Raw genomic sequence first — 72089 nt, forward strand, 5'->3', positions numbered from 1 at the left:
CTAATTAATAGATCACCTTTATCAGGGGACACAGTGACTGAACCAAACTAAAGGGAACATTTCTTAAGGAGGCCAGGAGGCAAGATAAAATCTTTCTCACATCCCACTTTACCAAAATAGCTGCTAACTTTACTCTTTCTACATGGAAGACCTGTCAGTCTTCTTTGCAGTCTCTAGAGTATGATTTGTCTCATATGCATTCTTTTTTTTGTAGATCATATTTTAAAATTAATTAGCACTTATTGTGGGCTTATTATTGGTTTGGCACTGAGTAAGAAGTTTCACAATTTCTTTATACCTCACCAAGCCTCAAAGACAACTTGTGAAGTAAATATTTTAATCCTTACTTTATAGATAAGAAAACTGACACTCAAAGAGGTTAAGTGACTGTTGAAGTTCTCCCAGTAAGCAGCAAAGCTAAGACTGTAATCTCCATCCAGTTATTTCCACTACACACAGTTTGGGAGCAAAAGTAATTAATATCAAGATTCATAGGCTGTGTGCATTAAGCTGCCCACTTATGCCCAGCGGGTCTATTATAAGATCATTATATTTATAAAGCACAGGATTATATACACAGTTTGCAGTCAGATACATATAAAGATAAAACTACTTAGTTCATAGTGCTTTGATCTATCAAGGGAAAGATCTTTCCTGAATTTACAGAGCAGATTGTGAGGCATGCTCCCTGGAGGTAAATAAAGAAAGAGAAGTGATATTAGTAAACTTTTTAAAACTAGCTGTGTAAAGAGAATATCTGGTGATGATGCACAAAGCTTTATTACATTAAAAGTATAGTCTGACTTATGTAAAAATATTACAACAGGATTACTTCCTGGTTGTTCATGAATGCATTCAGCTTCCTTATTGAGCATATACTATTTTTTACTGTATGAAGAAATTTTGGTGCTATTTTAACCAGCTGAAGTTCCACCTGCCTTTTTATATCCATTATTTCAGGAGTTGATGTTTGCTGAAGATAAAATCAGAGGGAAAAATTGTATTTATTTTTAGGGTTTTAGTTGTTTAATCTGTATAGAAGTGTATAGCTCAAGAAAGGTCCTGTAGCATATATAAGTAAAATGTTGTAGGAAAATGTTAGCTTTATTGAGAAGGCCATGTTATATTTTTCTTAAGTTGAAATAGGAAGGTAGGAAGACTTACAAGTGTTTTCCTCTTCATTATTCTTCCCAAAAATTTACAAAAGAAATATGTTATAAAATAATTCAAATAAATCAGAGGTGTATCTCAGAAAGAAGATGCCACCTTATCTTCCTATCCCTTCCTCTTCTGTCAGCTTTACTCCCTTTCCCAGAGGCCACCATAATTAACAGTGTGGAGTATAACATTTTAGGAATAATTTTTCCTAGGAACTCATAAACCACACACACACACACACACACACACACACACACACACACACACACACACACCTGGACAACATATTTAATCTGACCTCATTATTCATTAATAAGGCATCAGCACAGTGTTGATACATTCCTATCTTTTACTATCAAATCTAATTAACCATCTGTCTCATGGAGAAAACTGGTGAGTTCTGATGACAAAATCTCCTGAGAGATTGTCAGACAGTTCAGGCTGGGATTATTTGGTCCATTTGCTTTTGTGACTCAACAGATGAGTTAATAGGTCACAGTATCTTATTCAATTTTGGCATTTGTTTTGTCCTTATATCTTGGTTTGAGTGATTTTCAGACCTTCTTGTTGCTGATGCCTTTGTTGTAGATTTGGGGAATTAGAAAATATAATTGTATATGTCATATCTTATTGTGTTTATTTTTCTAGAGAGATAGATCCAAAAGATAAATCTGTCTTTTGGGTATTTTCCAACAGTATGGACCCTTTCTAGAGAGTGGCTGTGATGAAACAGTTACCACCTCAGCCTCTGTTGTCAGAGTCTTTAGCCCCTCTACCTTCTGGCTGCAGGATCCAATTCTTTCCCTTGCTTATGCCCAAAACCTTTGATTCATCCCTGACCTCTCTCTTCTCTCACTCCACACCCTATATATCTGGCTATCCCTTTGTCTTTACTTTTCATATATAAACCTACCATTTGACCACTTATCACTACCACCATTCTCACCATTCTATTCTGAAGCACCATCATCTCTTGGCTGAATTTCTACGCCAGCTGTCTAACTAGTCTCCCTGCTTCTCCCTTAACTCCCAGACTGTCTATTCGTAACCTGGTTCTGGAGGGATCCTTTTTTTTTAAGTTTATTTAATTTATGTTGAGAGAGAGAGAATGTGAGCAGGGGAGGGGCAGAGAGAGAAGGAGACATAGAATCCCAACCAGGGTCCACACTATCAGCGCAGAGCCTGACACGGGTCTCAATCTCGTGAACCATGAGATCATGACCTGAGAGTCTGACACTTAACTGAATGAGCCACTCAGGCACCCCTAGACAGAAGACACTATTATTAAAGTAAACAAAAGCAGTTACTAAAGAAAGGACCACTAGGCATGTTAGAAGAATAAGGAATGATCCACATTCATTGAAGTACAGAGTTCATGTGGGGAAATGGTGCTGGAAAAGCCAACAGCAGGCTGGAGCTGGGTTATGGAGGACCTTAAAGATTTATTTAAATGGGAAGCCACAGATTGTTTTTAAATAGGTGAGTGACTTCAAAATGGAGCTTTAAAATGTTAACCTGGAAAAATTTCTTTTTATGTATCTTGAGATCATGACCTGAGCCAAAATCAAGAGTAAGATGCTTAACCACCTGAGCCACCCAGGTACTGGAGTGCTTCTTAAACCTGCTACTCCCTGCATCATTAAAAGCATCAGCAGAACCTGAGAGTTCATTAAGACCCTACCCTAGACCAATCTGCATTTAAAATTTTTTTTGAGTGTTTATTTCTTTTTGAGAGACACAGAGTGTGAGCTGGGGAAGGGACAGAGAGAGAGGGAGAGAGACACAGAATCTGAGGCAGGATCCAGGGTCTGAGCTGTGACCACAGAGCCTGACATGGGGCTCGAACTTACGAACCGCGAGACCGTGACCTGAGCCGAAGTTGGACACTCAACCCACTGAGCCACCCAGGCACCCCCGACCAATCTGCATTTTAACAGGATCTCCATGTACTATAAGACTATCTGTGGTAAAAGGTCATTAGTCTGTTCTCTGTATTTATGGGTCTGTTTCTACTTTTTGTTTGTTCAGTTTGTTTTGTTTTTTAGGTTCTATATATAAGGGAAATTGTATGGTATTTTTCTTTCTCTGTATGACTTATTTCACTCAGCATAATACTCTCTGGGTATATCCATATTGTTGCAAATGGCAAGATCTCATTGTTTATAGTTGAGTAATATTCCATTGTGTTTGTGTGTGTGTGTGTGTGTGTGTGTGTGTGTGTATGTATACCACATCTTCTTTATCTATTCATCTATGGATGGACACATGGGTTGCTTCTATATTTTGGCTTTTGTAAATAATGCTTCAGTGAACATAGGGGCACTATGTCTTTTTGAATTAGTGTTTTCATTTTCTTTGAATGAAATACCCAGAAGTGGAATTAATGGATCATACTTAATTCTATTTTTAATTTTTTTGAGCAAACTCCATCCTGTTTTCCACAACAGCTGGACCAATTTACATTCCCACCAACAATGTGCAAGAATTCCTTTCTTTCCACATCCTCACCAACATTTGTTGTTTCTTGTCTTTATGATTCTAGCCATTCTTATAGGTGTAAGGTGATATCTCATTTTGGTTTCAATTTGTACTTCCCCAATGATTAGTGATAGTGAGCATCTTTTCAGGTGTCTGTTGGTCATCTGTATGTCTTCTTTGGAAAAAATGTCTATTCAGGTGATCTGCCCATTTTTAATTGGCTTTGGTTTTCATGGTGTTGAGTTGTAAAAGTTCTTTATATATTTTGGGTATTAAGCCCTTACTGGATATACCATTTGCTAATATCTTCTCCCATTTAGTAGGTTGTCTTTTTGATTTGTTGATAATTTCTTTTGCTGTGAAAAAGCTTTTTATTTTGATGTAGTCCCAATAGTTTATTTTTGTTTTTGTTTCCCAATTGCCTTTAGGAGACATGTAGAAAAATGTTGCCATGGCCGATGTCAGAGAAATTACTGCCTACATTTTCTGAAAAAACACCTAACCAACCAACCAACCAACCAACCATCCATCCAGCAAAACAAAAACAACAAACCTTTGCATCCATCATGGACCAAAACTTTTGTAAAATGCAAAAAAAGTAAAAAATTATTTTACCAAACATATAATTAAAAACATGAAAAACAGATATAAAAATGTAAGCCCTACCTCTGTATTATTTGATTTAGCAGACCTAAAGTTCCCCTCTCAAACCGTTATAGATGTTTCTAGCTAGATACTTCCTCCCAGTGTCTGCACTAAGGTTTTTGCAGACGAGTTTATGGACTGGCATCTACCCAAGGGCCACTCTCTCTGCTCTCAGCTCTAGCTGCGCTCCCCAGACGTCACAGGTGTACTCTCTACTTGGGCCTGTGTTCTCACTGTTCCCTCTGCCTGCAGCACTCTTTCCTAATTACCCACCTGGCCAAACCCATCACTTTCTCAGTTCTTTGCTCAGTTGCCACCTTCTCATGGCCTTTGTACCTGCTCTTCCTACTGTTTCAAATGTTCTTGTATTTCTCTTTCCTCTTGTCCCTGGGTCTTTCTTTAAATGTTGATGTCTCAGTTTCTTTATCTATTAGGTGAGGATAATAATAAAACCAAAAATATAGGGTTGTTGTGAGGATTAAATAAAATTCTATTTGTAAGGAACTTAGAGCAGTGCCTAATAACATATTGGTATTATAAAATATGTAATATTATTAATAATTAATATAACTTAAATACAGAGATGAAGGCCTGCTAGCTGTGGTTACTTCTGGGAAGGGGACTGGGATTAATGGTGTGAAAGAAAAGATTTCATGTGATTCACTGAATACATTTCTACCTAATTTCAAATTTTGACGATGGGTATTGTGACCTTAACAATTAATGAAGCAAAATAAAGAAGGTGAAAGAAAAGCTTTTTTCTGTTTGTCTACCTTTTCTATCCTATTCCCCAAAAGGGACATGTATCTGAAATTAAATTGTCATAATTATAACCATCACGACAGCAATAACAGTTTATGCAGTATTTACAATATGCTTGGTCTTGTGCCAAGTGCTTTACATGCATTATCTCATTTACTTTTTTATTCTAGATTTCATTAATTTTTATTATTTTTATGATAAATACTGTGTCAGTTAATTAATTTATTGCCTCTCTACTTCCAATTGATTCTTCGATACCTGTCCTGTGATATTGGATGGAGCTTCTTCAACCAATTCTGCTTTAAAGGGAGCATGATGTTAAGTATTCTTAGCAGAGGTCACTAGAGGGACATTATAGGAGGGAAGGTATCTCCGTGTTTCCAGCTGTGGAATGGTGGGTTGGTGGTGTGGGTGTGAGGGCTTCTGGTGGCCTTTTGCCCAGCCATATGCTCAGAATATATACAGTCCCTTGATAGGTCTCACAGCACCAGTGTTGCTGGTAATCTTCTTCATGTGGTCTTTTCAATATGATCATTCTGCTCCTCAGTCTTCTTGCCTACCCTGGTGCCCTGATCCTCTCTTTCCACTTACCACCCTCCAATGTGTTTCTTGCAGTCTCCCCAGCAGGGATACTTTATGCATTTAAGCCACCTCCCCACTGGTGGTCCATTCGTGCCTCATGCCACATGCTGGCCACCATCTGTGGCTCACATACCTGCCTGGGCTCCAGAAGGTTGTTTTCGGCTTGTTCATGACTGTAGACCAGCTTAACCTGGCAAATCAGTCAACTTCTTTGCCATCCAGTGGGCTCAACTATACTCTCTCCAATTATGTCATCAAAACCCAGGCTTGGAGACAGTGTCCCCTTCCAAGGTTGTCCGTCTTTGGGTAATGTCCCTCAGACCTAGTGTATCATATAGTTTTCTTATATCCTATAGCTACTCTTTGATCATACTATAACAGTTCTTCATATTAAACTGCCTTGTTTAGATTACTGAGGGTTTTCTATCTCTTGATTAGATATAAACTATGGTAAGTATTTCATTTTAATTTTTAATTTTTTAATCTTTTTACTATAACCTACATGAAGCATACATATCTGAAGTGTATAACGTAATGAATTTAAACACACACACACACACACACACACACACGTGACTGTGCCCAGGTCAATATATAGAATATTCTATTTACCCAAGAAAGGTTCCTCTTAGCCCTTTCTAATCCATAAAATGCTCTTCTCACAAAGGTAAGAAATATTATGATTTCTATTACCATAGCTTAATTTTTCTTATTCTTGAGTTTCATATAAATTCAATAATAGAATATGTATATTTTTATGTCTAACTTCTTTCTCTCAACATGTCTTCAAGATTCATTCACATTTGTATGTATCAGTAGTTGTTTTTTTTCCGTTAGTTGTCTTGGGTATTCTAGTATATGAATAAGTCATATTTATTTATCCATTCTTCTTTTGATTGATATTGGGTTGTTTCCCATCTGGGGTTACTATGAATAAAGCTACTTTAAACAGTACAGTAAAAGTTCTTGGTTAACATATACAATCCCTTCTCTTGGGAATATAGGTAGGAATGACACTTCACAGTCATAAATAGGCTTATGTTTAGGTCTAGTAGTTACTGCCAGAGAGTTTTCCAAACTGAGTGAACCAATTTACACTCTAATCACTATGTTTGATAATTCCAACATCCCTGTCATGTTTGGTTCTGATGCTTGCTCTGTCCCTTCAAATTGTCTTTTTGCCTGTTGGTATGCCTTGTCATTTTTTCTTGATAGCCAGACATGATCTACTGGTACAAGGAATAGCTGTAAACAGGCCTGTAATAATGTGGGGGTGAGATGTTAGGTGAGGTGAAGCACTCGGTAGCTTTATGAGTAGGTTCCAGTCTTTGGTGAGCCTTTGCCTCTGGGCTGGTAACTTCACAAGTGTTCCTCAGTTGTTGTTTTCTTTTCCCCTTTTAGGTGGAAGAGGGTGGCTAGAGTGGGTCAGAGTTGGCTATTTTCTTTCCTCCAAGTTCAGTTAGGCTTTAATAATACCCCAGCAGATTGGGCTCTGCTTGGCCAGTTGCCCCTGAGGGCATACCTTGTTTAGAGCAGCAGCATGCCCTGGTGTATTTCAGAATGATTCCTTTTCCTGTCCTCTGCCAGAAGCACAAGGGCATTCCACCTCCCCGCCTCCCCTCAACCCAATATTTACTCCTGGAAATGAAACTCACAAAAGTGTGATGGCCTTTGATGACTGGATTCTCTTGAAGTTTTTAATTCTCAGATTTGTCCACTCTGAGCCTCCAGCAATTTACAATCACAGTTCAGATTACTAGAGTGGTTTCTTTTGAGTCTCTGCTTTAGTAAGACACTGTCCCCCACATTTGCCTGTCTCTCCTGTCATGGGAACAGTGCTTTGCCAGATGTCTTCACCTCACTTACAGTCCTTTAAGAATTGCTAATTTTTCAGTCTGTTCAGCTTTTTACTTGTTAGGACAGTGTGTCAGTTTCCAAAGTCCTTACTTATGGAACCAGAATCTCCATTAATATTTGACAGTTCCAGTTGCTTCATGTTCTTGCTAACACTTGGCGCTGTCAGTTCATTTTTTTGTTAACAAAAGGTATTTTTAGAGTGGTTTTGATTTATATAAAAATTGCGAATTTGTTACAATTAATAAACCAATATTGATACATTATTATTAACTGAAGTCTATATTTATTCACACTCCATTAGTTTTTACCCAGTGCCCTTTTTCTGTTCCAGGATTTCATTCTGGATTTCACATTACATTTAACTGTCAAACTCCTCTTGGCAGTAACAGTTTCTTAGATCTATCTTGTTTTCAAGAATCTTGTCAGTTTTGAAGAATACTGCTTATTTTGCTAAATACCCTTCTATTGGGGTTCAACTGCTCGTTTTCTCATGATTAAAGTGAGATTATAGATTTGGGGGTGGAAGACAACAGAGGTAAAAATGTCATTTTTTTACATTATATCTAGGGCAGCATGACTGGTTGTTGTCAGCATGACTGATCACTATTGATGTTAACCTCCATCTCCTGAGACCGTATTTGTCACATTCTTCTACTGTGAAGTGACGCTTCACCCCTTTTCCATATTGTACTCTTTGAAAGGAAGTCATTATTTGTGACCATACTTAAGGGGTAAGTTGTGCTTCACCTCTTTGAGAATGAAGTATCTACATAAATTATTTGGAAATTCTTACACATGGGAGATTTGTCTCTTCGCCCCATTTATTTGTTTATTCAGTCATTTGTTTATATCAGTATTGACTCATAGATATCTTATACTTTGAAGTATAATCTATTACTACTTTATTTTGTTGCTCAAATTTTTCTAGCTCTTGGCCATTGGGAGCTCATTCAATCAGTATGTGTCGTCCCTTTGACATTACCATAATTATGGGGTTTTTGTTTTTGGCTTTTGGTGTTATTTTTGTTGTGAGCAGTTCCTTATTTTCAGACACTGCAAGATGCTTCAGTCTCATTTTGTGTATTTCCTACTCAAACCCTAAAATCAGCCATTGCTCTAAGGAGACCTGGTTTCTTTTAATGGAGAATAGTATTAGAAAGCAAGATCTGGGTGCTAGGTGTGCTTGTTGCTACTGGGTGCTGTCAGTCTTTTTAATTTAGGCATTATTTGGGGTTTGTTGTTATTGGGATTTCAGATTTCTTTTCTTTGATGAGTAGTAGAGTTAAGTGCCTTTTTATATGCTTTTTAACTATTGTATATCTTTATTTATGAAGTGTCTATTCAAATCTTTTGCCCATTTTAATGCATTTCATATTGCTTTCCATTGCTTTTTATTGTAGGTATCCTTTCTACAGTCTAAACGTGATCAATATGAATCTTTTTAAATATATACAAATCAGTATGCTTCAGATATCTTCTCTAAGTCTGGCTTGCCTGTTCACTTTTTAATCAATTTATGTAAAATTTACATATAGTGAAATTGACTTAATGTATATATAATTATAGATACGTTAGGACTTAAATGCATAATTATATTATTTGTTTTCTGTTTATTTCTTCTGTCTTTTGTTCTCTGTTTCTTTCTTATTGCCTTTCTGGGAGTTCCATGAACATTTATTGGATTCTTGCTTCATTTGTCGTGTTTTTAAGTTTTTCTTCCTTTTTGAAGTTCCAAGTCTTCTTTTATCATTCGGTTTGTGTTTATAGAAACTCCATTAGCCATTCTTCAAGGATAGATTTACTAGCCTCAAATTCTCTTAGTTTTCCTTTACATAAGAATGTCTTTAGTTCTCTTTCGTCCTGGAAGAATGTATTTGCCAGATATGAAATTCATGATTAACAGTTCTTGAAAAAATATTGTGCCACTTTGTTCTGGCCTGTTGGTTTCAGATGAGAAATCATTCAAATTGGCATTCCTTTATAAGTAATGTGTCATTTTTTAAAGATCTTTTTCTTTGTCTTTAATTTTCAGAAGTTTAATTGTGATATGTCTTAGAATTAATTTCTTTGGGTTTATCCTACATGAGATGTTTCTCAGCCTCTTGAATATGTGATTTTATATCTTTTCTCAATTGGGGCCGTTTTCAGTCATTATTTTACCTGAATACTTTTTCTGAGTTCCATTCTTTCTTTTTTCCCTTTCTGGGGCTCTGATGATATGAATGGTAGCTTCTTTGTCATTATCACTGAGACTTTGTTAATTTTTCTCAGTTTATTTTCTCACTGTTGTTCACGTTGGGTAAATTCTGTGGATCTGTCCTCAAGGTCACTGCTTCTATCCTTTGTCATCTGCCCTCTGCTATTGAGCCCATTTAACAAGTTAAAATGTTTTTTTTCAGTTATTATATTTTATAATTCTATAATTTTCATTTGGTTCTTTTTTATAACTTGTTGTTGAGATCTTCTAGTTCTTCATTTGTTTCAGAAGAACCTGTAAATGCTTTCTGAGGTATTTTTATGATGGGGCTTTAAAATTCTTGTCACATGATTCCAATGTCTGATTCGTCTCATCTTGGCATCTGTTGGTTGTCTTTTCTCATTCTGGTTGTGATTTTTATGCTTCTTGATACGACGAGTGACACTTGGGTATCCTAGGCGCTTTGGATATTATGTAACGAACCTCTAGGTTCTATTTAATACTTTTTAGCATACTTCCCTGTGTTGAGGTGTAGCATGAAGGCTGGGTGGATATGTATATTCCACTTCCCACTGTGCAAATGTGGGCCACTGATTCATACTGCTTTGTGGCTAATCGGTGGCACTGCAGTTCAGTCCCTCTCTTGGTTCCCCTGATACCTTGCTAGTGCAAGTGGGGCATTGGCTGAGGCTGACTTTTGCTCTGAGTGAGCCCAGCTGATGCCAGGGGAGGGAAGGAGGGAAGCCAAATGCCAGCTAGTGCCACCTTCTTCTCATCCCCTCCTTTTATCTCTTGATGCCAGCTCTCTGTTGGGCCCCATTGACACTGCAGTGGGGGTGTGAAGCAGAGTGGTGATGAGCCCCACTTCTCATTGGCTTATTAAATCTCTGCTGCCAGGTGGGAGTGGAGGCTTAGCATATTTCTGGACCCACTACCACCAGCTGGGCAGGGCAATCGAAACACCCCCTGCTTTCACTGGGCAGGAAATGGAAGATCAATATTCCACTCAGCCATGCTGATACTGCCGTGGCAGGGAAATCAGAATCTTGTCTGCTCTAGGCAGGAGGTGGAGAGACAGGTAGAAGAATCCCTCTCTGCTTGGCCCTGATGGCACCATTGGGTGGGGAGACTGAAGCACCACTGTTTGATGTCCCTGTGCAGGGGGTGTGGGAGCTAAAGTGGTGGGGGGGATGGAGGGTTAAGGACCAGCTCTCTTCTTGGCCCAAATGACTCAGTGGGAGTGTTTGTATGGGGGTGGATTTTCCATTGGTGCTTGGTTTGAATAGGTAGATGTTGCCAAAAATGTTTTCTTTTAGGCCACCCTTTTCCTGGTATTTTGGCTGGGAGGAATAAGCTTTCCTTGGAGACTTTTTGGGGGGTCTACACCTGTTAGAAGTTCTGAGTTGGAGGCTTCCGCAGGGCCCTGTCTGAGATCTACAGGAGGCAATAAAGAAACACAGAATTCACCTCAAGTCTCAGGGTCCCTAGACAGTAAGACCTCTTCTTTCTACCTTTCAGAGACCATCTGTGATTGTTTTGTGTTATATGAATGGTGAGAGGGAAGTTCTGGGAGGAAAGGGCTAATTTATCTTGGTCAGAACTGGAAGTCACCAACAATATGCTTTTTCCTTTCCTTTTTTTTTAAATTTTTTTTTATTTTTATTTTACCAACAGTATCTTTTGAAGAGCCTAAGTTTTTTCATTTTATGAGATCCAAGTTATCATTTTTTTTTTCATGGATCAGATGCCCCCATTAAATAAAATGTTGGCTGTTGTTTTTTCATAAATGCCCTGTTATCAGGTTAAGGAAGTTCCTTTCTACTCCTAATTTGTTGGGAGTTTTTGTTTGTTTGTTTTGTTTTGTTTTAATCAGCCGTGTATGTTGAATTTTGTCACATGTTTTTCTATATCTGTTGTGATGATTATGTTTTTTCTTAGTTTGTTAATCTGCTGAAGTACTTTGATTAAATTTTGAATGTTCAACTAACTTTGTATTTCTGGCACAAACCCCCCTTAGTTATGATGTGTTACACTTTTTAATTTGTGGGATTTAATTTGCTAACATTTTGTTTACAAAATTTTTCATGCATCTTCATTAGGGATTTGGCTTGTGGTTTGTTTTTTATTATTATTTCTTTGTTACATTTTGGTATCAGGGTTTTCCTTAGATATTACTTGGTTATACTTTTTAGACCTCCTTAGTGCCCATAAACCTCATTTCTATTTCTTGTTACAGCAGGTCTTCTTTTGATATATTCCCACCTTGCCAACAATAATTAAAGCCTCTGATGGTTAGTAATTAACTTCAAGGTCAAGAATAAATTAGTATACATTTGAATTACAATCTTTTGATTTATAGTGGCCCCAAAATGAAGGTAATTAAATGTTACAGCATTAAACTATGATCAAATCTTTAAGGATGAATATTCAAGTAGTTCATTTAAATAAAAAGCCTAAAATAAAAAACTAAAATTTTTGCAGGAATTCTTCTAACTACCGTTTCCTGTATCAGTGTTTTTTAGTTGTTTTTCCTAGTGAAATACTTTAGTGGCCATAAAAAAATACAAATACAGAACATACAAACTTGTTTTTATTTTTTCCCCATTGGTTGAACTTTACTAAACTATTGTGAACCAATTATGCAAATTGGTGATAATTAATTTGCATCTTTAGGCAAGTGAAAGCTTTTTACAAAGGATGGTTATTAAATGTTTTGTATCTCTAAGGAGAATGGAAGAAAAAATATACTTATTACTGGAAGAAATATGGGGTTTGCAGAACAAAAGATTGCGAATAGGGATTCTTTGACCCTAGCTCTGGTACCACGAGGAGAGTCTGCTGGTTCTCTTCCTTGTACTAGTTCTACATGGTGAAATTCCCTCCATCTTTAAGGACAATAATGCCTTAAATTTGATATTTAAATTGGGTGATCATTAGACACTCAATTCTTATGAAAAAAATTAAACTGGGTATAAGATTATCTGATAAATAGAACATGAATCTTCAATATGTTTTAAATTGTTTTCCTTTGCTTATCAAAAGCTTAATGCAAAATTTCAGATTTTCAGGTAGTTTTAATAGCATTAACGCTTTCAGGACTATTCTTTTCTGATATAACCTTATTTGAAATGTTTCCATCTCTCAATAACTGTGTTTTCCATTTCCATTCTGTGCTTGAAATGTGTCAGAAATAATGGGATCTAAAATGCTCTTGTGCAAGTTTATGTGACTATACAGTATAACTTGAATGAAAGCATTATCCAAAGTAAGCTGCTACTGAAACTTGGCACTTTATCAACCTTCTCAAGTATTTCACAGTGCAGCAGGGGAGAGGGACTTTTCTTCAGGACTTTCTTTATCCCTTCTATCTATTAACTCTGAATGAGGGAACTCTTGGTATTCCCTCAGTCTAGATTTTCAAGATAATTGACCCCTGAAAGCTTTTGGTTTTTCAAGAGTTATTCAAAATTTTGAACTTACCAATTAAACTCTGTTTCTAAATTATTTTTGGATTTTTACAGTATGTATTTTCTGCCTTTTTATGATATTATATGAGATGAGGTATTATATATGCTATCTTTATCAGGTACATGCTTTATTTAATATTGACAATAACTGGATGGTAAGTAATGTTTTATGTACCTTTTTATTTATGGTAAGCAGAGGATGAGGCTCCAGGTTGAAGAGACTAAGTGACATATTCAAGATCACACGGCTAATCGATAGTAGAGCACATACGAAGTCCTAGGCATACTTGAACCTACAATGTGTGATTTTGTCTTGAACTACAGTCAAGTACCATTTTAGAAGAATATCCAGGAAAGGTGGAGATTCATAAAAATATTTAAGATACCGTGAAGGCTTATTCTAAAACTCTTTGCAACATTATCTAAAATCATAAATGTTCAAATATGGCAGATACACAAGTGACTATAAAACGAATGAGCATTGTTTTGCTATTTCCATGAGTTAGCTGATCTGCTTATCAAAACTTGAGAGAGGTAAGTAATATCCCATCTTTCTTCTTCCACCCAATTAAAATTCCATAAATTGCATAAATCCCAAAATTTCATAAAAGCCAATATTTTGATTTGTAAAATTTGTAAAATAAAAGACAGTAATGGAATTACAATATCCTGAAATCTTTGGGAAAGATTAAGAGCTTCCCCAAATATCATCTACTACTTAAAAATCATTTTCTTGGCCAAAAGTATGGCTGTATGGCTATTATTGATGGATAGAATTTTGTATTTCTTTTACTAAAGAAGATTTTATTTTATATTCTTTACCAAAAGAAGTCCTCTATTGTTTGACCAGTTGAAAGACTGATTTTGTTATCCATTGTCTTGTAGGAAAATGGGATTGTAGACAGGATGGGGAGAATAGTTAAGAAAATTACAATTTATTTTTTATCTCTATGCATGCCTTCATTGCCTAAAGGATCTCATTAGCCTTTAAGTTTGCTAGGCAGTCACAAAACTTTGATATTTGATTGAACATTGGCTGATTCTCAACAAATGCCACAAAAGTATCACATAGTATGGCAGATTCTGTGGACATTTCTCTTAGAACCTGGGAGAGGGGCACCTGGGTGGCTCAGTTGGTTAAGTGTCCGACTTCGGCTCAGGTCATGATCTCGTGGTCTGTGAGTTAGAGCCTCGCGTCAGGCTCTGTGCTGACAGCTCAGAGTCTGGAGCTTGTTTCAGATTCTGTGTCTCCCTCTCTCTCTGACCCTCCCCTGTTCATATTCTGTCTCTCTCTGTCTCACAAATAAATAAACGTTAAAAAAAAAAAAAAGAACCTGGGAGAGCCCTTTGGAGGGCTATAGTTGCTGCTGATAATGACTCACACTTGAAACCTATTGGGCAGATGTCATCCAGAGACATCTGAGAGTCCCAAGGTCATTTCTTGACTGGCAGAAGTACCAAGTACTCACTGCCTTGCCTCCATATGGGAGATAGCAGCCTGGTAAAATCCTAGAGTCAGACTTAGGCTAGGTGTACCAGAAATCAATTCCTCGCTTACCTTCTTTGACTTTTTATCTTGCTTTCTTCCCTTCTGCTCTCTCCTGAGAGCACTCTCTTAAAAAATAACTTGCAGAATTCTGGTGTCAGAATCTGCTGTTAAAGAGCTAGACTTAAGACATGTGGCAATTTAACTATCAGAAATTATCTTCCTTGCCTATATTTCAAGAGTGTGTGCCTGGGTTCACTTTTGAACTACATAGATGGCTATATAGCCATGAAGATTGCTGGCTGTGTTACTTGATTGTATTTTGCCTTTTCTCTATGCCCTTCTCCCATTGATGGAAGAATACAAAGATTATGTATTATCAACGTTAGAAAGAATTTCATAAGCTGTTGAATATGGGAAGAAAATGCTTATACTTTTGGTATTTTTGAGGAAATTACTAAGAGTATGACACATAACAAAGTCACAATCAGTGGTAATCACCTCCTTTCTTCCTGTATGCTTTTAGAAATAATTTTATAATTGCCCTTCTGTCTGTTCCAGATTTTATTGTGTCCCACGCATTTCTCCTGCTGGAAGCTTCTCTCTGTGTTTTATGTATTTATCAGTTTTACATGATTGGAAATATAACAGATTTGAAACAGAAGCTGATTTTTACCCCCATCTGATGTGGACACCATTAATTTATAACAAAGCTGTTTTGCTTTTACTGAGAAAAGAAAAAAAAAAGCAAACAGCTGGCTTGATGGAAAATCTGCCCTAATCCCTGGAGAATAAGGAGTTCAGACGTGATATAAGCTGACAGAGGGTGAAAAAATAATCTTCAGACAGATGAGTTAGTGCAACTAGAATAGGCAGGGAAGGGTGGCATACTGAAGAAGAGAACACAGGGGATCCTGGGGCCACACAGCTCACTGAGAAAAGGTGATATCAGGGAATGAAAAAATAATCAGCTTACCAGTGTTAACAGTAATGAAAGAGTTCTAAAAATATAGAAATGAAGTTTTGTATAAATCATATATAAAGGAGGTTCATCTGCTTAAAATCCTTTTACCATTATTGTTCTATCTCAGTTGATATTTTCCTAAACACCAGTAGAGGCCTCCAGACACTTCATTAAGTAAACAACCACATCATCCACACATGGGGAAAGGATGATACCTATTGTGTCCTCTGACATGGAGAGGAATCAAATGGAATCTTTGATGAAGGTGATTTCAGTGAGAGTCAACAATGATTAGAAGAGGTGCTAAACTTCGTTGTATAACCTGCTCAAATGCCCCTTAAAAAACATACGGTCTAGAATAGAAAGTCATGATACATGTAATTACTGTTATTTTAGATCACGTTTAACTAATTATCACAATGTGGGCGTTTCTCTGTCAACAATTTATCATGTCAGTATGACCATTCTCTCAAGCCACCTAACTTGCCCAGGATTCTTGGAATCAAAACACTGTAGTTGGAGACGATGGAAGCAAGGTAATTGGTGGCCCCCAACCTGAGTTATTGGTGAGTCCTATTTTTCTGTCTCAAGTTTTGAACTGAGCATATTTTTAAAGGAAAAGCTTGTGAAATAGTAGCCATGAACACTTTACAGAAAATACAACTAACTCACTACAGAGCCTACTAATGAGCAGTGTAAAGTTCCTCTTTTATTCTCAAGTGTATGTGCATTTGTATATGAGATTGCAAATAAGCAAGATCTACTTGCCCATTATTGATTAACCGCATATCTCTCCCCCTCAGTTTTAATGAATAATCCCAGTTAGACATCACCTAGGTCCTGTAACACCCTAGGACGTCTGCTGCTTCAGAGGTAAAGCAATCAGATTCTGCATATCACTGGTAAACTCCCCTCAGCCCCAAACCCTTATTAACTGCTTTAAGAAGTTCCAGCAGCTTTGTTATATATTAGACACTTCTCCGACTGTACCTTTAGCTGACAGTATAAATACATTCATTTTGCTGTCACATTAATTGATTTTAGCTAATTAGGAGCATTTTTTTTGGCCTTAATTTGATAAAGAAGTGTGAATGCATTTTTCCCCCACAGCAGGCTTGTTATTTGCTGGGGTATTAGGAGAGTGTTAATTAGGCACAGTTCTTCTGTCAGGTTGATGGTTCTAAACAGCATTCACCACACAGACTAAAATGGGCAGAGCAGAATCTGGGTTTTGGCCACCAGTGTGATTTGTCAGAGTAGGTTAGTTACCTCTGGAATGGAACTATGATGTAGGTGAGCCTGTGTATGCCAAGGAAGCACCAAATCTGTTCTTTCCTTTCACAAATATTCCTCATAGCTGAGCCTCCTTTTCCTCCATTTCAAAACCTCTCAGGAAGCCATCTCTCCTCAGTCACTGTCATTCTCTCCCAAACCCTCAAGCCATCAGTTTTGTGTTCATCCTGGCCCTTCTTCATTTTAAGTCAAAATCACAGGTTTTGAAAATTCACTGGCCCTGAAGTATTTGCAGAAGATCTGTTGAATGGTTTGGGCCCAAGGATTTCTTTGTTCGGTTTCTTCTGCTGAAGGCATAACTGGACTGACTGTCTGCTGTCCCCGAAGCAGTGAAGCAAAGGGAAACAGACAACAGAGCAGTTGAGACTCTTGCTAGGAGCTTGTTTGTAGATGGAGCCCATTCAAGGTCTTTTGTTTATTTGTGAGGCTTTTCTTAGGGAATGCATAAAAAAAATGTGAAACAAGTAGCTGTTTAGGGAAGGAGGAGAAGGGATGTTTGACAACTGCATTTTCAATTTTTTGAGAAATGCTCATTTATATAATGTGAATTTTCTGTGAAGATACAGTTGTTCTCTAAGGCATGTGCTTTGTATTTCCTTTGTTTTCCTTTGCAGCTCTATACTAATCCTTTACACATTTGTACCCCATCCTGCTTCTGATCAATCTATAAATAATAGGAACAAATAAAATCATCTCTGAGGGGGTACCTGGGTGGCTCAGTCGGTGAAGCGTCTGACTTTGGCTCAGGTCATGATCTCACATTTCGTGGGTTTGAGCCCCGCATCAGGCTCTGTGCTGACAGCTCAGAGCCTGGAGCCTGCTTCAGATTCTGTGTCCCCCTCTCTCTCTGTCCCTCCCTGGCTCACACTCTGTCTCTCTGTCTCTCTCTCAAAAATAAATAAAGACTAAAAAAAAAAATTAAAAAAAGTCATCTCTGAACATCCTCCAGTTATTACATTCAAGCATTTTGATTCTGCAAATCAAACCTCAAATGTTAATCTCACTACCAGAATTTTCAAAACCTTCACTGGAAATGTCTGCTCTTGTCTGCTGTTTATACCTGCCTTTGAGTCATAGAATATATGTGTGTGTAAAAGAGGATGGAAGGAGGAATCCCTGCACAGAATGCCTAGTTCTCTGACAGAAGTATTGATAGAGTGGAAAGAATATGATATTTGGAGATTCCATCCATCCATTAGTTATAAACTTGTTTACTTGGTCTTTGTGAGTCTTACTTGTCTTCTTTGTAAAATGCAAATAATAATGCCTATTCTAGCATAGTTATCAATATTAAATATGTATTTTCTTTTGTCATCCTGGTGGTCATCCTGGTCCTTCTTAACTTTAAAACAAAAGTCACAATCTTTTAACAATGGTTAGCAAGTAAAAGGTGTTGTTTATGTGATTGCTACCTGTAGTCCTCCATTAATATGAGCTCCATGAAGATGGCGTATACGTCTCATTTCAACACTGTCGCCAGCTTCTGGCATGTGGCAGACATTCAATAAACATCTGTTGTATAGCTCAGTGAAGTGTCAGCTATTAGGGCACCTGATATTGATATGATTGTTATTTTTTGTAGTTAAAATTTACTAGCTAAAATTCAACATAAAAACAAAAGCAGTATTTATATTTGTATTTGAAAGTAAGTTTGAAAATGAATTATGTAGACTTTCAACTCAAGAATACAGGAAAAAAGCAAATCAAAGCCAAAGAAAGTAGAAAGAAGGAAATCCTAAAAATAAGATCAGAAATGAGTGAAATAAGAAATAAATATGAAATTGAGAAAATCAGCAAACCAAATGTGCTATTACTAATAAAATTCATAAATCTTTAATAAGAGAAAAGAGAGAAAATAAAACATTACCAATGTGATAGATTTAGAAAGTGGTTATTAACATGGATATTAAAAACGTTTAAAAAGCAATATTGAAAAAATGTTAGACATCTACATGTAGGTGAATTTTAAAATTTTATGAAGCATAATTGACCAAAAGTGATAGTTTAATCATCTGTTTTTTGGGGAAATTGAAAATATTATTACAAACTTCCCACAAGACAACTTCAAGACCAAATGGCTTCCTCATGAATGCTTCTTAATATTTATAATGAGTGATCTTATAAAAACCATTCCAGATTATAGAAAAAGAGGAGCACCTCTTAACACATTTTATGAGGTCCATGTAACCTTGATACCAAAATCTGACCAAGACACTACCAACAAAGGAAAATTAATAACCAAATATCGATGTGAATAATCTTTAAAAATTTGCAAATATATTCTATAACAATATATAAATCCCCATGACTTATATATATAAACATCATTTTTAACAGGGCGAGCTAATAAGGAGATCAGTCAAAGTCACAATTATGTTTATAGCAGCACTATGTTTTAAAAGTCATATACTGGAAACAACCCAAATGTCCTTTAACAGAATAGGTATATAAATTGTGGTATGTTTAGAAAATAAAATACGCTACAGCTATGAGAATAAATGAACTATAACTAAATGCAAACAAGTGAATATCACAAAGATAGTATTGAGCAAAAGAAGCCAGGCAAAGTATTATAAATCAGATGTTGGTTCGGCTTGGATGGCGGTGGTAGTGACTGGGAGGATGCAGGGATAAGGTTGGAAATTGTTTTTTCTTACATAGGTGAGTGTTACTTAGATGTGTTCAACAGTGAAAAATCATTAACATATTCAGTTATGATTAGTGCACCGAGATGAATGTTTATAGTACTTCCAAAAGAAGTTCAGGTGCAGCACACACACACACACTCACACAAATGTAACAATGTAGCCTAATATTTGGCCTGCAAAGCTAAGTTAGCATTTGTGTCCATGGTCTGTAGCTTCAGATTCCCATTGTGACCATTATAGTGTCTAACGAATAATATTTGCTATAAAGTAAGGGGAAAAATTAAGTAAATGAAGTAAGAACTAAGTTGCTTCGTCTGGACAGCAGGTGCTCTTATAAATGTATAAATAGATGTGTCCATAATATGCATATTGCTTTTTTTACTTATTTTTTTAAAAATAGTAAATAAAAATATATATTATCATTTTTTAATGTCCAAAGAGCATTTTATTACATAGATATATTAAAATCCATTTAAAAATCACCTTCCTCTGAATATTTTAGATGGTTTTCAAATTACTGCCATTCTAACTAGTGCCTAAATAGGCTCCCTCTACAATGACTAGAGGGCTCTGCTTCTGGCAATCTGTCATATACATTCCATTTCATCATTGTTCACTGCCAGGTGCTCACAATTCACATGGCAGAGAGAACGGCCATCTCAGTACATCCAAGAATCTTAATCATCCCTGAATTCTTCTTTCCCAAAATGGGAAACTTATTTTAACATAATGTTCCTTGAGACACTCCTGTTTAGAGATCTCAGATGGTCTAGGTAAAGGAACAATTCAAAACTTACTACTTTAAACTCTGCTGTATTTGCTGAGAAGGCTGGGATGTTATAGAGCAAGCGTTCTGAAACTTTGCAGTAATTTACATTTTGCGCATTTTTAACCTGAAAGTGAAATGCTCATTTTGTGAACATATTTTAAATTCCTACTAATGCCTCAGCTTTTCAGCTTTTCTTATTCCAGTAGAACCAAATTCTGGTTAAAAGAAAATTAAAGAAAGAAAGAGAAATAGAAGAATAGCTCTGAAAACATACTGGTTCCTCACTTTTCTTGACACCATATTTCCATCTAAAAGAATGCACATTACACTTTCAAAGTGGTAAATAGATGTTCATGACTCATTAATTTGTAGTTCAAAAGTGAGGACAAATGTACTTCTGTGTCACCATATATTTAAAGAAGAGTAAGAGAATGTGATTCTGACCTCATTGCAGTGAGATTATTCACAAAAGGAAAACAAAATGACCCTTCTTTGCATGACATACACCATCTACACTACTGAACACAACTGACTCTTTGCCATAGCTCTCTAGGACAGAGAGAATAAAGGAGATAAGTTCATTGAGAGAGTTGCACAAAGCAGACCTGGCCAGACACTCAAATTCTGTAAAACTTGATTCGAGTCGAGTCAGGAGGGAAGTTTCCTTTTCGAAACACATAGTAGATGGCATCTCCTTCCTTTAAAATGTTTAGATAAGATAAGCGAGTTCATAGCAATATATAGTGTCACTTTCCCAGGAAAATATGTCTTGGAGAATGACTGATTCAGTTGTTTTTTGATAAATAAAACTTTAAGCCATCTTGCATCAATTCTTTTCCCTTCAATCTGTCACTTTACTCTGGTTTATAATGAACCCAATCTGTTTGGATGTGTAAGTAAAAGTTCATAAAAACAAAACTAGAAGAATAGGGAAATGTGCTATCATGTATTTTTAGTTTTTTATGCCTTTGAAAAAAGTTCTTACTGATTTTGTACTCTAATACTAAGGTAGCTTTGAGTAGCCGTCATTCAGGGGTAATTTGCTCTGAAATCCTTGTGAACTGACCTATTTGCTAAAGAGTGTTTTTTTCCTCCCTTTAGAATTGTTGACCATATTAGGCTTTCCACAAGATAGAGATAGAGCTGCTTCGAAATCCATAGAAAGGTGGCAACATAGTAGGATAAATGAACTAATTGTTCCTCAAATAAAATCTCTGAAAAGATTTAAATGAACATCTGTTTGAAGAATAGAGCTATTAAAGGGAATGTTCTGCACAAACAATATGTCACGCAAAATAGTTGTACAATAATGCTGTGAAATTGTTTAATTAACTCATAAAAGAGGGAATCTAGTAAAGGAAATGTATGCAGTGCACTCTGGAGATATTTGACAGTCTTTAAGAGCAGATGTGATTATGATTATAATTATATTAGTAAATTGGACCATAATTTCTCTTTCTGTTGTAAAATAAGATACAGTATATTATGAATCCTAAGTACAAAAAAACCCTTTAAACATAAGTAATTCATGCAAATCCTGACTTTTGTTGAAGCTACAGTATTGCTATCATTACCTGTTTTTCCTTGAGGTGTACCTTTGTAAATACAACAGAGAAGAGTAAGTTTTCAACAGGTAACAGGTTGGATTTTTTTGCGTACTTTGTGGAAATTGGTTTCAATATTTTGCAGATATGACTTTCACCATAGATTTGGATCGTAAAACATATTTTTATCTCTAGGAAGTTCTAATTATTTATAAGATCATGGTGTGTAGTGAATATGGAGTAATTTTATTTTGTTATCAGAGAAACTCCATCAGAGACCCTATAGTACTGAACATGACAGCTACAATGTTTTGTGGGTTTTTGTTTTTTTTTTCAAATGTGCGAGGTCAACCAGTTTGTCTTGAAGTGGATTCGTTGACTACCATGATATATATTAAGTTTGTTTGATATTAGTATGCAAATTTATCATATCTGTGCCCTTCTATTATTTTTCAACCTTATTCATTTTGGAAATTGCATATTTTTATATTCATAACTTTAGTAAGTAATTATGGGAATGTTACATTTTCTGTGTATTGCCTTTATCACTCTTATTAACTAAAATTACTGCTAGAAGGAAATTAATCAGACAAATTAGTATTCTTATTCATGAAACGTAGATTATAGTAAACCCCAAGATTAAGACTAATGAAACAATTACTTATTTAATCATTATTAAAAATGGGAACATTGCTCAGATATCTCATAGTAACTGCAGCAAGCTTTGGAAGTAGACAAATGAATGTGTTTTTCTTGACTGCTCTTTCATGAAAGCAAGATTGTTATCACTTGCTTGGAGTTTTTCTTTCATATTTGATATTTTCCCTAGGGAAAAAAGTCTCTCTTACTAGAAAAAGATAAAATTTAATTTCTTCAGTAGAAGAAACTTAAGCTATTCTCACTATGACTTTTCCAAATTTAAGATGTATGTGAAAGTGTTCTAAAGTCAAGGCCATAGACACTTATAGGCAGGCTATTTTTGCTACTTTATAATAATAGACACCATATTAGAAGCATAAATATTTACTTAAGGTATTTCTTAAAACAATTGAAAAAAATTAATTTAAGGTAAACATATATTAAAAAGCAAAAAGTATTATAGGAGTAATAGTAAAATTCCATAATTCTCTGCAAGTTATGTCAGTGGCTTCCTGTTGCCCATTGACAACCATATTTAATCATTCCTCTATTTAGGTCTTCTGGTGAATGCCTTAATATTATACTGCTTTTCTTATTTCTCAATTTAGACATTAGCAGAAAGTTAGTGATTTTTTGCTATGATAGTAAAGATTTTATTCACACTACTTACCATATTTTTTTCCCTCTTTGTCTAAAAAAGTTCTGGATTAGTAACTTTATTGGGAACTTTTGCTAATCTAAATATTATATTAAAAATATATTTCTTTTTGTATCAAATCCAGACATTCTTTGATTCCTGAAAATTTCAGCATTCTTAACACTTCCTTACTCTACTTTCTACTATACTTGGGTAGTTGGACAAAATAGTGGATGAAATTGGAATTTTAAATTTGAATTTTAGATAAACAACTGATTTTTTAGTGTAAGTATGTCCCAACTTTGTATAAATTCATTTGTCGGTAGATAAAGTAACATTTAATTAATTAGACATGAGAAAGATGAATATATTGGGGGATTCAAAAATAAGATAACCAATTTACCTGTATAACCCCCAAAGTCTTAGGAGTTTGGGGTGCCAGATACTTCTATATTGGGTTTAGGAGATAAAGCTAAAATCAGAAAGATTGGTGGAAATTATGTTTAATCTAAGGAGTAGCTAGACTCCCAGATCACCTCCCTAAGTCATCATGGCCAGACTAACTCCCAAGTCAGAATAATTTCTCAGCAGAAGAAATGAAGTTTCCATTTCTGGCACAGTTGATCTAAAAACAGTTAATTTAGGGATAGCAAGCAAAACTAAGCATAGGGTGTGGCCCTGAATTCGATACAAGAAGATTGAATGAAAATCTATGTTCTGTAGTGGGAGTCTAACAGCAGCTTTTTCCCTTTTGACTCAGAACGCTGATGGCAGCACCACTAAGAAGTAGCCTAGAGAGTTCCTATCCTGTGCTCAAAAGACTGGCTCAAAACAGAAGGTTTACAAAACTATCACATGTCAAGTGAAAGGGCATGGTCCCCTCTTTATTGCTCATGGTAAGAGCTATCAATCCACAATTTTTTTTCCTCCCCCAAACAGAGTTGTAGAACATCACTTGTCAATATAAATTGTTGGCCAGGGAAAATCAAACATTAGAATTTCCTAATGCAGAAGGCAAAGACCAAAATGAACAAGTAGAAAAGGGGGACTCAGAGGAAACAAAGTTGATAAGGAAAGAGAATAAAACTTAAAAAGCAAAAAACCTTTCTGCACTACCTGGGGTGGGGTTCATATGACATTGTTTTGCATTCCCGTTGTAACTTAAAGGGAAACTTTCAGATGTTTTCACAATGTTCAGAGCCCCTGATGCCCTGAAAATGAAGCACAAGGATGTCCTCAAATTCCTTGCAGCAGGAACCCACTTAGGTGGCAATGACCTTGACTTCAAAATGGTATCGTACATCTACAGGAAAAAAAAAAGTGATAATATCTACATCATAAATGTGAAGAGAACCTGGGAGAAGCTTCTGCTGGCAGCTTGTGCCATTGTTGCATTGAAAATCTGGCTGATGTCAGTGTCATTTCATCCAGGAATATTGGCCAGTGAGTTGTGCTGAAGTTTGCTTCTACTACTGGAGCCACTTCTATTGCTGGCCATTTCACTCCTGCAAACTTCACTAATCAAATCCAGGCAGCCTGCTGGGAGCCAAGACTCCTGGTGGTTACTGATCCCAGAGCTGACTACCAGCCTCTCACAGAGGCATCTTATGCTAACGGGCCTGCCATTGTTCTGTGTAACACAGACTCTCCTCTGCGCTATGTGTACCTTGCTATCCCTTGCAACAACAAGGGATCTCACTCAGTGGCTTTGATGTAGATGCTGGCCTGAGAAGTTCTGCATATGTGTGGCACCATTTCCCATGAACAACCATGGGATGTCATGCTTGGTCTCTACTTCTTCAGAGGTCCTGAGGAGATTGAAAAGGAAGAGCAGGCTGTTACTAAAAAGGCTGTGACCAAGGAGGAATTTCTGGGTGAATGGACCACTCCAGCTCCTGAGTTTACTGCTACTCAGTCTGAAGTTGCAGACTGGTCTGAAGGCATACAGGTGCCCTCTGTGCCTAGTCAGCAGTTCCCTTCTGAAGACTGAAGTGCTCAGCCTGCCACTGAAGACTGGTCTGCAGCTCCCACTGCTCAGGCCACTGAATGGGTATAGAACAACCACTGAGTGGTCTTAAGCTGCTCTTCAACAAAGGCAAATAAGGTGGAAATAAGGTTAACAAAAAATAAACAGTTTCTAAATGAGAAGAAGAAGAGGAAGAAGAAGGAGAAGAAGAAAGAAGGAGAAGAGGAAAAGTAAGGAGAAGAAGAAGAGGAAGAGGAAGAAGCTACAAGTAAAATTTTCAGTAAGATAAGACATTGCATTTGAAACAAGAACAAGATATTTTTCAAGGGAGCATCTCTTGAACAAGAAAGAACTCTTTCAAAATACAAACAGGATAAGGATAAACCTTAAAATCAGTAAAATGTTTGGAATATGTACTTGAGGCAGTCTTCCCAGAGGTAACATCAAAAGACAAAAGTATGAAAACTTGGAAGAAAAGTTAGGAAAATAAAAGGTACAACTAATGAATAATATGAATCTGTTCCAAAAGGTAAAGCTAATGAATAATCTGAATTCCAAAAAAGAGAATAGAACAAAGTGTAAAAAATTACGAGGTAATAAATTTCCTAAATCTAATGGGCATGTTTTCAGATTGAAAGAGCTCACAAGGAACCTAGAAAAAAAATCCACAAAAAAAACCCAAAAAACAAAAAACAAAAAAACCCACACTAACACTGGAGAAATGGGTCATGAAATTTCAGAACATCAGTGATGAAGAAAATTAAGGTCTGGGGCATCTGGGTGGCTCAGTTGGTTGAGTGCCTGACTCTTGATTTCGGCTCAGGTCATAGTCTTGCTGTTCATGGGTTCAAGCCCCATGTTGGGCTCTGCACTGACAGTGAAGAGCCTGCTTGGGATTCTCTCTCTCTCTCCCTCTCTCTGCCTCTCCCTCTTTCTACCTACCCCTCTTCCTCTCTCTCTGCTCCCCCCCCAAATTAAATAAACTTAAAAAAAATAAAATAAAATCTCTTAAAAAAAGAAAGAAAAAGTAAAGAAAGGTCTGAAAAAGTGAGAGAGTAAAAGAAAGAAAGGAAGAAAACAGAGGAAAAAGAGGGAAGAGAAAATCACACCATTATAGTTCAAATATCAACCTCTTTTCAGCTTTTCAACAGAAACATCAAAACGTAGAAAACAGTAGAGTACTGAATTAGAATCCTAAGCAAAAATAATTTCCAACCTAGAATACTATACTCAGCTAAACTATCAATCAAATGTGAAGGCAGAAAGAAAATGAAAATATTTTCAGACATGCAATGTCTCAAAAACTTACTTCCCATGAAGCTTTTCTCAGGAAGTCACTAAAAAATGTGCTAGTAACAAAGGGGGGTAAACTAAGGAAGAGTAAAACATGGGATCTGAGTCACAGGGAATAAACAGAAGGATGATGAAGAGAATTTCAAGATAATGGTGAAGAAAAGTCAAGAAAACAGTTTCTCAGCAAGTCCAAATTGGAGAGGAGACAATCTCCCAGAAAAACCAAATGTTTACAATGAAGGGAACATAATTATAATATCTGGGTGAGCTCTAATGTAGTTATAATGATATATGTATTAAATATTAATTTGATAAAAATTATAACATAATTAGACTGAGAAGATGGCAATAAGTTAAGAGAGGGAAAGAGAAAAGTGGAGGCTTGTAGAAAGACTCAAATTCTCTTCTTGTATCATTGGAATGCATTAGATAATACAAAAAATGGAAAAGTCAAGACATAGATATGTAATATTTTGTTTATAAGTAAGAAGTGAGTAGCAGAAAAAACAAAAAGAGATGAAAATGATTACTTGTGATGATCAGGACTTTGGCATAGGGAAAAATGCGGCAAAAAAACAGCTTTTTTTTTTTCTTTTGTTACCTATAAAGGTATTTGTCTTTAAAATTATGTGTATGTATTACTTTAATAAATGAATATAATATATAATAAATGAACAAATAACAATGTAGTGAATAAACAGATAAGAGTGTTAATATTCATTTTCTTACAGACAGGAAGAAAAGAAAGAATGAAATAAAGCCAAATGAATACAGTAAAAGAAAGCATCAGATTACCTGCAAGTATGGGAACATGGACATTTGACAGCTTAGTGGAAAGGTGATAATATTTTTCTGGAACACGTCACATAGTGCAATTTGTAAACTAATGAGAAACAGAAAGTAAACTGAATGTGTCAGCGTTCCTTTTTTAGTGCTCACAGTACTAAGGCCTTTGTGGAGAATACTAATAGTCTTGTGTATTGGATTCTTGTTGGAAGTGGAAAGGCAGAGACACCACCAGGATACCTCTCTGCTTGTAGGAGCCATAGACACAGATACTCAGACTTGCTGCATTGTATCCTTCTCTAACATGGTTTTTAAAAGCCTAGAAAATAGGTCACCACTGAAATGAAATCTTCATCAATGCCCTTTGCAAACTAACACAATTCTTCAGGACTCTACAATTTGGAGTGATCATGAAGCATCACAAAAAGACTTGGCTTTGTTTGCTGAAGTCTTGAGATAAATGAAAATAATCAGAAGGAAGAGGGGAAAAAAGCTGTGTGTATATATATATATATATATATATATATATATATATATGCACACACATATATATACACACACACATATATACATATATATGTTTTTATTTATTTATTTTTATTTATTTATTTTGAGAGAGAGAGAGAGCATCCACAGGAGGGGCAGAGAGAGAGAGAGAGAGAGGGAGAACTCCAAGCAGGCTGCTCACTATCAGCACAGAGTCCTACACGGGGCTTGATCTCACAAATAACAATATCATGACCCGAGATGAAATCAAGTTGGACACTTAACGGATTGAGCCACCCAGGTGCCCAAAACCTATATATTTTTTTTATGTCTGTTATGGGATAGGCCTTAAGACACTTCCATGTACCTTATATCATACAATCTTCCCCAAGGCAATGGGAATTAAATATAGTACTGATACACATATGGCAAAGAAAAGTAACTCTTAGATTTCCAGGAGATATCACAGCTTTATTAAACAGGTGCTGGGGTGCCTGGGTGGCTCAGTCAGTTAAGCGGCCAACTTCAGCTCAGGTCATGATCTCACGGTCTGGAGTTGGAGCCCCGCGTCGGGCTCTGTGCTGACAGCTCAGAGCCTGGAGCCTGTTTCAGATTCTGTGTCTCCCTCTCTCTGTGACCCTCCCCCGTTCATGCTCTGTCTCTCTGTCTCAAAAATAAGTAAACGTTAAAAAAAAAAAAATTAAAAAAAAAAAAAAAGCAGGTGCTGAGCTCAGTAGAATTCAATATTTCATAGGGTTAGTAAGATACTACTAGCAATGTAAAGTTAAGCTACACTAATAAAATTATGGAATACAGATCAAGGAAGATACTGGTTTCACTTTACTTTGTCAGGGTCATACCACATTTGGAGTGTTATGGGGTTTAACACAAACCCCAACTTGTTAAGTTGGGACACAAGCTGAATAAAGAAACAATGACTGTGAGGAGAATCAAAACCAAATTGTGAGGATAAATCAGCATTCACATGTTACATATGTTATATTCAGATGAGAAACATTTAGAAGAACCAAGGAGTTAATCCTGGAAGAAGGAAGACTTATTGGAGCACATTATGACTACCTTTTAAGTATTCTTATTTAGAAGGAATATATTTTATTCTGAATTGCTTCTAAGACTGGATAGATAGACACACAGAAGTTATAGGAAGAGCCTGATGGAGTAATTTCTAATAAATGGTGAGTGAGAGACAAATTACAAATTCTCACAAATTACTTACTGACCCTTTGTTGGAAATGTTTAAGTAATAATCAGATGATCATCAGTTAAACACTTTGAGAGAGGATCCCCACACTGGAATAGAGATTGTGCCAATTGCGATGTAAAATCAGATCTAGGTCTAATATTCTAGGTACTTAGATATGTCAGTTTTAATATTCGGTTTCCAAATACTGATTGTTCAATAAATAAACATTGGCCATATCCTGTATGTCAGAAAACAAAATGGACATTGTCTTACCTACTGCAATGTTAAATCCAGCAGAAGGGCTAATAATTAAGCAGATAATTATAGAAATAATTAATTTTAATTGTAATGAACATTATGAAGAAGTAAAGAATATTATGGCAATATATAACGCACACTCTAATTTAGTTAGGAGGGACAGGGAAGATTTCATTAAGGAAGTGATGTTTAAGCAGAGACCCAAAGGTTAAGTTAGACTACTTAGGAAACGACTCCAGATTCAGGGTTGAGGTTCATTAAAGTGTCGTGGATTAGGAAACTATATATACTGAAACAAAAGATTCTAACTTAACACTCAACCAATCTTACAAATGTCCTTTAGCATCTCCCTTGTTTATTGGTGTGTGATTGATATTGTCTGAAGGTTGCTTTTCTGCTTTATGGGAAGTCCTCTGCTCAGAACCTAGTTGTTTTGCTTTGCGTTCATACTTTGGGAACTTTTAGTTTGATTGATTTTGTTGTTGTTGTTGACTCTGACTAACACTAGGACCTACTACTCTATATTTGTAGGAACTCAGATAAGTCAGATTCTGGATTATATGCCACAGAGGCAAGTGGGTTTGCATTCCTGCCCTTGATTTTAGAGCTAAAAATACTGTGGTTTAAATGCCACCTGCAAAACAAAGAAGTGAGTGAAAAATGGCTCTAGGAATAAATGAACTCATCCTTCTCTGGAGTGTATTTCAGAAACCTACAGAGTAAAATCTTTCATCTAAATTAAAGATGGACCCTCACAAAACTTCAAAGAGTTTGATGGTATGAAAGGAGTAGCCAGGGCCTATGAAGTGCTGGTGAATAATTACAATCTGAGATTTATTGGTGACTACTCTTGTGTCCTTAAAAGGTTGGCTGACCAGATAAAACCAGGCATTGGCTAGAGGGAGGACTCTTGAGCCTCTCTATCTTTTGAAGTTTCTAAGGAGTCTTCCAAGGGGAAAATCAGCATTCACATGCTATATAGGAAGATCTTTACATAGACCTAATGGATTCAACTGCCTCAGGATTCTTCATTTGACAGTGTCCGATTCAGTGGCTGAGAAATGTCATTATGCTTTAGATCTTAGGGTTATCCATCATGCCTGCTAAGAGTTGAATGGAACATTCTTATGTTTGTGAGATATGTTATTGAATCTACAGTGTTGGTTAATTTTAGATCAGTTCAACAAAAAAATCATTTTACAATGGCATTTGACACAGACCTTATCAGGGATTGTGTAATCAAAGAGTGTCACCTATAACATGAATATGTGGAAATTCTTGAGTGAGTTTTCATAGCTTTGAGCAGTTCTCATAGTGTGACTCAAGGTAAGACACTCAGGTAGTGGCTTTTATTTAATAACTAGGATGGTGAGGTTTCTAAATGCTATGAGCATAGAGTAATCACCAGGTCCTTTCAATAATAGAGCTTACAAATGTGGTCTTCAAGTTATATAACTAAGTATCAAATTGTCACACTAAAATTGAAAGCTGAGCATTTTGTCAGTGACACCTTTTGTCTTCACTCCAAAATCTTGACTTTAGTTTTTGAAAGAATTGCTTGTTTGCATAATACTACCCTAGAAAAGATAGTTTATGAATGAAACAAACTAGTCACTTCAATTTATCTTGAATAATATTGATAAACAAGATAAAACAGGAAATGTGGAGAAGAAAATTTTGAAGACTTATTTATCTCAGTCAGTTATTCCAGGTCAATTATTGGGTTTTGAGCAATTCAAGCATAATCTATAAAGACCACAAGACATATGGAATAAAAGATCCCAAGATGGCAGAATAAAACACCTTTAAATTAAGAGAAACAAAATTTAGAGAAAACAATAATAAATTCTCAAAGAATTTATTATAGAAAATATGTAACATCCGTGCATAAGGTACAGTTTATAGACTGTCTAAAGATTATTCCCACTTCTAATCACTTATTGTACATTATAGACATGTATTTTTCAATATATACTAAATATATTCTCAATATATTATTGAAAAATAATAGCTCATATTTATTGAGAGTTTACTATGCTCTTGGCACAGCTAAACTGTTTACATATATCATCTCACTTACATTCACAACACCTTTATGAGGTAGGCACTATTGTGATTTCCATTATGTATGAAGAAAGTGCTTCTTAGAGGGGGAGGAAATAATCCAAGGTTTCTACAGCTAGCAAGTGTTAAAGACAGAATTTGGAATAAGGCTTTCTGAGTTCAGAGGCTGGCTCTTAATCTCAGAATGTACTGCTGGCTATATAGCAACACAGCTGACTGAAAAACAATGAATTCGAACAACTTGTCTCCTTTGCACACCCTTAAACAGCTAGTTTGCTTTTAAAGTGATTTCTCATTTTTTTGAATTGTCTCTGAACTGAGTATTTTGAAATTTTGCAGACATTGGTACAAATCATACCCCGATCTACGTGAAGTAAGATCACAGGTGGTGTTCCTGTATGAGTCAGGGGATGTTGAGAATTCTGGAGGTAATATCTGGACTTTAATGTGACATTGGTAGGTTAATTGTGACTGGAGGCTATGATTCCTTTTATTAATTGCTTTATCGTCTGGTTTACATTAGACCTGAAGACCAGGTGGATGGTGACTTGTAACAGGTAAATGAAGAATTTAGGGGGAGAAATCATGAGCATACTTTTAGGAACAATTGGGTAATCAAGTTAGAGTTTTTAGCATGGAGACTTTCCTTTTTCAACAGTCTCTTCCCTGAAATGTACCATTCCTCTGGCACCTTATAGCTTTCAGAAACATGGTATAATTTATTTTCAAAGACCTGCTTGCTAGGTTAGAGGAGGTCAAGAGCCTTGAGAGTGAAGAGGACATCCAGGTAGAGAGAGAGAAGAAAATCTGGCAGGCAGAGTTAGCCCCAGCAATACAAAGGAGAAATCAGAGCAATAATGTGATGTTTGAACAAGTTACATAAATTATTCAAGTTCCTCGTTTTCTGGATATGTTTTTCTTTTCCACTGCATGATTTTAACTTTTTTAATATATTTTTACCCAAGTGGTTTTGATTGGAAGTTTATTTACACAGACAGGTCTAATGTCGAGTACTTGCATTCTTCTGCAGTTTTCAAGTTTGATTACCCATTGACAGAATCTTGACACCTAAATGAATGTTGAAGGAATAAGGTAAAGTTGTTGGTTTTCCCCTCAGATACTCTTTTCATTGTGGTAATATGTAGTATGATGTCCTTGGGCAAGGAAACAATTTGCCTTGATATTCCACGGAAGTAAAATTATTTTTGATTGGGCATTGTTAATTTCTCAAATCTATAAGAAATTTAAACCTCAGTCTTGAATTAAGTGGTGAATGACAAAAATATTTTGACACATATGAATGAGGTTTTTGATTCAAAGACTAGGTTCATGCAAGGGTCATTATTTTCTTAATTTTTCATTAGAGTGTCCAACTTAATGGTTATGTATCAATGTAACACAGGATCCAAAGGCAAAAATAACAGTCCATATGCCCAATTCTAGTATAACACACACCAGTAGTACAATGTCTGCTGTGTGGAAAGATTGAGAAAGTTTCTTAATCAAATTTCTTACAAATCTTTGATGTCTGCTTATTTATTTTCTGAGAGCAGCAGCCTCTTCATGTTTGATGTCCCAATAGCAAGAGCCTGTTTCTGTTGAGTTGGATTATAGAAAGAGAGGTATGCTTACAGGGAAGCCCAGCTGGATGTATCCAGCTTTGCTGCCTTCGTTTCTTTCATCCTAGAAGAGAAAAGAAGACGAAGAGCAGTCATAGAATTGGTAATTGTATATTGGCAGAGTCTCAAATGATATATATTCTATTATACTCACTTGCAACCAGAGGATTCATTTTTGCAGCAGAAGGAAGGTGGATAGCATGCAAATGCTTGGATTAAACATGCTGTAATGCTTCGAAACCCTGACCATCGGTCTCTGTGTTGTTTGTAGACATATTTTGCAGCTGTTACATTGGTGCTTATTTAGAACAATTAGTAAGAAAAACTAAAGTGATTTGCTTGATTGTAGTTTCCTACCAAATATTTGAATAGGTATCAGGTGACTATTAGGATGGAAGGAAAAAGTGCAAAAGTTTAGAATTTGGCCATGTTCCCACAACTGTTAAGTTTAAACAATCTTGGTACTGTGTTCAGTCTCTTAAATCTTATGGGTCTGATATTTCTTCACTTTTTATGAGAAGAGAATTAGATTAATTGTTAGGGGATGTCACTGGAGGACCTTAGGTTAAGAGTTTTTTTTTTGAATTTTTTCTTGGAAAGGAATGGAACTGGCAGGGACAAGGTCAGTTTTATATTATGTCTGATGACAATTTCCAGGAAATTTGGTTAGTCAAACCATATGGATTCTTGGTCTCTATTGTAATTTGCCAAAAGGGATGCCCCCCCATGGAAATTGTTACATTTGTTTTTATAATATTGGCATCTGTAAGTTCTTCATGGTACAAGGAATAAAATCTTGAGAAGGAGGCTGAAAAGATCTAAATCCTGAGATCCAGCAAATGGGAAACATTCTTTTCCACAATTGGAAAGTCTAATTGCCCTTATTATATATACTGGATGGTGAGAAAAATCATTCCAGTAGTGAGAGAGGATTTATGAATTCAACCTACTTAATGGACTCTGATGAGACTGGACTTGATTTTCATTCACATATTGTAATTTAAAATGATATTCTTAGGAAATCAGCAATTTATCATAAACTTCAAAAACCTGAGACATTCAAATTAGAATAAGGAGGGTATTCATTCATGCAGCAAATATTTACTGAGCACCTTATAAAGGCCAGACACAAAGTATTTGTAAGACAAATTGAGCACGATAAACATACTCTCATTTTATTTTATTTTTTTTAATTTTTAACGTTTATTTATTTTTGAGACAGAGAGAGACAGAGCATGAATGGGGGAGGGTCAGAGAGAGGGAGACACAGAATCCGAAACAGGCTCCGGGCTCTGAGCTGTCAGCACAAGGGCCCGATGCGGGGCTCGAACTCACGGACCGCGAGATCGTGACCTGAGCCGAAGTCGGCGCTCAACCGACTGAGCCACCCAGGCGCCCCAAACATACTCTCATTTTCATGGAACTTTCACCTTAGTGCAAAATAATGGGAAACTATTTTGGAAAACTTATGGATAACTCTCAGCTGGCCATGCAATCAAGATATTTTCCTGTTGTTTGGTATGTGCTCATTTAGATCCATGAAAATTCTGTGTTTCTGATTTACTTGTGCTAACATTAGCTTTTTAGTCAGACGTTGTTTGATGTTGGGTCTTGAACTAAGATTACTTATGAAAGAATAAATTTATAATAGTGACTTTATTTGTTCTAACACCTAGGCTAATTAATTGCAAGTATTAATTAAATTTCTTTCCTGTCTTCATAGAATTTAGCATATCCTAGATATTCATGATTATACAAAGGTATATCAGTCTGCCCTTTTTAAATTTACTTTGCTCCTTTTAAGGACATACAATCTGCTTTGAGCCCATTAATTGTGCAAGATCTTGCTAATAAATTTGGAACTGACTAGTCATACATAATGTTTAGCAAACATACAGATTATGCCTATGTGTTCAAAGTGAGGTAACAACTCTGACAGTTATATTGTTCCTGCAATTAGTGCAAACCATAAGTTTTCCATGGAGTGATGAGTCATTAGTTAGTTGTTAGCTCTGCTACAACTAATTATTTTACAAAAATAAAATATCAAAAGTTGTGAATGTTTTAATTTCTAAGATAAATTAGAAGAGTCAAGATTAGCCTTATAGCAATTCCATTAATTATTATGCATTATGATATACTTTCTTGAGAGGAAGAGAAAGATATAGAATTACATATAAATCCAGATCTGCCCATTGGGAGGGGTTTGTATATGTGACTTGAATTTGTCCCATGTTTCTGATAGAAGCATGTGTGATAGACTTTGGCTCAGGCAGGACTAGAATACTAGTACTAGAAAATCTGCTTTTCTGACTGCCGTATAGCCCCTACCTCCACCAATATGCTCTCTTTCACATTGTTCTGAAAAATTTCTCTCAATAGTTTTCAGAGAATATTCACCATTCAGACTCAGCAGGTAAAATGGCTGATAGAAAAATTCCCATTGCAAACAGAAAATGTTTTTTTCTTTTCCTTTTTTTTAAATTGAAGTATAATGATCATGCAATGTTATATTAGTTTTAGGTGCATAATATAATAATTCAACAATTCTATACACTAATTGGTGCTCATAATGGTAAGTATACTTTTAATCCCCTTCAGTTACTTCACCCATTCCCCCACCTGCCTCCCCTCTGGTAACTATCAGTTTATTCTTTATAGTTAAGAGTCTGTTTTTTTTTTGTTTTTTGTTCTTTATTTGTTCATTTGTTTTGTTTCTTAAATTGCACATGAGTGAAATCATATATTATTTGACTTTCTCTGACTGATCTCACTTAGCATTATACTTTCTAGATCCATCCATGTTGTTGCAAATGGCAAATTCTCATTCTTCTTTTATTACTAATATTCCATTGTGTGTATGTATTTAGTTATAAATTTTATTAATTTATATTATATATTTATATTTATATTATATTTACAAATTTATATATAATACATATATATTACTAATATTCCATTGTGTATGTATATATGTGTGTATATATCTCACATCTCTATCCATTCATCTATGGAAGGGCACTCAGGTTTCTTCCATACCTTGGCTGTTATAAATAATGCTGCAATAAATGTAGGGGTGCATTTATCTTTTCAAATTAGTATGTTTGTTTATTTTAGGTAAATAACCCAGTAGTGGAATTACTGGATCATATGGTAATTCTATTTTTAACTTTTTTGAGGAACCTCTGTGCTGTTTTCTTCTATAGTGGCTACAACAATTTACGTTCCCACCAACAGTGCAAGGGTTCCTTTTTCTCCACATCCTTTCCATCACTTGTTATTTGTCTTTATTATTCTAGTCATTCTTACAGGTGTAAGGTGATATCTCATTTTGGTTTCAATTTGTATTTCCCCAATGATTAGTGATATTGAGCATCTTTTCATGTGTCGGTTGGCCATCTGTATGTCTTCTTTGGAAAAATGTCTATTCAGGTCCTCTGCCCATTTTTTAATCAGATTATTTTTTTGATGTTGAGTTATATTTCTTTTATATTTTGCACCCCTTAATGGGTATATCATTTGCAAATATTTTTTTCCTTTTTGGTAGGTTGCCTTTTTGTTTTGTTGATGGTTTTGTTTGTTCATGATGATGAAAATGGCTGACAGAAGAATCCCATTGCACACAGTAGACGTTTTAATTAATACATTTCAAAACTTCTATTTAACTACCATATTTACCTCTTGATTTAGATAGATTTCAATTTTTTTTTTCTTTTTTTGGTCTGGTGGTCCTTTGTCTGTATTGTAAGCTGTCTCAAATCCTTTTTGGGAACAGGTTACTGGTTGTTGTAACAGTCAGAATTTAGTCAGCAAGACAGAAACTACTCTAAGTTTCAAATAGAGGGCATTTACTGCAGATAATTAATAACATAGGTGACAGAAGAACTAAAAACCCAACAGAGAAAGGAGGAAACAGCAAAATCAGCAGCAGCAGGAAACAGCTACCATACCTGGGTTTAAAAGAATAGGATGAATGGAGGGGAGGTAGCTCACCAGACCTTAGATGCCAAGGGCATCTAACGTTAACTATCTAGTAGAAGCTGCAGCAATTCATGCCACTGGAATTACTACTTTGGAAAAAAGAGCGCAAAATATCCTATTTCTCCTATTTCTCCCACCATGCCCTCACCCCTCATCTCCTGACAGTATCTCCTTTGTCAAGACCAGAAGCCTGCACACCCAGGACTTGGAAACACAGTCTGCAGGGTCAATATCCTAGTGACATAGGACAAAAGAAGGATGAAAACTGGATTTGTAAGCAAACAAAGCCAAAGAAGTTTTGAGTCAATCAATCCCAACAATCTTTTATTTATATGTGAATTTTCCTCCAGAGAAAATAAAGTGATTGGTGCTAATTTAAAAATTAGCATGATAGGGGCGCCTGGGTGGCTCAGTGGTTGAGGGTCAGACTTTGGCTCAGGTCATGATCTCCTGGTTCATGAGTTCAAGCCCCACATTGGGCTTGCTGCTGTCAGTGCAGAGCCCGCTTCAGATCCTCTGTCTCCCTCTCTGCCCCTCCCCTGCTCTCTCTCTATATATCAAAAATAAACATTTAAAAAAATTAGCATTGTATACTTTGATTAGCTTTCAAAACTCTTGAAGTATCAAAAAAGAAATATCTTCAAAGTATCCAGTTATCAAGAGGTAAACTGCAAGTTTTATTCACCTACTCTTTACCATAGCATTTTGTTAGCTGAATGTAAAACCCAGAGAAGGGGTTACTGGGAGAACTTGTGTTAACTTCTTTTTCCCCTGAGAATGGTTAGAGAAAAGTTAGAGGTATCAGGTTAAGTTATTCTAAATGCAATTCTTCTTGGAATCTGATGTTTCTTTACAGATGACCATTCTAGCACTATAAATTCATAAGTGATATCTATTAAATTTATAATTCTTTCATTATTAGATATTTATTTCCAGATAGAAATCAATCAGTTGGACTTAAAGGACTTAGGAGGTGCTCTGGAAAATAGAGAAGTATATACAAAACCTGACTGGATTTGCAACCTTCTTAGTACGATGTAACAAAGCAATAAGTAGGTATTCATGTCTAGAGATTTCCAGAATGCAAAGCAGGTTAGAATGATCCTCAGAGCTTATTTATATGGAGAAAAAATACTTCTTATTACTGTAACAAGAAAAGACATACCCTACAAAGCAAAATATCATCAAATTCAATGTGATGCTTTGGACACCCATACAACTCCAATTGTTCTCTGTTCAGATAATTACCTTGCTTAGGAATTTGGTTATATTCAGAAAAAAATCCTCAGATCTTCTTCATTTACTGAGAAAAGACTTTGGTCACATGTCTTCAAAAATGGAATAAAGCATGAATACATTTTCCTGCAAGAATGACCTTATTTTATTAGAATCAACTTATTTTACTAGAATTTTATTTAAAACAAAATTCTAACCACAGTTGATATATAAAATGGTTTTATTCTCTCTCCTTACCTTTTTATCATCTTCCTTTTTGCAACCTATGTATACTCTAGAAAACTTGATTTACTTAATCATCATCATTATATTTATATATAAGAATATATAATTTTCTTATTATTGTCTAGTTTCCAGGTAGTGGGCAGTGACTTTGGTATTTCTCTATAGGTTTCTTTGTAAAGAAGAATTATTCTAGACATTTAGCATTTTTCTGTCAAATATTGATCCCATAGTCATTCGCTAGAGAGTATAGGAATTTTTCCACTCTGGTCAGCTTGAAGTGAGAATGATATCAGTGCCTATCTCATAGTGATGCTATGATAGTTAACATTTGTAAAGAACTCAGACTAGTGCTTGACACATGGTCAATGCTGAAGTTCTTGGTGAATAAATAAATCCATAAATAAGTAAATCTCTATTCTATCCATGCATATTAATTTCCATCTTTATTGTAGAGCTATGATATTCTCTCTGTTTGAATCCCCACCCCTCTTTCTATTTATCTAAGTCCTGTGGTTCTTTAAGAACTTGTTCAGATTCTACCTATTAACACTTTTGTAACAACTCCTGCATCTGCTGACTTCATCTTTCTCTTACACCTTACTGCACTTACACACAAATACAGTATGTGTTTTTATTTAGCCCTTACCTTTGGTTGTTATCCAGGAGAGAGCATTGGAGTTCCTGGACAGCTTTTCTAAAATATATATCCCTGGGACAAATCTCCAGAGTTTTTAGATTCAGTAAGTACTGGCTGGCACTAAAAACATATACATTTTGATTAAAGCTCTCCAGTAAAACTGAAAGAGGCCCCTAGTTAAATACAATGATAAAAAAAATTATCTCTTGGAGTATGTGCATTTCTTTTCTCAATGAGACTATAAATTTCTTGAGGACACGGACCATGCTTTGTTTTTCTTGTGTGTCTTCCCACAGTGCTGGAAACATGACCACTACTGAATAACACTCTTCTTTCTTGTTTGACAGAAAGATGTCTGAGTGCGGGACCTAGGATATGAATTGTCAAGGGATGTGGAGGAACAAAGAGATCCACAGATGGATCATTCAACTCCTGCCACAATTATGCTGTGTAATGAGGAGCCATAAAACCTCGGTGACATACAGTAAGTGTTTGTTTATATTTCTGGAATCAACAGGAATAGACTAGGGTCTCTGCTGAGCTTACCTGGGCTTACTCACACGCTTGGGTGTTTGGGAGGTCAGCTTGCTGCTGACTGGGCCCACTTTATTGTCTGCAGTTCAATAGCTGACCTATGCATCTGTGAATTGGCTCTTTCCACATAACTTTGATGCTCCTTCTGGGACCATTAGGCTAGTCAAGGCAAATTTATCATGGAAAAGAGGACAAGAGAGCAAGCCCAGATGTGTAAGCCCATTTAAAGCCTCTATTCACAATGCATTGGCCAAAGCAAGTCACATGCTAAAAAGCCCATTCATGGAAGGAGGGTACAGCAGTTATATGGCAAAAATTATAGACGGCATGAAGTGGGAAGAACTGATGGCATTTTTCCCCAACCACCACAATGGGGCTTTTGTTAATGTGTCTTCTGAGCAAAACCTACTCTAATGCCTTACTGAAGGTCAATTTTTGTTGTATATAATCACAGTCAGGATGTTTTTAAAGCAATCTTACCACCCCTGAGTAAGCAGGCAAGTAATCTTATTCAGAGAAAAAAAAATTGCAAATAAAGGATCATGCTAATGCCACATCATTTGCCATTATATAGAGAAATATCACCTTGTATTTCACAGACTTGACACCACCTGGGTAATATGTCACACTTCATTAAACAAGAACATCAAATGCAGAAAACAAAATATTTGTTGTTCAATAGGATTATTTACTACTTGAACAAGGTTTGAGAGATTGTCAACACGATGTGTTTGAATTCAGGAAATTAAACCAAGAACTGTGACTGGAAAAATCTTAAAAATACCACAAATTTATTTTTAAATGATTCAGCATCTTTTTGTCACTTGTGATTTGAACACTGGTTCCATCTTTATCACCTACGGTGCTGTTTAGTGCACTGTTGCAAAACAACCAGGCAGTCTATCATGGAAGTTCAATTTAGTGTTGCCAGTGAGTCATCTGGGGTCTGAGAGTTTGTGCTAAGTTCCTCAGCTTTCAGTAAGGCCACACCATCTCTTTGTGTGAAGGGCCTCCTCTCTCAAAGAGCCAGAAAATTATAACATTGCAAAGCAATTACGTATAATTCATCACCCAAATAATAGCTAAATTACTATGACCATTTTCTAAATTAATGTGCTGATTTTCCATTTTTGATTCTTGCTCTCAAGGTAGGTACTTCAATAACTCTTAGAAGCAGGATTGGTCAGCAATACAAACATTATATAACTGTAGTAAGGGAAATTGTTTTCCATTCCTGCTTTGTTCTTACTCTGTCATGGGATTTTAGGTAAATCACTTAACTGATCAATGTTCTTATCTATAAAAGCAGACAATTTGGGTAAATGAATAGCAAGGATCTTTGCCTATGTAGCCAAATAATAGAGAGTCTGAAGTAAACTCTGAGTCAGATAAACATCTTTGTTCATATAAGAGAACACTGTGTAGCAGCATCCTGCTTATATTAAAGGTGTTAGGCTAAGTTTTGCTCGGTTTTCCTTTCTAGAAAGGAAAGACATTATCTTGTATAATAAAGAAAATAAAAGAGCACACAGACACATACTAAGATGTGGGCTTATGCAGTATACCTAGTAGAGTTCATTGTTATCACCTTGTACTGATGGAGATTTTGTGATGGCTACAGAAATAAATGAGACAAATTGGGATTTTGATATAACCAAAAGGTTTCTTCTGAACCTTTCTGATTGCTAGAGAAGAAAAAACCAGAGAGGCCTAATAAGCTCTTTCTCTGCCAAGTGGAGATATTTTAGAATCTTACGTGAGTGTGATTGTAATGGAGCTAGAGAACAGGCCCCTTTTCCTGGAAAGTCAAGAGGGACAGCATTCCACAGCACTGAGGACCTCCTCTCTCTTGCACACATACAAATATAATCACCCAGTCTAACTCTGAGTAACACAGCAGCAGTGGGAGCAGGCTGGTTGTAAAGGGAGGCCTTCAAGAAAGTGGAGGTTAAAGGCTCAGTTTTACTTTCTTAAATAGTTCTAACATTGTAGCCTCCCTTTTAGTCACAAAAAGGGAGTAGTTGCTTTGGAATTTGGAGAAAAGCTTAAGTTCCTCTACATACTTTTTGATAGACCTTTGTAGCTGCTGCTACTTGTAGCAAAGAAAACTTAGCAAGCACTTGGTCAAGCTAAGCTGGGCCTAGATACCATATGATTAAGTGAAGTTGTCAGGATGGTTCTACAAGAGCATGAGGAACACCACCAGGCCCTGAACTTGGGACCAGCCTGTATTAACCTTGGGGGAAGTGAAGGTTGTAATGGGAATGAAGCCAGTGGCAGATAATTAATTATTTCAAAATGTTTATTTTCAACAGACTTTGAATCTTGGTGTCTTGTATATGGATAAACAGGCAATACTTGGAAAAGCACAGTGCCATGAATGTTTAATAGCCAAATGATATCTTGATGTCAAAGCTTCTTATATGTACATGCATTTTTAACTTGATTTGACTGCCACAGTGAGACAAGCTAAAATTGAAGCACAGTTATTTTCAGGACTTAGGAATCTAAAAATTCAAACTGCATGGTATCGTCTTAGGATGGGACAAAGTCGTTCCTGTAACAGTAAAATGGAGAAAGCATGTAAAAAATGGATAATTGATGCCTAGATTTATAATTTGGTGTTTATGTATTACAAAGATCATCAAGATATTCAAAAAGAAAAGGGAATAACGTACTTTTTACAAGATATCCTGTCTATGAAGATTAGTGTTCTAATTTGCATAGAAAAATTGGGGTCCTGTTTTCATAAAAAGAAAATTGTGACCAAACACAGCAAGAACATTTGATTGTGTGACTAATGCTTTGGACTACAGTTTCCCTATCAGAAAACTAGCCTGAGACCCATCTATTGCTGGGAATATATTTAATTACATGACAGGTTTTAATTAGATAGGACCATTCAGCCTTCTTAGTCTCCATCTTTATCTCTCCATGAGCCGTTTCTCCATTAGAAGGATGCAATAGCCATAATTATTCCAGTTATCCTAAAGAGAATGTTTTAAAATACAGTAGTTAGCTGTCAAAAAGAGAAGGCTAATTTCCAGTTATGAGGGCATTTTCCCAATGGAAATCTTCCTTTCATTCTGGGGAGACATTTTTGTGTCTGTTTCTGGCTTTATTTGGCTCAGTTTTCTCCTTCTTCAAGAGCTAAGTTCTCCCTTGTAATTGTTTAGAATTAAACAAATTCCTCAATTCCAGAAAATTTTCTGGCTTTTTTTAGCTGTAGCCAAACTCTCTATATTACCTAAATAAGTACCTAAAATATGACACATGTAATAAAAATGCTGAGCCAGAGACATAATGGAACCAAATAATTTGAAAGTATTTCCCATAATGTGGGGAATTTTAATAAGTGTAAAGTTTAAAAAAATCAGTGTTCAAATATTTGGGCAATTATGGGCTAAATGAATAGATTTCTTTAGGAATTATCAGATTGTTTACTCTACTGATAGAATAAGCTCATTGGCAGCAGACTTCCAGATCTTTCTACTTCTATTGTACTTTCATGACAGGGGGAAGCATAGGGGAGAGTCTTTACATTTGGATAATTAGTAATATCACACTTTTGTTTTCTCTGAAGCCAGCACATGACAATATATTCCCTCTATGTCCATGACTAAAAAGTTTAAAAATGTTCCTGAGGTTCCCATTGTAAAGGAGAAAGGAGACCCTATTTTGTATGAATGCCAGCATATGTTGGGTTTTAAGCTTGTGAAAATGAGCCAGATACATGCAGATGCACAATGTCTAAGTTTTGGCTTCTCAGCCTTTACTTTTTAGATAGAAATGTCATAGCCCAGTAGGCAAAGAACTGTTGATAAAATTTTAGCATTAAAAAATTATATTTGAGGGGCACCTGGGTAGCTCAGTCGGTGAAGTGTCTGACTTCAGCTCAGGTCACGATCGTGGGGTCTGTGAGTCCGAGCCCCGCATTGGCCTCTGTGCTGACAGCTCAGAACCTGGAGCTTGCTTCAGATTCTGTGTCTCCCTCTCTCTGCACCCCCCCCTTTCCCTCTCTCTCTCTCTCTCTCTCAAAAATAAATGAAAACATTAGAAAAAATTTTTAAAAATTAAAAAAAATTTATACTTGAAAATTAGTTGCTTATTTGACATCGTGCTAAGATTAGAGCATATATTATTGAACTGATTATTTGGTAGGTATATCCTAGAAATGGTAATCTATATAATATTTGGTTTTAATTCATGTTATTATCTTACTTGTTAACCCTTAACTCAAGATACCATCATCTCTTTCCTGGGCAATTGCAATCACCTTCTGCTGGTCTCCCTGCTTCTATCCATGTCCCACCGCAGACTATTCCTTACCCAGTAGCCAGTGTGATTCATTTAACAACATAAGACAGATAGTATCCCTCTGCTGCTCTAAATCATCAGATGGCTCCCTGTGGTAGACAGAATTGTAAGATGGCCCCAGAGTTTCCCACCCCTTCGTGTACATACTCTGTGTGATTATTTGCAATAATATTTCCTTGAATATGAAAGACAGGATTTCACTCTCAAAATGTTATACGGCAAAATGGATTTTTTTAGATGCAATTAAGGTACCAAATTGGTTGACCTGAGTTAAAAGGGAGATTTTCCTAGGTAGGCTTGACCTAATGGTGTGAGACCTTTAGAGGAGTCTAGGTCTTCCCAGAGGTCAAAGAGATTTGATGTCAGTGCAACATCTTCCTGCTGTGCTGAAAGAAAGCAACCATGTTGTGAGTTGGAGGGGCAGCGGGGGAGAGGGTGTGCATTTGGCCAAGATCTGTGGGTAGCTTCCAATTGCTCTGACTGATGTTTGACTGACATGCAGCAAGAAAATAGGGACCTCAGTACAACAACTACAGGGAGATGAATTTTGCCAACATCCTGAATGAGATGGGAAGAGGATCACAATTCTCAGATGAGATCATAGCCCCTGCCAATATCTTCCTTTCAGCCTAAGAAGGCTGTGAGCAGGGAACCCAGCTATGGCATGCCCAGACTCCCGACCCACAGAAATTGTTAAGATATTGAATTTGTGTTGTTTTAAGATTATAGCAATTTGTTATGTAGGAAACGAATATACTTTCCAGCTGTCACTGAAGAAAAAATAAAATGAGTAAGGATTGAGTAAAGATTTCGCTTTCTGCTGCCACACTGGGCTCTTAACTGTTCCTGGAACACTCCAGCATGCTCCTGCCTTAGGGCCTCTGTTCTTATCCCCCTTCCTGGAGGTTCCTGCCCCAGCATATCCACGGATCTGTCACTCATCATTCAGGTGCCTATCAGAGAGCTCCTTCCTGGTTACCTAGATTAGTCAGGATAGGCTAGGTTTTGCTATGCCAAAAAACAATCCTCATATTCAATGACTTAAAATGAAAAAAAAGTTTGCTTTTCATTTCCCTCTATGTCTAATTTGGATCAGGAAGAGTTTTGCTCATCATGGGCATGAGGGACCCAGACAGATGGAGATTCCAACGTTTTGTAATGACATTATTTCATCTTTTTTTTTGATGAGTATTAGCATAATATGTATTTCTCTATTCCTTTACTCCCCCCATCCCTTTACTTTTAATATGTTTGTGTCTTTATATTTAAAGTGGCTTTCTTGTAGATAATATATAGTTGGGTCTTGTGGGATTTTTTATCTGATATGTGAGTCTCTGTTTTTTAATTGGTATATTTAGATCATTGATAGCTGAAGTGATTATGGATATAGTTGGATCAATACATCCCATATTTGTTACTATTTTCTATTTTCTATGCACTGTCCTTGTTCCTCATTTTATTCTTTTATTCTGTTTTGTTTTGGTTTTGGTCTTCCTTCTTTTTCTGCCTTCTCTGGTTTTACTATGTATTCCTCTTTTAACATATCAATTGAATTATTTTTAACATGTTTTTAGTACTCAAGTTTGCAATATACATTTACAACTAATACAAATCCACTTTCAAATAACTGTATATCATTTCAAGTACAAGTACCTTATAATAGAATATTTTCAGTTCCTTCCCTATCTTATGAAATTGCTGTCATTCACTTCACTTATCCATAAGCTATATGACCAAACACATTGTTGCTATTATTATTTTGAAAAAACTGTTATCTGTTAGATAAATTAAGAATAAGAAAAATAAAAGATACTGTTTTGCCTTCATTTATTCCTTCTCCAATACTATTTCTTTCTTTATGTAGATCTGAGTTTCTGACATCTCATTTTCCTCCTTTCTGAAGAATTTCTGTTTTACATGTGTTGGAAAGCAGGTTTACTGGTGACAAATGTCCTCAATTTTTGTTTGTCTAAGGAAGTCTTACTTCTCCTTCACTTTTGAAGGGAAATTTCGCTAGATATAGGTTGGATCTAGGTTGATGGTTGGGTTTTTTGTTTTTTAACATTTTAAATATTTCACTTCACTGTCTTCTTGTGTGCCTGGTTTCTGAAGAAGTCTGATGTAATTTTTATTCTTGCTCCCCTATAGGTAAGGTGTTTTATTCTTTGGCTTCTTTCAATATTTTTTTTCTTTGTCTTTGATTTTCTGCAATTTGAATATGATATGCTTAGGTATTTATTTTTTTATCACATATTTATTCTGCTTAGTATTCTCTGAGATTTCTTGACCTTTGGTTTAGTGTCTATTATTAATTTTGGAAAATTCTCAGTCATTATTGCTTGAAGTGTTTCTTCTGTTTCTTTCTTCTCCTTCCAGTATTCCTATCATTAATATGTTACACCTTTTGTAATTGTCCCACAGTTTTTGGGTAGTCTGTTCTATCTTTTTATTACTTTTTCTCATTGCATTTCTCATTGCATTTTGGAAGTTTCTACTGACATTTATTCATGTTTACTGATCCTTTCCTTGGAAATATCCAGTCATTGATGAGCATATCAAAGGCATTTTTCATTTCTGTTAGTTTGGATTTCTAGCATTTCCTTTTGATTCTTTCTTAAGGTTTTTATCTCTGCTTACATTACCCATGTTTTCTTGCATGATGTACATTTTCCCCAGTATAATTCTTAGCGTATTAATCATAGTTGCTTTAAATTCTAGTCTAATATTCCCACATTTCTGCTATGTCTGTATCTGTTCTGATGCTTACTCTGTCTCTTCAAACTGTGTTTCTTTTTCTTTTAGTATGCCTGTAATAGACCTTTATTTAGTGTGAGGTTTTGTATTTATTTGGCTACAAGTTAGGTGGTGATTATTGTTTGCTGTAGCTGTAGGTATCAGAGGCTAAAATTTCCTCCTTGGTGTCCTTGTTTTTGTCTCCCCTTTTGTCTTCAGTTTTCCCTAAAGAGTTCCTAAATGTAGTCTGAGGCATGCACTTCTTTCCATAGTATCCACTTATATTATACAGGAGCCGTCCTGATGCTATGATAGGATGTGGGAGGAAGGAAAGCATTCCATAATTCTGTACTTTGGTTTAGGTCATTAATGAGCCTGTGCTGTGCCCCTGGGATGCGATCTTTACAAGTGCTTCTCAGTCCTTCAACCTGCTAGTTAGTTGAAGTGGGAAAGCTAAAGGGGGATGGAGTTGGGTATTCTCCTTCTTCCAGGTCAGTTAAGTCCTGGTAAAACTCAAGTCAATTAGGCTCTGGTAAAATAGTTCCTCTTGAGGGCATGCCTTGTGAATAAAAACAGGTTGCTCTGGGTATATTTCAAAATGGCTCATTTTCCTTCTCCCGTTTAGAAAATATCAGGGAAGTTTTCCCTGATCATCACTGTGAGAACCTGGTAGAGTTCCTATCGGTAAAACTCACTGAAGTGCAGTAGTTCTCTAAAAACTGAGCATCCTGGGTTTTTGTTTTTGTTGTTGTTTTTTTTAAACTCTCTCACTTGTCCGTATTGATGCTCCAGCAATTCTATCAATTACCATTTAGGTTTCCTACCTTGATATCGGTTCTGATGGAGGTTCCTACTTGGAGGTTTCTGCTCCGGTAAGTGGCAATTCTCTATATCCACCTGTCTCTTCCATTTTGGGGACAGTTCTTTGCCCTGTGACCTCAATTCTCTGTAGAATCTAAGAAGAGTTTTTGATTTTTGGTTCAGTTTTTTTTCTTATTGTGTGGACGAAAGTGATGGCTTCTAAGATTTTTACTTGCCAGACTAGAAACTAGAAGTTGCTACTTTTTCAACATGAGACTTAAAGCTCTGCCACAGCAGAAGGAAACATCTTAGAGAATTGCGTGGTGGCTCCTAAATTCTCCAGCTTGACAGTGACATGTCATTTCTATTCATATTTCATTGGCTAAAGCAAGTCAATGATTTTAAAATGTGAGTAAATATAACACTCCAGTGTTCCTAAAAGATGAGCATTAGGAATACTGGAGAAACATTATTAATGGTGAACAGAGCATTCTATAGAAGATAGTATTTCCAACTCCATTTACCACTTTATGTCTTCTTTCTAGCACTTTATAATACTATATTATGTCATACATAAGATATTATAAAGAAACCTATTATGGTAAATACTCTGTTTATTATTTGTCTCTCCTCTCTTACCCCCACCAAAGTGAGGATCACGGGAACAGGAACTTTGTCTGTTCTAGTCACTTTTTATCCCCTAAACCCAGAATATCTAGTACTCAATAGATATTTGGTAAATGAATTAATGAGTGCATATTGTTTTAACCTTGGGAGCCCAGAAAAATGAACCCTTCCTTGAACTCTTTATCTCGGCCAAATCTGGCCCAGAGGCTATCTTTCCAATAGGAATGTAGCTACAAAAACCTTGTGCAGAGTGCTTGTCAGGCTAACTGGGCATGGCCTTTGCTATTAGGCAACAAAGAAAGAATGAAAGAGGCTCAGAAGTTCCCAGGAACATGGTGATTGCTATTTGAAGGTGAGAGTATACACAATCTGAGGGAAAATGAGGTTTGAAAATAAATTTAGGCTTTTAAACAATGCAGGCAAAAAGTGTTGATAACTTGAAAAACAGGTAAATTCTCAATTGAAAAATCTTCTTATCTCAGGTTTATGTTCATAATCAGGGATATGCAGCTCTCATTCCTCACTGGAAACCAAAAAGCTAAATCACCTTTTAAATATGAAATTTAGATACAATGCTTGGAACATCCTCCTCAAAGAGCGGACCTGCCAGATCCTGTGCTGGTTGAAATGTGGGCTTCTTGCTGGTTCAGGCACACTGTCTTTGTGCTTTTTTAGGCTTATTGTTCACTCTGAGCTTAATGAGTTCATTCAGGCATGTAATGAAGAACAACACTATCACACAAACAATTCACTGAAGTCCAAAGATATGGTGATTTTATCAATTATATTATTCAGTTAGAGTAAATTTGCAATTTATTAAAAATACATAGATTGAGTGGCATCTGGAGTACTGTTGTGTTGACACCCATGGTTTTCACAGCTATGCTATAAAACAAAATCTGGAATTGATGGCGTTTGATACAGTCAGTGTAAAGCTTTTGTCTCTCTACTTGCTAGAGGAAATAGATGAGAGCAATGCAGTTGTGGATCACAGGCCCTCTGGTGTGAAATTCATCCTAACTAAGCTGAGAACATTTGATGGCCAAAGGCATGGACTCCCATGGCAAATGATTTTCATTTTCACCTCCACTAGCTTTGGCTAATGGGAAGAACACAAGGCTAGAAGGCAGGTGAACTCCACTGGTTATTCAAGAGTTACTTGATCTAAGCAAATCACTTGCTTTTTTTTTCTCTTTTCTTCTGTTTTATACTAAAGTCTTTTATGGAATTTTCAGAGTGTGTGTATATATATATATATATATATATATATATATATATATATATATATATAAAATCTTATTTAATCTTACAGCAGCTCAGTGAGGTTAGCTGGTCAAGTATTCTCACTTGCATTTCTACATAAGAGACACTGTTACTTGGAGATTTGAGTGGGAAAGAGTTCAGAGATTTTGACCCTAAGGCCAATGTTATTTGTTTTTGTTTTTACCATTATACAGCAATGATGCTCTGGACCTCAGTTTCTTCATTTCAAACCAAGGATAAATACACTTAGTTTGTTAACTTAAGTTGTGATGATGACAAGAGATAGTTGAATTTTTAAATGTTGTGACTATGCAAAGCTTTATGTAGTTGGAAAATTATCATCTTGCTTGTGTTAAGTCCAAGGGCTCTTCCTTAGACCATAAAACCTTCTTCTCCACATTCTTCTACAAAAAATGTTCAACAGTGATAACATGTGTATAGACCCCTGGAATTTACCATTGAAAACATTTAAATTGTTTTAATGTTTATTTATTTTTAGAGACAGAGCACAAGCAGGGGAGGGGAAGGGAGAGAGGGAGACACAGAATCTGAAGCAGGTTCCCGGGCTCTGAGCTGTCAGCACAGAGCCCAATGTGGGACTCAAACTCAGAACCGTGAGATCATGACCTGAGCTGAAGTCGGACGCTTAACCTACTGAGCTTGAGCTACCCAGGTGCCCTGATCTGGGGCTCTCTTAAAGGAAGAGTGGAAGGTCATTAAAAAGCAGCCAAATAAGGGTGCCTGGGTGGCTCAGTCCGTTAAGTGTCCGACTTTAGCTCAGGTCACGATCTGGCAGTCCGTGAGTTCGAGCCCCGCGTCAGGCTCTGGGCTGATGGGTCAGAGCCTGGAGCCTGCTTCCGATTCTGTGTCTCCTTCTCTCTCTGCCCCTCCCCTGTTCATGCTCTGTCTCTCTCTGTCTCAAAAATAAATAAAACGTTTAAAAAAATTTTAAAAAAGCAGCCAAATAGAACTCAGATTTGGCTCTCTATAGCGACAGATATCAATTTTTAAAAATTATGTTAACTTGTTGATTTGCTTCAATGCTATTCTGTTTATTTTCTAGCTCATTGATAAACATCATCCTCTTACTTTTGACTAAGCTTTGCTACATGTAGCCATGATTTTCAAGGACAGAAGTACAAAAATAAATAACTTTTATATTTCAAAATATGTTATCACTGATTCATTTTTCTTTTTTTAACTTTATTTATTTTTGAGAAAGAGAGAGCGCAAGCAAGGGAGGAACAGAGATGGGGGGAACAGAGGATCTGAAGTAGGCTCCATGCTGAGAGCAGAGAACCTGATGCAGGGCTCAAACTCATGAACCGTGGATCATGACCTGAGCTAAAGTCGGACACTTAACTGACTGAGCCACCCAGGTGCCCATGACTGATTATTTTTTCAAGTATATAGAGCAGGATTTGGAAAACTTTTTCTGCAAAGGACCAGCATTTGCAGGACATGTGTTTTTGTCACTAATACTGTTTTTTTTTTCACTAATACTGTTTTAATGTACAAAAATAACCATAAATAGTATGTAAGTGGATGAGCATGTCCCAATAAAACTTTATTTATGGACACTGAAATATGAGTTTCATATAATTTTTTCATGTTATGAAAATTATTCTTCTCTTGATTTTTTTTCCAACCATTCAAAAATGGAAAAACCATTCTTAGCTCATCAGCTGTACAAAAACAGGTGATTTGGTCCATGAGTCATGTTGACTGAAAACTGATATAAAGCACAGGACATTCACTTCTACTATAGACACTACTCTATTCAAATGATTCTTTGAGTTGGAAAAGCATTTCTAGAGAGTCTGTTCTCACAATGCAAACTCCTAGCTCTGACAACAAAAATAATACCAGCAGGGTTCTAGAAGTTAGGTGGTCATCTCTGCATAGGAAAAGTAGAAGGACTTCCTCATCAAAGAAGGGAAATTAATTAGCACAATTTGGTATATAACTTACAAAATCTTGGGGCAAAGGCAATTTCACAGGGCTAAGTACATCACCACTCTCAATTTGGTGCTCAATAAATATCTGTTGAATTAATTGAAACTCTTATGAAGTCCCTAAGTTCTTTCTCGTGTAGGAAGAAATGAACATAGAATATAATTGTCTGTCTAGCAGACAAAGGGTTAATGAAATGAACCTTTTAGTAGCACTCTTTGCTGCTACTTATGAAGGGTGATTATGAAAGACGTAAATGACAGTGAGATTTTACAAAAGTGCTAGGCATTAGGGCAAGGTGTGAACAATATCTAAATGATTAGCCATTATGAGCTTGATAATACCCGTGACTAAGCTAATCTATGGCTATAAATTGGATATCTATGGAAACTGCTAAATTTTTCCAGCTCTCCAGTGTGTAATTTAATCATAATGAAGCAGCTAATTACTGCTGTGACCTATTATCTTGGAAGTTCACACATATTCTAAACACCTTTGCCTCATAGTCAATGCCAAGATATGTTAGTACTGAACCGTTAGTTGGTTGAGAGCAAGACTGTGAATTTAGACGGCTGAGGTTCAAATTCTGCTTTGACATTTACTCAGTATGAAACTTGGGATACATTATATAGTCTCTCTTTGCTCTTGGTTTACTCCTTTGTAAAAAATGATGGTGGTGATGATGATGATGTTGATGATGATGATGATGATAGTAGTAGTGTTAGCAGTAGTAGTATTTACCAGGTTGGACTGGATTGCTGTGTGAGCTAAATGAATCAAGGCATGTGAAGCTCTCAGAACAACTGCTGAAAGGAAGGCTTCAGTAAGTGCCAGCTAAAAATACACCTTTGGGTCCTAGTCTGATGCTATCAAATCCTATTTATAGGCTGATGACTGCTCTAGTTCCTATCCCTGTGTTGAACTCCACGTTTTTCACTTGAAGTATTTGTGCATCTCTGCTTTGAAATAGAATATTCATCTCAAAATTATCATGCCCACAAAACACACTTGACCTCTTTCCCACCCCAAACCTGTTCTCCCCAAATCAAAAGAACTTTATTCTTCCAATACAATTGGCTAAAAAGCAGATACAATCCTGAAGTAATTTTTGGCTTCTTTCTTTTTCTCACATTCCACATTCTATCCACTAGCATATTCTGTGAGTTCTAACAAAATATATCTAAATCCAACGAACTCACGACTTCACCTGTTATCCTAGTCCATGTCACAAATACCTTTTGCTTAGACTATTCTTGTAATGGCCTCCTAGCGAGTCTCTCTGCTTCTGTCCATGATCCCCTACCATCTGTTCTCCATGCACCACGTGTGCTGCTGTATCCACAGCTTCTACACGGTTCCTGGCACATGGTCAGTATTCAATAAGTCAATTAAATGAATGTTTGATTTGAATATTTTAAAGCTACTCGGCTTATCACCTTATGATAGGCACCGAGAGGATTTCATTCAGAGTGATGTAAAATTCTAAATAGTCTCTGTTTTTTAAAATTGTCATCATAACTAATTCTTTTAGAAGTGAGTATAGGATGATAAGGTAGGACTGCATAATTTTGAAATATCCATCAGACTAAAATTCTGTGATTCTATAACTTAGTAAAAGCCATAAGGCCAAGAATAAGGCAGGCAAAGAAGCCTAGATGGACCCTTTGTAATATTCCTGAAAGATGTGAGTTTTGTGAACCCCAAGTTTGTACCTAAAAGGCTGATTTGTGAGTCCTGCATTTGTACCAGATGTGTATATTTTATATTCACATCCAGTTAGTCAGGACCTACTTATTGTGTGAAAAAGAAAACAAATCACTCTGTTAAACTGATTTTTAACTAGAGAGAAAAAGTAGAAGAATACTTTGTGTCAAATTATGAATCTCTAAATACTTCTTTGGCAGTACTGTTCATCTATGAAACTTTTACTTTAGGATCTTAAATTAATGTGTAATTTCTTCAAACTGCAAAGCTGTTGTTGTTATTGTTGTTTTTGTTAATAAGGTTATGTTTAACTGTTGGGAGCCTTAGGTTCAGGATGCTTTTAACATTAAGGGACGTTTTCTCTGACTTCTCTGTAGTGATTGTGTCCAGACCAAGAGATGCTGCAAAGGGCATTTGCCAGCAGCAACATTTTCATTCTTTTGGGCCACAGCCTGTTGCTGAAAGTTGGTATGTCTGCTCTCATTCTTGGCCACTTCCATTCTATAGCACCTCTCCCATCTATCCTTATTTTTTTCTTGAATAAATTAGAGGCGTACATGATTTCTGTGTATGGACAATTCAGAGACTCCTTTGATTAGAAGCAAGAAGACATGGGAAAATATAAAGAAGGAAGAAAAAGAAAGGGAGAAAGATAAAGAGAGAAAGGTAGCTAGAAGAGACAAGGCAAAAAGAAAAGAAGATAGGAAATAAAATTAAGAAAGAGAATTCATTCACGCTCCACCTTTGAATAATGGAGAAGAAACTAATTGTGTGTGTGGAAGGGGTGGTGTATATGCACGCATGTACATACCTCTGTCTGCTGAGATGCCTTGAAGCAAAGCTGCACTGAAGCTGAGAGCACACTAGGAGCCAGGATTAGGGATTCTTGGAGAAATGACTGATTCTAGGACTGGAACAGGAAAGCACAAGATGGACCTGGAACATCTTATTATAGCAGGAAGTAAGAAAGTGCCCAAAGAATGGCAGAGGCATGTCAAAATGACATGGGAGCAGTCTGAATGGACTTCTGCTGGGCAGATATGGAAACAATTTGAGCATCAAAATATAATAACAACAATAATAATCATTGCAACCATATTATATAGAATAAGAATTCGTGAGTCTATTCTTATTTAAATTTTAAAAACCAGGCAAATAAAGAGAGAGGACAAAGCCACTCTTCTTTACAGTAGAATCATAACCAACAAATGTAGAAGGAATGGTACAGTTAGAAAAGCATCAATGGATGCTAAACCTAGTGAGTAAAATTTTGAAGAAGCAGGACATTCACATCGATAAGTATCTCTAAACAAATTCTGTATTAATTACAGAGAGACAAATAGTACCTTTTCACTGGAGAAGCCTGGTGGATACCAAAGTAAACACCAATACTGGGACCACCAATCTCAAATACCTGCAGATATGATGCAGAGAATGACAAGCCATCACATCCATGCCAGAGCAAAAAACTTGAATTTAACTATGAGAAAACATCAGACATTCTTTGAAATTATTGCCAGGTACTCTCCAACAACGTCAAGGTCATGAAAGTCAGACAAAGTCAGAGGAAAGATTCCAGATAAAGATTAAAGCAATGTGACAACTAAATATAATGTATGATCGATCCTAGGTTGGATCCTGAACTGAGGAAACGAAACAGCCATACAAAACATTATTGGAACAATTAACGAAATGTGAATATAGACTGGGGATTAGTGTCTTAGTCTGTATGGGCAGTCATAACAAAATACCATAGACTGACTGGTAGCTTAAACAATAGAAATTTATTTTCCTACAGTTCTAGAGCCTGGAAGTCCAAGATTAGGGTGCCATCATTGTCAGTTTCTTGCAAGAACTCCCCTTTTGTGTGTAGACAGCTGCCTTCCACCATGTCCTCATATAATCTCTTATTTGTGCACAAGGTGAGAGGGAAGGTAGAGAAAAGGCTTTCTGGTGTCTCTTAAAGGGCACTAATCCCATTGGGCAAGTACCCTATTTGCATGACCTTATCTAACCTTAATTAACTGCCAAGGGCCCCATCTCCAATATCATCACATTGGAGAGTTAAGGCTTCAACATATAAATTTGGGGTGGGGCGACACAAACATTCACTCCATAACGTTCTGGTATCAATGTTAAGTTTCCTGACTGTGATAACTATGCAGGGGTTATGTGAGAGAATGTTCTTACTCTTGGGCAGTATACCCTAAAACTTTTAGGGGCAAAGGAACACACTGTCAAGTTTTTGTCAAATGGATTCAGAAAAAAATGTATAGATACATGTACAAATAGACCTACAGAATAAATTAAATGGGGCAAAATGTAAACAACTGGAGAATCTGGGTAATGGGTATAATGGGAATTCCTTGTACATCAAAGTAAAACAATTTTATGCAAAAGAATCCTTGGAGTTATATGGTAGACCTTTATTATCCTTCACCAATCAACTTATTACTACTCACCCCAGGGGTTAGCAAGCTTCCTCCATTGTATTTATTCTTTCTTGAAGAGTTGATTAGTTCTCTAACTTTCAGAGAAGAAACATAAATCTAATAGTCATCAGGTAAACAAGGCAAAAAAAAATTCTCAGCATTCATAATATCAGGTTAACATGAGTTAATGTGACATTTCTATACAATGCAATTTAATTGGGAAAATACAAAGTACCAATTTGAATTTAAAAAATTAATCATTTGGAACAAAATTAAAGAAACTTAATTTAACAGTCGCTTACATGAAAATTGGAATCAATAAGCAAGTACAATATAAACTTAAAATCAAGAAAAACTAAAGTTTCTAGCTTCTCTCTTAAAGCTGTCAGTAAGTAACTGATTTTTTTCCTCATGGCAATTGTTCTTTAAGTTTATGTGATTATTTGCTTATAATCTATTCCTCATTGAAAACATAATTCTTAATGAGGATCTTTTATTCAAAGATAATAACATTTTTTCTGTTTCTGCAGAAAGCAATAATTTACAAAAATATGAACTGACATTCATTGTTTTAAAAATCATAACTTCCTTTTTTTTATCATATAGAGTTGATTTTCTCTGCCTTTCCAAAATACATGAACTTGAAATAGCAAGAATATATCCATTCTCATTTCCCATTTAAGGGACATGTGTCACATCTTAAAAACTTGCAATATATAGGGGTGCCCAGGTGGCTCAGTTGAGTGTCTGACTCTTGATTTCCACTCAGGTCATGATCTGTGAGATTGAGCCCCACATTGAGCCCCATCAGTCAGGCTCTACACTGGACATAGAGCTGCTTAAGATTCTGTCTTTCCCCCTCTTCCTCTGCCCCTCCCCCACGCATGCTCTGTTTCTCTCTCAAAAACAAACACACGAACAAACACTTGCAATATATAAAACAAAAAGTATTTATGAGTTACAGATATCACTTTTATGCGCAAATATGGCAGACTACTTGAAAAGTCTTATTCTTAGCTAGGAGGAGGTAGGATCTCTGTTTTTAGATTTTTGCCTTCAGTCAATAATTTCCAAGTAGGTTCCCCCGTATATTCTTCTGAGGCCTTGAAAGCTGTGTGCTCGATGCATGTTTAGCACTTTGAGCAGGTAAATAGTAGTAGAAATGATTATAGTTACTCCAGATATGGGCCTATAATTACACTGCTCTCCCTATCACCTTACAGAGTAGAGAACTGTATTCCATGGGGTGGAGACCTTGGAGACCTTGGAGAAGAGGTAGCAAAAATTGGAAACAGGAGTATATCCAGGAATGGCATGATGGGTGGATCTGACAATGGTGTGAATTGTGTGGACAACAGGAGGGCAAAAGGTGCCTCCAATCTGTCCAGGGTGGTAAGGAGAAACCCAATGCAGAGAGAGTGCTGTATGTACAACTTATAGAAGGGTTTATACAACAAAGAGAAGCCCCACATCCAGCTCCCTTTGTGCTGTAAGGAATCATATGGTCAGATGCTACTACCGATGATGTGTTGGCACCTCATCATAGTAAGTTTATTGCCCATTTTGCCTGATTCTTTACTAGAACAACATGTGTCTCACAGAAGGAATACTTTATCTTTCAAATGCCTGTCATGGTGACTTTCTCTCCCAAAGCTTCCTCTCCTTCTGTAAACCATTTTGCTTCACTTTTTGCAGAGTCCCCTTCCCTGGACCCGTACTGAGGCTCCATGTGAGTCTTCAGGATCTCCCTGCTGTCCTGTGTCATGCGAGGTTTGTCACAGGCACGCGCAGGGAGCCCGCGGGGCTGCTCCGCCTTCCTTTCTGAGCACCCAGAGCAGGCTGCAGTTATCAGTGTGCTGGCTTGCTTTCACGCCTGCTATGTACATTCCCTCTAGCACATAGATTAATTTTTCCTCAGAGAGCCAAGAAGAGACATAAGCATTTTCCTTTTCAAAACTCTGCCGGGAATTTCAAAACAATCTAAAAGGGTTAAAGGATATATGCAGGAAGCTTCTAGCTTCTTCCTTTTGCAGAACCTTGCACCTCAGCTGAGGGACATTTTCTCACCACTTCTCCTGCTCACATCCCCATGCACACACTATTGGGCATTACTATATCCATGCACTTCTTTCTGACAGCTGTCTTAAGTTTGTCCTACATTTTTAGGGTCATGGGTAGAAAGTTTTCCTCAGGAGCATTTGTGTGGAAGCTGGGAGAGGACAGTTGTATAGGGAGGGTGACATTCTATTATACTTGTGTTTTCTTGGGCGCAAGGGATCAAGGCCACATAGAAATGTAAAAAAAAATAAGCAAGTCTGTGTTAACACAGCTGTGTACAAGGGTATTCCGAAAGACCTGAGGTGATCCAGGAAAAGGTTGGGATGTTTTCTTTTCTTCTTCCACTGACAACAAAATCTATCATTTCCTCATGAAATTTTTGGGAACGATATGGCAGGTGAGGATGTTAGAGCATAGATGTGTGAATACTGCAACTGTTAACCCAAAAAGCACAATCGATTTGCCACTATTGACCTAAAAATAAAATGAGAATGATCCAAGTGAAGCTGCATATGGGCTACAGTCTGGTTTCCCTCTTTTATGCCAGTCTTCGGCTACGAGTGATCCTTTTGTCTTTCCCTTAGGGAATATGAAAAAGAGAGAAGGGACAAGATTCGCTAGAACCTTTAAACAACAGTGCTGTCGTGCTTGTGATAGCCATCTCAACATGATGTCATAAGTAGCCAGCGTTGCCTTGGCAACACTGCAGTGGTAAACAAAGATATTTTCTGGATGGCTAGAGGAAGTGTGACTTATATGCTGTCTCACAGCCTCCTGACTCCAAACCCCTACCATGGGTAGAAAAGATTTTCTTTCCTTTTGCTATGAATTTTCCACCTTGGGATAGAATAAGTGATGTGAGACACTGTTTTCTTCTTCTGTTTATTTTTATGTTCCACAATTTTACAATGCTGGAAATTTTGTTGAAACAACACTCAAGGTAGAGGATATGATATTGCATATTGAATTCTAAAATCCCCTGTTGTGTGGCATTGCTATGAATGCACGAGGGGACACTCCGTTATGTGAAATCTCAGGGTTATGACAAGTTTGACAAGATGAGCGTGATTGACCTTACCTCATGTGGCCGCACTGCCAAGTCTACTATCGAGGTTCTCAGAAACAGATAAGGCAGATGAGGAATGGCTCTCGTGAGACAAACACGGAGCTGCTATAACCAGAGTAGAAAACATAAATCTAGGATATTTTAAAGCATTGTTTAACGAGTAAAATAATGTGATGTGGAGAAGGATAGTGGACAGGCAAACATGGGTTTTTACTCTACAGGCTTCACAATAAAGATTACAAATCATTATTATTTTGTAAAAGCAAATATACATTTTAAAATTCAACTGGGAAAGGAGAATGGAAGGAAATAAAATGTGCCCAAAAAAGTATTCATTTAAGTGTTTATTGGTGAACTGTGGCTGTTTTTCATGAGCCACTGATACCTACTTTATTATATAGAAAGACCAAGACAATCCCCAAAGGCAGTGTTCCTTGAGATCTTTGCAATATTTCTCACTTAGAAGGGCTAGCTCCTATGAAGGGAAGTTTTTTTTTTTTTTTTAATATAAGGTTAAAAAGAAAAAAAGATATATAAAGAATGTCCTTATCGGGCACATTAGTATGAATAGCTTTCTTATTTCCTATTTCTTGGGGAAAATCAGATGGGTGGTGGGACACAGAAGCAGAGGGGGCACATTTTGACTGGGGTCCAGATTGGGAAGATGGTTGGGACCTAGAATTTGGGTGGAGATGAGCCCGAGTGATCGTCACCTAACATGCTTGGGTCAAAGCCTGTGATGTGGAGAGGAAACATCCAAGGGGTAAGGAACTGGGGACCAGGGTTGTTACAGAAACACTTCTGTTCGGGACAAAGCAAATTTCTCTGCTTGCTGAACCATCACCTAAAAAAGTGAAGTTTCATATTTACAAGCTCTGTTTCTCAAACTACCAAGAACACGTGCATGACTATAAAGAGAAGAAGAAAAAAAGAGATTGACTTTTGGCATTTAAAAACACATGTCCCTCACTGAGTCTCTGTCTATGACAAGTAAGAGGTTGTAGGAAAAATAATGCAGTGATGGGTAGCAGAGGGTAGGGGAGGCGGTCCATGGAGATGAGAAGAGAAAAGGGAAAAGAGAGACAAGAAATAAGTGGTTTCAAATTTGATTTTTTTCCTTTATCTTGTCTCCACCTACTACTTCATGATTGCTGTAGGTATATAGAGTGCCTTAATTTGTGAGCATCTGTTCATCTGATTTGAATTCCATATTCTCTAGGGGAAATTCTGTGATGCAATTGAACATAAAACGCATTGCAGAACTATTAGTCACAGCAGAGGAGGGAAGGGGGTCTCTTACCTGAGGTGCTGCTTTGAAAATGTCCTCTGATACTCCTGGCTTTCCTAATTAAGTGCTATCAACCCTGCAGATGGTAAAACGATGTATATATTTTGCTGAATTCCCTCAGCAAGGAAGCTGTCAAGAATGCAGTAAGAATGATACTCTTTGAAAAAAGAGAGGGCCCCACTGGAATCTGTAAACTTAAACCAAAGTAAATAACACCTGAAAACTATTTTACAAGACGCTATGAATCTTTGAACCACACTAAAAGATTGAGAATCATAAAAGAAGCTTGTTTTTAGGGAGATTTAAAAGGAAGAAAAGCTTTTAGTTCGACCGTAAAGTCTCACTCTTCTCCATCATCAGTGAATTTAGCAAAAGCCAGATAAGTACATAGTTCCTAAAGAATTTCAAGAAAAAATTAAAAATCAAACTACAGTTTTGATGAAATTTATCATCCAAAATGGGACATTTTCAAAATTTTAAGGAGCCATTTAAAAAAATTATTAAGACAGCATGCATAAGCCAGGAGTGTCCTATGCAAACTAGACAACTAGTAGTATTTGCCACCCTTTCTGTACCTCCATCTTCCAGAAGTGGTTGGTCCTGGAACCACTGCTACAAATCTTCCTACAGATTGGAGGAGAAGCCACTGTGACATCTCTCATTGTGTCCCCACATTGTCAGGCCAGAAAGCTGAGGCCCAAGAAAGTTAAATAGCTTGCTCATGATTTTGTAGTAATCTATGCACCATTCTTCTCTTGTCTCTTAGCCTTCCTATAGTTCCCAGATTCTCAGGAATATTTCTTATTGCCTCCCTGAGACTAATTAACAACCATAACCATAACAGCCCCAAGAACAACAGTGTGCTTTCTTTTCCTCAGTACCCGGAACTTATAAATTATACTAATTTTTCTAGGCCTCGGTGCATGATTGAGTGCTTTCATATTCAGAATGATGTTCAGTTATGAAATTATAATATTCATTTCTTGATAACAGGAGATTAAATATACCTTTGAATATACTCATGGAGCTGAAGTCTTTGAACAAGCCTAAGTTAAAGGATTTGTGGTTGTAAGCTCATCATTGTTTCTGGATGGTGTGTTCTTTTTCTACTTCTTCTTGAATGGAATTTAATTCTGTTCATGTGGAGAGAGAAAAAGGAATGTCTAACACTTAGGTCTCTTTGCACTGCTAAACCTTCTCCCCTTAGAAGCAGATACCAGGAACGAACTCTGCAGAACAGAAGCAAAGTAGCAGTAGAAGCACAAGGAAAGGTAAATCCTTACACTGAGCCTTGAGGTATAGATTTACATCAACAAGGTCTTTGGGACACTATATATACAGACCAAAGCATTCGGGAGAATATTGAAAATCAGGAGTTTTTGCAGGGTGCGTAGAGTATTGGTGGGAAATGGCACTAAAGGACTCTGCATAATGTGCTAAGGAACTCGAGTTTATTCTGTGTCCAGTGGGCAATGACTGAAGGATTGTAAGTAGGAGAGAGATATATGGTATGCACCTTTTAAAAAGAAACTCAGGCGACTTTTAACGCTAGATTGTAGGAGAATGTGACACAATGCAACATAATGCCCAAGGACCAGCTAGGAAGACTGGCAAAAGTTTGAATAAGAGAGGGCAGATCTGAGCTATGAACTTGCCTGAGAAGATTGATAAAAATGGATGGTTCAGCAAAAGACTCGGGAATTAAAAACTGATGGGACTACATTTTCAAAAAATAAAAATATGTAGTAAAAAGATGTTGAATCACTTAAGGGAGGACTATATTATGAAACATGGAAGAGGAGAGAATATCCAACAGATTTCTAGCTAGGGAAACAGGACAGTTGGTGGCATCCTAAACTGAAGTTATTACTGGAGAAAGAGGGAGTATTAGTTGGGTGTCGGTAGAATAATGAGTTACATCTAGGTATGTTACTTTTATGTGTACATGGGACATCAGATTCAGATGTCTAGAAACAATAAGTATTATCAAGCCCAACTCCCTTTTCTTTATGAGGATGCTAAGATTCAGAATAATGAAGTAAATTTAGGAAGATCACGTAAAGTCTTACAGAGGTGGGATTAAAACACCAAGTTCCTGAGATTCGGTCCAGAGTTTTCCTGTGCCTCTTTCTCTGAACCAAAGTCACCATGTCATGTCATTATTTATTTGGTTAGTTTAAAGGAAAGTTGGTTGAGTTCACATTTTAATTTCTGGAAAGATTTTGCCTGAGTATTGCCTTTTTCCTAAGTTATTGCTTTGCACCCTAGCTTTATTTTGGCATTAATTGTCTGCATTAAGAAATTGCATAGGGGTGCCTGAGTGGCTCAGTCGGTTGCGTGTCTGACTTCGGATCAGGTCATGATCTCAGTTTGTGGGGTTCGAGCCCCACATCAGGCTCTGTGTTGACCGCTTGCTCAGAGCCTGGAGCCTCCTTCGGATTATGTGTCTCCTTCTCTCTCTGCCCTTCCCCCACTCACGCTTTGTCTCACTCTGTTTCTCAAAAATAAATGTAAAAAAAAAATTAAAAAAAAAGAAATTGCATAGATCTGCTTGTGAGCAAAGTTCTGTAAGGAAGATGACACATCTATGTGATGTCAGGGGTTCCTAAGAGGGTTTTCTGAAAGTTTTTGCTGAAGGCAATAATATTCTCTGGGTGTCCCCATTTCCTCTTTTTGTTTTATTCTGTGCAGCTGTGTTGGAAGCAAGCAGAGGAAGTGGAACTGGATTAGAATGATTCTTGAACTTCCCTTTCCAGCATCTGTCTTGCTATGGGGCATTTCAAACAGGAGGCGACCTCACAAACAGGCCTTTGTCAGAGCTAACAGCATGTTTTCCTTCTGAGAAATGCCCTGTGCCTAATGTGGGTTTTAAAAACTATTGGTCATCAAAAGTGGAAGTGTTTGACCCTCATTGGGAGCACTGGGATTGGCAATGTCACTGGTTCCTCAAAGTGAAGGCAGATGTTTATAGGAGGGGATTGATACTGAGAGAAAGTTTTTTTTTAGGCTCGTATAAAAAAAAGATTAATACTTTTTAAAAGAAACAAGAAACTTATGGCTTGTTTTTCAGGCTTCAGTGAGAGTTGTCTATAAGACACCACTGGATATTTTTCAGAGGCTGTTTCCATCTCTATGATTCCAAAAGATATTTATTTAAAGTTATGGTGACTCAGAGAAGTTTCTTTGGTTATTTTGTTGTCCAAAGATTAGTAGCAAATAGCAAATTTTAGTCAATGACCCAAATTTTCACAATCCCATTTTTTTGTAAATATCACAGCATTTTCCAGATATTTCTAGATATGTTGATTTCTTGTAGTGGTTTTGTTCAAGTGGGATTAGCCAGGCATGACTCCCACATTGTAAATGCTCATTGTGACTTTTACCTTCTAGGTCTTATCACCTCTGGCTTCTTTTCTGAATTACTGCTTAGGCAGGAAAAATCGTGTATTTGTTGTTGTTGTTGTTGTTGTTGTTGTTGTTGTTGTTGTTTGGTTTTGCTCTGTTTTTTGGCTGTAGTTAAGGCAGAGCCAGATATTTATGGTTATTTAATCCATGGCCTTGTTGTCGTAGGACAAATTCTGTAGCTGAACCACTCACCACCAAACAATATATACCTGAGTATACCCTGGGGCATGTCTCTACTTCAGGGGGATACAGTCTTAAGCTGTGACAAGTCCTCCAACTTGTGACACCCAGGTTATTAGTCCCATAGTCACTTTAGTCAGGAAGTTTCCCACGATCTGTTTCAGAGCCTAGTGGTTAAGATTGGATCCATGTATCAGCCCCACTGTGAATGACATACTTGCTAAAATGTGCACCAGTGGCTTTGACCTCCTTGATCACATGGAAGAGGGGAAGGAAGGAGAGAGAGGAGTTAAGCTCTGTGACTATCTGATTCCCACGAATGATTTGCTTGTTTTGTTGCTGGAGCACTGTAAGACAAATGCTACTCGCTTCTTTCAAGAAATCCCAGCTGCAGAAGGAGTTGCTGACCACAACAGAGGTTGTTGCCAAAATGCTCTATTGAAGTGCTGTTGTGGCCCAGAAATAGTTGCAAATAAGCAAAAGTTCTCAGGAAAAAAAAAAAAAAGGAAAATTAAAGCTCATGGCTTATGGAAACAAGATAAAAAAGCTTTATCTATGGTTATGTCTATATAAACATATTTTGTGGGTTCAGGGACTTGTTCTGACTATTGTTTGTGTTATTCAGGCCCTTTTGTCCAAGAAGAGTTAGAGAAATATTTCCCTTGGCTTAGATGAAATCAGGTGTCAATTGGTGGCTTTGTAATATGTTATTTTAAAATCCTACATACTGTGAAAAAATAAGATATAGTTAATAATTTGGCTACTTTGCTTAGAAAAGGTAAATTTTGATATTATAGCTGTCGGCAGAGTGTGCAGGTTGTTTACTTGCCTTTGAATGAATTACAATAAGAGAGAAGTTTTTGACCATTTGGAGACTTTTAGGGAGTCAATAAATAACACCCCTTTTTTTCTTTCCTAAGCTTGGAACCTACTGAAAGATAAGACAAAGGCCAAACAAAGAGAGACCAAAATAAGAGTTTTATTATGAGTAAAAGCTGCATCAGAGAATATAATTTAATATGTGGACAAATGGACATCTGATATCTTTCTTTACTCTCCAAAATGGATTTGAACTAGCACTCAAAACCGCAAGCATCCCACTTACTGGGGTGGGGATTGGCCACATGGTTGAAAGCAGAACATGGTGCCCTCTCTGTATAAGCAACCATCTCTCCATGTAAGGGAGCACAGCCCTCAAGAGGCTTCCCCCAAATTCATACCACATTGACTTATTCTCCCTTAGGGAATTATGGGAAAGGAATGAGGAGAAAGGCCAAGGAAAAAGCAGGAAGTCCCTCATAGAAATATAAGGTAAGAGAAGTTGAGCCTCCTCTTAACATCCATAAGCAGAATAAAGAGAGAAGAGACAATGAATTATAATTGGTAATAAAGAGAAAGGTCAGTATGATAGAAGTTCTAGGAGTGAGGTAGACAAGACAATGAACCTACTGGGTTAATGAAGTTAAAAATAGGGGAGAACAAGAGTAAATGGAGATAGAGACCAGTGTTTATCACCACTTTTGCTGGTTCGGATGGACAGGTGAAAGACTGAATGGTATATTTGCCAGGTTTAAAGGGCTGAGAGTACAAAGTCCCCAGTTCTGTCAAGAAGGAAATTCTGGTGGACCTTGCTGTCTTGAGATTTGGAACCCCAAAGGGCTGCACCCTAGCAGAAAGATAAACTGAAAGTAAACAGGTTCTCACAGAAAGAGAAGCTCATTTTAGGATCCTCTTAATCCCTATAATTGAATTGAGCTTATCCCGGATAGCAGGTACTCATAGGCACCCCATAGAAATGAACAAAAAGACTTCCTGATGGAGTATCCTATCCTAGTCCTCTATTTATTTCTATAAACAATATTACAAATAAAATGCCTGGCACATAATTTTTTAATCCACACACATGAAAGGACATGATAAAATGAATAGAAATAAATGGAAACACCAGACAGTAGAAATAGATAATCAGGGTTTCAGATATTGGTGTTTTCAGACATAGACCTCTAAAATAACTATTCTTTCTACTGTTCAAAGAGAAAAGAGACAAAATGAGAATTCTGGTAGAAAAAAACTAGAAACTTTAAAATCTAACCATACTGAACTTCTAAATTTAGTACTACAGTAACCCAAATTAAGAACTCAGTGGGTGAGTTAGTTGCATATTAGATAGAACTAAAGGAAGAATTGGCAAAATGAAATATAGGTCGGAAGATGATATATCTAATGGAATGGAGAGACTAAAGGAATGAAATATACAGAAAAGAGCATAAGAGTAGATACAATGAGGAAGTGGAACACATTGAAATCCCAAAAGAAAAGGAGAGAAAATACAGGGCAAAAGCAATCTTTGAAAAGAGAATAGATGAGAACTTTTGAAAACTGATGAAAGTTACATAAAAGAGCCTGAAAATCTTATACATAATACATTTTTTCCAAAAGCATATCTACATATGTAAAAGTAAAATTCTAAAATAAAACAGGCAAAGAAAAAAATGTTTTAATGTTTATTTACTTTTGAGAGAGAGAAAGAGGCAGAGTTCAAGTAGGGGAGGGGCAGACACACACACACACACACACACACACACACACACACACACACAACTGGAAGCAGGCTCCAGGCTCCGAGCTGTCAGCACAGAGCCCAACGCCGGGCTGGAACTCACGGACCACGAGATCATGACCTGAGCCGAAGTTGGACACTTAACTGGCTGAGCCCCCGAGGCGCCCCAAGGCAAAGAAAATTTTTAAAAATCATCTGTGGATAGGACCGTTGTTGATGAGAAGACAAAGTAAATGTAAAGAATCAACAATAGGGCTGAGAGCTGACTTCTTAACAAAAACAGTGGTAGCCAGGAGAAACACTGCATTACAAATCATGATGTCTGATTGGGAAAAAGAAAAACACAAACAAAAAACTACCAACCAATAAATCAATACTTCATGGAAAATGCTTAGAAAATGAAGGTGAAATAAAAACATTTTCAGTAAAAACAAAACAAAAAACCAAAAAACCCCAGATGTTTGTTTCTTCATGAGCAGATCCACAACGAAATCAATATTAGTTAGCAATCTTTAGGCAGAAGAAAAAATGACTCCATGTGGAAGCTCAGAGATGCTTCCAGGAGAAACAAGAAAGATAAATATATCCTTAATAAATTAGTATTGTCTGTACTAAATAATAATTTTTTTTATTATTTAATATATAGAGAATTAAAAAATTATAACAATTGTGTAGAAGCTGGGAAAATAAAGTAAGATTATTACTTTGTCTATGAAGAGAGTAAAATAACAATCAATATAATTTTTTTATAAGTCTCTAGGGGAGCACTGAAAAATGAGTAAAAAAGCATATACCTCCCAAGGTAAGGGGGTAGGTGTTAAAGTAATAGAAAATAATTCCAAAAGAAGAAAATAAAGAAGAAAATAAACAAAACAAAACAAATACATAGAACAGGTGGGATAAATAATAAAAAAAAGAAAGAAAAGAATAATATAGTAGATTTAAATTTTACATGGAAATGTAAAGTTGAATAGCTAAAACAATTTGAAAAGGAATAAAGGGAATCATTTTATCTGATTTAAAGACTCATTATAGAGCTATAATAAAGACTGTGATATTGACAGAGGAATGGACAATTTAGATCGATGGAATAGAATTGTAAACCCAGAAATAGCTCCACACAAGTACCACCAGCTGATTTTTGCCAAAGGTCAAAAGCACTTCAATGGGTGAAAGATAATCTTTTTAACAAATGGTGCTAGCCTACTGGATATCCATATCACACCATATGAAAATATGTAAACCATTTTTCATATAAAAAATAATGTAAACCTCATGAAAAAACTGTCTAAAAATGGATCATAGATTTAAATGTAAAACATAAAACTATAAAGCTGATAGGAGGTAACATAGAATAAGATCTTGAGGATGTAGGGCTTGGTGAAGAGTTCCTAGACCTGACACCAAAAACAAAAAGGAAAAATAGATAAATATCACTTCATCACAATTAAAAATTTTGCTATGCAGAAAACCATATGAAGAGGATAAAAGGATAAGCTATGGACTGGGAGAAAATATTTGCAAACCGTACATTTTACAAAGAATTCATATCTAGAATGTAGAAGAACTCTCAAAATTCAACAGTAAAACACTCCAATTAGAGAACAGGCAAAAGATATGAAGAGGCATTTCATCAAAGAGGATATATGAATGGCAAATAAACACATGAAAAGATGTTCAGCATGACTGGCCATTAGGGAAGTGCAAATTAGGACCAAAATTAGACATTTACTACATACCTATTTAGAATTACTAAAATAAAAAGTAACACTATCAAGTGCTGGCAAGTATGTAGAGAAATGGAGTCTCTCATACATGGGAGTGTAATATGGTACAGTCACTCTGGACAATCATTTCGCAATTTAAAAATTAAACATAGGGGCGCCTGGGTGGCTCAGTCAGTTAAGCGGCCGACTGCAAATTTATCAGTAATCATATTAAATGTAAATGGATTAAATGTTCCAAGAATAAGACAAATATTACTAGACTAGATTTTTGTTTTTTTAAAGCCAAATCCTGTTTCCAAAGGATATTTTTAAAACATAAGGATAAAGAAAGTTTGACTATAAAAGGATGGAATCACTAACCAAAGAAAGGTGGTATAACCATATTTATATCAAAGTAGGTTGAAACAAATACTGCTTATTGAATAATCACGTGTTTTTGAAAATCCGTGTTTTGAGTATTTGTCTGGTATCATGGGTTAGCCAGACCACAATTATACTATGACTGAGATTAAAAAACAAAACAAAAATTTATGCCTCACTAATGATGGAACAGAACCATCTCTCTCTCTCTCTCTCTCTCTCTCTCTCTCTCTCTCACACACACACACACACACACACACACACACACCCCATATTGTAATAGCTTACTTTAACATCAACTTAATTTTTAAGTAGCTTAAAAAATTCGTAGTGCATTGTTATGGTTCATCTGATGACTATTTCAAAACTTTCTAACCAAGTTATTCTACACACATGGTTTTGTTTTGTTTTGTTTTGTTTCTATTTTCATTGTCTGGTTCTAACTGCTGAATGAGCTGACTGTTCAGGACCTTTTGGGAATAGTGTATATTCTACTGTTTTAAGTTTGCTTGTTTATTCTCCCATTTTAGTAGTAGCCATGTCTGGATTTCATAAGTATATCTATTGATTTTGTACTTCAACTTTCCAGTATCATAAAACTGTTCAGAAAACAGCATTGTTATTAAAATGAAGAAAGTAAATGGATCTCTCTGGGAAGAGGAATATATAGTGAGCCTCTAGAAAAGGAACTAAAATGAGTCCTTATAACCATGTGTAATAATAGCCATTTTGCATGTTATAATCGCCTTATTCCATTTCAATTTCTCCTGTGGATTATCTTTTCTTTTTAATCTCAGACTTTTCAGTAATGATCCATCATGAAGAAACCTTGTTTGAAAATGAAAGCACAATGTGTTCTTCTAAGAGTTAGATGCCATTTAAATTTATTTTTATGCTTATCCTGCCCAAATCCTAATAGCTGTTTGCCCAACTCAGGAACAAAGTATTTGTTATTATTGTTATTATTAATATTATTGCAAGATAATTATTAATTAGACCATTTTATGTTCATGTTAAGTTTTATATTACACAAGTCAATTCTCACAAACACTTTTATATTTCACCTTTACGACTGTGCTAATTTTATTCATGTCAATGGTTATTATTCACATTTTTAGAAAAGGATACTGAGGTTTAAGGGGTTACATGCTTTATCCAAACCACACAACTATTCAGTGGCAGAGCATGGTCTCAAACCCACTCTTCATAACTTCAGTCCCAGTGCTATTTTTACCTTGTCACACCGCCTTCTTTTACTGATGGAAGTGCAGTAGGTCCTGCTTTTGGGAATCGGGTGTCTCAGGAAGAGTGTACATTCCTCATTCTATTCTCTGCTTCAGGCTCTCCTTTCTCTGGAGCCTGGCTAGTGCATGGGGACCAGGCTGCTGTAATCTGCTAGCTGTGAATTTGTCTTTCCTCAGCAACTTTATATGGTTGTTTCTGCAACAGTATGTGGTCCCATGGCAAATTCATGGCAGACTGATTGCTGGTTTTCTTTGCCTCCCAATGTCAGTTGAAGCCAAAGTGTTTAAATAAAATCCAAATCAGGCAGAGTGCAGTGCCAAGCATAGCCCACATGAAAAGCCCCAACTTTGGAAATAAGATTGGCAGTGTTATAAGTATTGAATATTCTGATAAAATTTCACTGATGAAATGCAGTTGAAGACTGCTGAAGAAGAGAAATGAAAACAAAGCATTGGTTTATCCTCAGTAAAGAAAAAAAAAGACTTTATTTGGATTCACATGGTAGTCTAATTATTGATTTCATCACCACAAATGAAAAACAGAAGGACTATAAAGAAGTTAAGAGCCAATGAAAACATAAGAAAAAAGTGGGAAGACAGTGGAAGGAATGTAGAGAAATTGTATACAGGGGTATAAAGAACAGCCACCTTCAGAAGAGCCTTTTGTAAGTAGGAAAGATAGAGTCTGCAGTCACTTGCATTTAAAAATTTTTAATGTTTATTGTTTTTGAGAGAGAGCAAGAGAAAGAAAGAGAGTGCAAGCAGGGGAGGGGCAGAGAGAGAGAGACACAGAATCTGAAGCGGGTTCCAGGCTCTGAGCTGTCAGCACAGAGCCCAATGCAGGGCTCGAAACCACGAACTGTGAGATCATGTCCTGAGCTGAAGTCCGATGTTTAACAGATTGAGCCACCCACACGCTCTGTATTTTAAGTTTCTGTGCATTGAAAGCCTGGTGCCTGTCTTGAAATGAGCTTGAGAATTGCACAGTGGCTGGGATGTAGCTAAGCTGTTTGCAGATGATGGAAGGGTGGCCTTGTGCACACAAAATCATTTGAAATCATTTTTTCTCTAATGTATACATTAAAAAAAACTGCCTTAGATGACTTTCCTTTTATGACGGCTTTTGGAGTGTCTGCTGTTTTAACCATACCATAGAGCATCTGCTCTGTCATATACCAAATCGGCCTTGATTATTTAGAACTTAGACAAAGTCAGTCTGAGAACTCCAAAGAAGATAATCAGGAAAGAAATTTAAGAAAGTAGGGAACAAGCTTTAGTAAAAGAAGTTGAGACTTTTTGAAGAGGAATTTGGAAGGAAGGAAGATTTGATTGTGGGAGTATGATGAAGAGTGGGTTAGACGATTTGGCCACTGCCCCGATTCCTTCAGTGGGTCTGTGCTTCCCAAACTTCAGTCATTCTCAAAATGTGTTCTTGATTTTTTTCATATCAACCTTCAATTGTTCAATTTTTCAATTATTTTTATTTAAATTGTTTTTAAAAACAATTTTACATGACATAAATGGAAAACCAGTAACACCTTACATAAATAGGAAAAGTATAAAAGGAATATAATACAATTTCATTAAATTCTAGCAGTGGGCTATTGTTTGCTCTAAATTCTTTTTTTAATGTTTATTTATTTATTTTGAGACAGAGAGCATGAATGAGGGAGAGGCAGAGAGAGAGGGAGAGAGAGAATCCCATGCAGGCTCCACACTGCTAGCGCAGAACCCAACGTGGGGCTTGATCTCACGAACCACGAGATCATGACCTGAACTGAAATCAAGAGTCAGATGCTTAACTGACTGAGCTAACCAGGTGCCTCTGTTTGCCCTAAATTCTGATCTTGAAGCCTCACCTTTTTGTTAGTGCTGGAAAGGGAGATTAACATGTGTTAGAGGAGTTTTAAAGTTATGTCATCATTAAACTGATTCTTTTCAACACAGTCATTTTAAAAGAAAATTGTGAATTGAATCATATTATTAATTTGTGAAGTCATACTATTGTTACTATTTGGTGGGGGTTTTTTTGTTTTTTGTTTGTTTGTTTGTTTGTTTATTGCAAGTAACAAAAACCAATATTAGGAGGACATGAAGTAGATAATGTGGACTGATGACTGTAAAGTCGTTTCTAAACATCACCACTTCAGTGAATCAGCTCCACTCTCCACCACTCCTCATGTACAATTTGTACCTCTCTGGTCAAGAGAGAATATTTCCATTTCTTGAATAGTGAGGGCAATGCAGTCTGAGCAACAGTTCCACAAGAATATATGCAATGGGAATGTGATAATTTTATCTGTAAACTTGACTGCCATGGGATGCTCAGATATCTAGTTAAAGATTATTTCTGTGATGCGTGTGAGAGTGTTTCTGAAAGAGATAAGCATTTGAATTGGTGGACTGCATAAGGCAGATGGCCTTCTCCAGTGTGGGTGTGCATTGTCCAAGCCGGTAAGGGTCTGAATAGAACAAAAGAATGAGAAGAGTTGAATTTCCTTCTGCCTGATTGTTCAGGCTAGGACATTTATCTTCTCTGAATCTCAGTGCTCCTGGTTCTCAGACTTTTAGGCTCAGACTGGAATCCATACCTCTGGCTATCTAGCTCTCAGGTCTTTGAGCTACACCATGGGCTTTCCTGGGTCTCCAGTTTACAGAGGGCAGATTGTGGGGGTTTTCAGGGTCCATAATCATGCAAGCCAATACCATATCAAAAATCTCTTTATGTATACAAATGGTTTTGTTCTCTGGAGAGTTTTGACTAAAAGAAGGAGAGGAGCTATTCTTCCAAAGGAACTTGGAGCTCTGGTACCACAAGAAAGAAAGAAATGAATGTTGCATAATTAAAAGCCAATAAATGAATAAATATCTGCTACAAGTGTTTATTGCCCTGAATGGGCACCACTAGTGGTTTACCATAACCCCAATCCCCAAACTCTGGGAAACACTGTGCACA

The 72089-nt window shown here is 36.5% G+C and overlaps 2 long non-coding RNA genes and 1 pseudogene across 2 annotated transcripts; all 3 read left to right on the plus strand.

Annotated features, from left to right (window-relative positions):
• Positions 1-23896: 23896 nt before the first annotated feature.
• On the plus strand, positions 23897-47335 carry LOC122226112. The gene is made up of 4 exons (XR_006205476.1): positions 23897-24022; positions 27117-27223; positions 39229-39365; positions 47281-47335. It is a non-coding gene; the product is annotated as an uncharacterized LOC122226112 (long non-coding RNA).
• LOC122226110 lies at positions 24317-25204 on the plus strand (annotated as a pseudogene).
• A 10713-nt stretch (positions 47336-58048) lies between the features above and the next one.
• Positions 58049-64454, plus strand: LOC122226114. Its single transcript, XR_006205479.1, has 3 exons — positions 58049-58243; positions 60865-60928; positions 64163-64454. It is a non-coding gene; the product is annotated as an uncharacterized LOC122226114 (long non-coding RNA).
• The last annotated feature ends 7635 nt before the right edge of the window (positions 64455-72089 follow it).

This window comes from Panthera leo, chromosome C1 (assembly GCF_018350215.1).
Source record: "Panthera leo isolate Ple1 chromosome C1, P.leo_Ple1_pat1.1, whole genome shotgun sequence".
Lineage (NCBI taxonomy): Eukaryota > Metazoa > Chordata > Mammalia > Carnivora > Felidae > Panthera > Panthera leo.